The sequence below is a fragment of the Lytechinus pictus genome, chromosome 3 (assembly GCF_037042905.1).
Source record: "Lytechinus pictus isolate F3 Inbred chromosome 3, Lp3.0, whole genome shotgun sequence".
Lineage (NCBI taxonomy): Eukaryota > Metazoa > Echinodermata > Echinoidea > Temnopleuroida > Toxopneustidae > Lytechinus > Lytechinus pictus.
The window spans coordinates 32,141,341-32,198,024 of record NC_087247.1 but is presented as its reverse complement, the minus strand read 5'-3'; the positions used below and the strand labels follow the sequence as shown (position 1 = coordinate 32,198,024).

Below are 56,684 nucleotides of genomic sequence, written 5' to 3'. Positions count from 1 at the left end.
CAAATTTTGCAAATCGAAAGAAGAAATTAATGATATTGCTTTTTTTTTGGTCTCTTTTTCTTTTCTATATTTTGATGGTGAAATATGGGGAATCTTTCTAAAATATAATTTCCATAGGAGAATTTCCAATTTCCAAAGCAGTTTTTGTCTTTGCTTCAAAACACTTGCCCGACTCTAACTTTTACTTGCCCCGGGCAATCGGGCAAGCGCTTATGTCGCACCCTGTATTACCGAACGTGTTTTCTATGGGAAAAGTTGAGAAAACAACAAAATCACTGATGAGCTATTTTGACCATATTTGATTATTTTTAGAATATCAAGACTTTTAAAACGTGTTTTTGACCATTTTTCATCATCTTTCTATTCAAGTTCCCTTTGGAAGGATGTTGCAATGTTTTGAGTGTATGAAATTATTTTCTGACGCATACCTTGCGCACGTTCGGTAATACAAGGCTGGTCGGTAAACTGTTACAAGGTAAGCCCAATCACTCACAATACTAATTAACTTTCTAATTAATACTAATTTACATCCGATTTCGGTGAAATTTAAATTTTCAGCATTTTTTTGTTCTGTTGTTTGATTTTTCTCCTAACTCTTAAGTGATTTATTTAAATCAACATTTTCTGGGGTGGACTTACCTCAGGCGATATTCGTGCAGGCTCCACTCCACTTCACTACCGCTACACTACGCTCCACCTACCCGAACATCGGGACAGTGAACTAGATCGGATATTCTGAGTCAAAAAAGGTGGGATGGCAATCATGGTTATCGTAAAAATTAAAGAAAAAAAATATAACGAGGGATGAATGACTTAATATCTTACTCTACACCCGTGGTTCAGTCAAGTTGTCATTGTTGTCAAACCTATATTAATCAGCTGTAGAAATTGAAAGAGTAACAAGTGGAGCGCCTCTGGCAGTCTCACCTGCATCACTTGAAACTTGATTGAAAATAATTGTTATAATAACAATAATTATTTATAATCACGTATTAGATTTTATTTTTGTTAAATAATAATGCGACCAATCGCATGCGATGTTTTGAAATCGGCCGTGAATAATACGTGTGAGGAAAAAGATACTTGCCCAAAATCACCAATTTTGAGGATAACCGGAGGATGGACACGGAGTGAAATACGGGTGTAGAGTAAGATATTAAGTCATTCATATCCCTCGTTATATATTTTTTCTTTAATTCTTACGATAACCATGATTGCCATCCCAATTTATGACTCGGAATATTCGATCTAGTTCACTGTCCCGATGTTCGGGTAGGTAGAGCGTAGTGTAGCGGTACTAAGTCTAAGTACCGTATGGGCACTAGTATTCAACCCGGCATAATTCAAAGATTTTGACAAATTCCCCCAAATATTTAGAAATAGGGAATTTATCTTAATTTCATACCTTTGTTATTACAAGTGTAATCTTTTGTCGGTATTTTCTTTATCAATCTGTCGACTGTATGCGCGGAGGATCAAATTATGTGGCGATGACCTTTTGCACTGAAATGCACTAGTAATACTAGTGTAGAGTACTAGTAGTATTCAACCTAGTGATGATAGCTAATTTAAAAATGGTTTAGATTGCTAAATTAGATCTAGATTTATGTAAGTCTCTGGCTTTGATTAATTCCCTGTTTGGTCTCATCTCGATTGGTCTAGTCCATAGTCGGATGGGACAAGGGCAGATTGAAAGACAGGGCCATCTTTCATCGCTAGGTTGAAATAATACTAACTTTAGTGTCGACGGATTGAATACTACTTTACTAGTGCCAAAAACCATCGCCGTATAATTTGATCGCCTGCGCACACAGTCGACGGGTTGAAGAAAAAAATAACGGAAAAAGAATAACCAGCATTTGCTCTTGGAAATAAGACGGGTCTGAAATCAATTTCAGGTAAATTCTATATTTCTATAATATATATATTTGAGGAAACTCTCCAAACGGGTTGAATACTAGTGCCCTTACGGTATGGCAGTGAGTCCAAACTTCACGCGTGTCCATACTTCGTGGACGGTCATTATCTAAAAAACTAGCCAATATTCTTAAAATCTGACATCATCAACGTGAAAAGCGACCTAAAAATAAAATTACCCTTTGATGTAAGTTTCTTTAGGATGAGTTCAGTATTCATGAAAATATTGGCAAAAGATCGGCAAATTTGTCACTGTTAGCGCCCGTTTTGAAGAAATCAGATATTCTCAACAAGCATCACGATATCACCATTTTGCAAGCAGAAATCATCAAAAATGTGAGTTAGATGTGGTACTAACCGATTCTATAGCATTTTGCCATCAATCTGATATAAATATTTCATTTTTTGAGCTTGAGTTTTTGTTTAAATTTCCACAAAAACTTTGGTCCGCGAAGTTAGGTCACACTTTCTGAGCGGTTTTCCAGCACAGCGCGCATTCGCCGATTGGAATAGAATTTTGAGATCGCGATACCGGCGAATCCCCTTGACCTACTTTACATTTTCGTCCATGATTTTACAGTTTACGATCTTGCCGTCAATGTGGTAACTATTTCTTGAATTGGTTTTGTATAAATTATGAATATTTTGTGAACAAATTTAAGCCTGATGTCTGATGAATATTTTTGAAAAGTGCGCGAAGTTTGGACACCCCATAGGCATCATAGGATGGGGGGTCGGGAGTCCAGACAGTTTATCTTTTTGAAGCCTTCTTTTTTGTCTTTGGATTACACTATAAATATGAAATTCAATACTTGTAATCATCTTCTATTTTGTTCTTTATAATATTTCCTAACATTTTGTACTAAAAATTGATGAAACTTCGCTTGTAATTTTTTCCAAATGACTTTCTAAAAAATTGATCGTCCGGACACACAACCTGTCCGGACACACAACAACTGGGTATACTATTAGGGTGTCTGGAGAAAAAAATTATTTTTCTTATTTCAAGAAAATATCACATTTTCTTTGTGAATTTGAAGAGAAATGACCTTAAGACTGACAGAAGTGTAACATTTTTGAAAAAAATCCAATTATTGGCTGCAAAAAAGAAGAATGAAATTAGGTCAATTTTCAGCATTTCTCTGCCATAGACTGTGTAGTTAAGAAATGGACACACACAAATCCAAATTTTTAGCTTCCGAGAGCTGTTATGAATTTATTATTAATGCCAGAAACTATAGGATTTTTTATGCTCTATCAGTTGGTATGATTTTTATAAAGATTTGGAAACCAGATCACAATGAAAAATTGCGACAAAGTGAAAAAAATTGTGCAAAACAGAAATTTCATTTTCCCATAGAAAACGCATGGAGAAATGGCAATCTCAACACACACAAAAATAAGGGTTTGCAATTTATCTCTAAATCCTTATTAAACATGATCATATGGCAAGTTCCCCCAAGTCTGCGCAGTCCCCCTTGTCTGCGCACACGCGTATCTGCGCGATTCTAGTAAAAGAAGATACGCAACGAGCACGAACTCTACACATGCAATACATAGACAGTAGAGGTGCACGGCCAATATTGGAGACTGTCTCCAATGTGGGAGATTATCTCCAATATCAGAGACTTTTGTAAAGAATTTGGGTATCCAATTTCAGAGACAGTCTCCAGTTTTGGAGTCCAATTTCCTTTGTTTACATTTGCTGCAAAAGGATTAACTTGGCGGCAAATAAAAATGTGATAAGCAGATTCCTCATGAAAAATTACCCCTTTTCAACGTCTACTTTAAAAATTCACCGTCTACTTTTGTTTTGATAAGGATTTTTGTTGTCAATCACACACAAAACAAATGGGCTTCTGACCTCAGTGAGACAACATTTTGGGTGGAAAAAATCATGCTTTTGTTGGTGTTGTTTCTTTTGTCCTTTTGCAAAGCAAGTCTCCAATGTGGGAGATTGTCTCCCCTATTGGAGAGAGTCTCCCATATTGGCCGTGCGCCTCTACTGATAGACAGGTATTCATAAAAAAATCTGACTCAAAATGATGGAAAAATAATGAATTTAGGGTATTTTATGTGAAGGCCTCAAAATGCAGCCTTTCTCATCAAAATCCCAGAATCGTGTGCAAAGTGAATGAGTGCGCAGACATGGCCAGGGGAACCATTTTTTTTTTCAATCTGAAAATGACAGCCCGAGGTTTTTTTAATGAGAAATTTGGTACACTTACTAATAATAAGGAATATTATTAACCAAAAGATTTTGTGAAATAAGAAGAAATTCATGTTAAATCTTAACTCAAATTGTTAATGTTAGGTGCGCAGACTTGGGACCACCATCATATAAACTTGTCCTTACTGTCAAAAGAAGCCCCTGAATTTTCTCTTTCCATACATGCCAAACACAAGTTAATAATCAATTCAGATCACGTTTTTTTATTAGCCTGAATTTCCCCGAAAAAATGTGCCATATTTTCCCCTAAATCAGCCTGTTTTAATTATGCTGACACTTTTCAAATTTCAGTGTGGCTTCAGGAACCCTAAATTCCTAATTTAAATACCGGAAGGATTGGGGATCGGGTGTCCGGACACTTTATTATTTTATAATTATTTTTGAAGCCTTCTTTTTTGTCATTGGATTACACTACAAATAGTAAAATACGAAATCAATAGTTGTAATCATCTTCTATTTTGTTCTCTATAATATTTCCTGACATTTTGTACTAAAAATTGATAAAACTTTCCTTGTAAATTTTTCCAAATGACTTTCTAAAATTGATCGTCCGGACACACAGTGTCCGGACACACAACAACTGGGTACGGTATACTATGAATGATCAAGTGGAGTGGAGCCTGCACGAACATCGCCTGAGGTAGGGTGGACTTGACCTTTAAAAAAGGGAGCCCTGTTACAAAATCCACCATCGACACTTATAGAGAAGAAGAAGACACCCCCCCCCCCCCCCACCGTTCTCACCGTACCGCAGATCAAGCAAAGGCAAAGCAGAGTTTGGTTGACGTCGCGCCGGAGTTCTGGCTGGCACTGCTAACACTTTCTCGGTGCGTGATAGCTGACCCCGCGGTGTGCGAGAGAAGCTCTCTGGAAATTCCAAACACCGGCTAAGCAGACGTAGCATCAGAAATACAAGCCACTGTAGCAGAAAATCAAATGTGGAAGGCGCCAATAGACGCTATCATGAAAGAATGAAATATTTCATGTCACACGTCATTCGATAAATATTGTCAAGGTAAGGTTTTCAGGTATAAAATTAAATAAAAATTGAGACTGACCTGGAATAGGAGCTTGATCGCGATCGACGGTAGTCGCCGGCCGAACAAAGTACTTCCGGGTCAATGTCGTGTCGTGGATTTCGAGTTGTCTCGCGCGAAATCAAGAAAGATGGCGGGTAAGTTTTTCAGTAAACAATAAAAACCTGACAAATCATCCACTTTTTGATGTATTCAGACATGCCATAGACTAACGTATTTTCTCATGCAGACTATAAAATCTTGAAATGTTTAGTTTAAAGTCCAACGTTAAATAACATTTGTGATTTTTTGTTGTGTCAAGCTCAAGAGTCAAGACGACAAAAAAGTAAAACACTACCGAGTGCCGACTGCACAGGCACAGCTGCTCAGTGCACAGCATTGCATTGGCATTGCTACAGACTGGCACGTCCTGGCACTTGGGCTTGGGCTTGGCAGTGGCAGTGGCAGTGGCAGTGCAGTCATTATTCAGACAGTGAAAGTGACCTAAAAAAAAACTGCATGCATATATAAAACGTAACAGCTGTCATTTGCCAACGGCAAGTATATGTTTCTTGTCCTGCAGCTGCAGTTTAATTAATTAGGATATTGTCATTTATTGAGGATGAATGGGACTCTGAGGATTGCCACTCGACATGCTCAACTCAAAATTCATGCATGCCGCCGCGCATAGGAAAATCAAGCCATAGGCATAGAACTTTAACGTTGAGTTACGTTAGAAGTCATGTGCAGCACGCGCGAACCACTAGCCTAGGTCCTAGTTAGAAATCCACTTACAAACGTTCTTTTTGCGAGGTTAGCAGTATACTAATAAATAATATTAACCTCGCACTAGTGTGAGTGGAGGATGGGAGAGGGTGACAATGAAGTGAAGGCGTGATCGAGATGAATGAATGGGACGAGACCTCGTCTGATTCTTTATAGAGTGGAGGATGAATGGGAGGAGGAAGAAGTAAGTTAGGGAGAGGGTGAATAATGAGCTGGAAGGAGGCATAACTTAGGGAGAGGGTGACTTCTGAGATTGAAGGAGGAATAACTTAAGGAGAGGGTAAATGGGAGGAGGATCAAGTGGGGAGAGGATGAATGGGAGGTAGAAGGGAGACGAATGGGAGGAGGAAGAAGGGAGACAAGGAATGGGAGGAAGAAGAAGGGATAGGGTGAATGGGAGGCGAAAGGAGAGAATGAATGGGAGGAAGAGGATGAATGGGAGGAGGAAGAAGGGAGAGGATGAATGGGAGGAGGAAGAAGGGATAGGGTGAATGGGAGGCGAAGGAAGAGGATGAATGGGAGGAGGAAGAAGGGAGAAGATGAGTGGGAGGAGGAAGAAGAAGGGAGAGGATGAATTGGAGGAAGAAGGGGGGATAGAGTGAATGGGAGGCGGAACGAGTACGGAGAGGAAGGGAGAGGATGAATCGGAGGAGGAAGAAGGGAGAGGATAAATGGGAGAAGGAGGAAGAAGAAGCGAGATGAGGAAGGGGACAGAGAGTGAATGATAGAAGAAGAATGTTGACGTACAATCACCAGCATCTGGTTGTCGCGTACGTTTGGGTTTAGGGGTCAAGCGCTAAACACAGTTAATTTTGGTAGTGTGCTATTGAGACATGGGTGTTGATATCCAAACTAATCATCCTATGTCTTTGGAATGTCTGACATCCTCACCAAGAAGGTTCCATTCTGGGATGGTCTTGGGATATAGGGAGCGTTGGTTGCAGTCTTTATTTGATCTTATAACGTTGTATTTGAAAGTTCCCTTTTGTCTGGTTGGATATCTACAACTGGTTGGGTTTTGAGTTTGATGAGACATGATGAGTGGGATTGGAGCAACACTTCTTGTTTTCTCTTCTTCTTTCCCACCCTTTTAAAAATATCCAGTGAAAAGTAAATCTTACCCTTTTTTTAATGTGTTTATTTTTCACAATTCTATGGAGCGGAATTGTGTCAAGGCACTAAAGCCCCTTCCTATATCCATGTATCACAGGAATGAGCACCTGCATCCCTCCAAACATGGAGGGGGGGGGGGGTCAGTACTCTCTTAATCCCCTCCTGTTAAGCAAAAGGAGCAATATATTATCTTGTCTTCCCCTCTGACAGTAGTTTTTCATTTTGATTGCTTTTTAGTATCCATCTTCATTTTTTCTCTTCATACTTCTGCTTCATTCCCCCTCCTCCTTCTTTTATTATTTCAATTTTTCCAAAAACTCAAAAAATATTAAACTAAAATATGTTTTTAATGAAAATCTAAAGATGTCTGTCAAAATTGCCAATTTTTAACCCAATGGGACTTGATTTTGTAATCAGAACCTCAAATTTCATTTTTTCAACACTTAGGCAATACAAACAAAAGTTGGTTTAAAAAAAATGTAATTTGATGGTTCACAGGGGCCCCTATTTCTGACTAATGATGACGGCAGACTGATAGTGCTCTCTGCCCAGGAGCTCCTCTCAGGCAGAGATTTATCTGAGGCCTCCTGATTTAATTGTCCTGTAATGTATTCCATCCAAATATTAATTTAGTGGGGTTTTTTTTACTCATAGGTGCTGTAGCTAACAATATGGATAGCATGAGGAGTGCATTGGAGGAGTTTATTTGCAGAGCTAATGATGTCATAGAAATGAAATTAGGTAAGTTTAAGTACCTAAGTTATGCAATAAGGCTGCATGAAAACTGCATTTTTTTATATTCCCATACTGCCAGCTCTAATACCTTCCACCATAAATATTTGTGGAATGATATCGCCACTTTGTTTGCCTCTTTATCTTCTTCAGATAAGGCTAACGTAAAATAAAACAAGTGCAATTTATAAGAAAAAAAACATTGTAAAGGTAGGCAGTGATTTCAATCAAAGGGTAGATTTTAAAAGCAATAAATTTGATGTTGAAGTTTTTAATGCTGTTACATGAAACTCATTTCAAGTCTTTGAAGCCATACTTCAATATGTGTTTTCTACATCTATGTACAATCAAAAATACAGTTCATCATTAAGATGTTCTTTTTTAAACCCATTTAGTCCGCTCTAAGGAGGATATTGAAGATTCTTCAAGGTCATTTACTCCTACCTTCACCCATCAAATCTTTGGTGACAAGTAAGTTGTATTCATTTAGATTTTCATCAAGTATTCTGAAATCATGAGAAATGGTGATTTTTAACAAGTGTAAGGATCTGAGCTCTAGAGAAATCAATTTACATGAAGGCCCAGGTCTTTGAAAAATATGTATTATACTTAAATAAATATGTGTTCAGTGGTTAAAGACATTTATAAGTCCTTAAAGTCTTATGAAAAATGAAACTTATGTTTATTACATGTTTTAAGTGATAATCTTTTTTTTTTTGGGGGGGGGTAAATAGTCTTTATGAGTCAATGCAGTAATGCATTTTACCGTACTTATAATGTTAAGATGAATTCACAGTATTTTTTGTATCAGTAATTAATACATATCATATGAAAACTTATGATATTTGATGATGATAATGAATGTATGTTTTAAAAGTTGTATTTATTATTATTCAATATTATGATCATCATCATATTGTAAATATGATTATCAATATTTTTTCAGTGAAACAGTCTTTGGATACAAAGGATTAAAAGTACAGTTGTACCTGTCAGCAGCTAAGCTAACACATTATCTCACATACACATTTGAAGAGAAAGTCAATCCTAAGAAATTTGAAGGTGTGCAGGTGAGTGTAATCGGTTTATATTTCATTTGGTCGACAAAGAGTTGGTCTACTACTCAGAAAGTCTGATACCACAAGGGCTGATTCTATTTGGAGATGCATCAATTTGGTCTAGTTGCGATTCGGTCTACGGTACACCACACTACGACTAATTCTCATTTAGTCCAATGCCCAATTTGTTGATTAAAAAAGGCACATATGGAAGAAGAAAAATTGGGGAAAAGAAGAAGAAAACGGAAGAATGAAGAGTATTAAAAAGAAGTGGTTGGTTTTGTAACTACTTACAACTCCTATTCTCATTTTTCTTTGAGAGAGAAAAAAAAACAGTAGTCAACCTTGCCTACTCCCCTATCAAAATACCTCACTGTTTCCTCTGTATTCATGTCATTCATAAACTTGGTCATTAAGATATTTTATTGAAAAATAATCAATAAATTCTTGTATCGTATACTCGTGTATGCATGTCATTCAGAAACTTAGTCATGATTACTATTGAAATTTGATTGTTTCATCCTTGTATATCGCGCATATCACATACTATACGGAAACTTGGTCATTATTTATTAAAAGGTGATTGTTTCATTATTACGTCATGTTCACTCATCTATGTCCAAATCTATGAATCTATGTCATTCATAAACTTGGTCATTATGATTATTATGGAGAAATAATTGTTACTTTCTTCTTCTTTCTAACATATCCTACCAGGCGGACCCTATTCTCAAACCCATTGTGGAGAAGCTGGAGATAACACCCATGGATAACCTAGATCGGTTCCTGATGAGCCTGGAGGACGACGTCGGCTTCCAACCGATGGGTGACCTCCTCCACTCCTACTCCACAGACGAAGCTCAGGGGACCTCGAGGCATTTTGAGATCTACAAGAGCAACATCATGACGCCAGGGTTTAAGGAGTTTCACACGCACCTACAAACATTGCTATGGTGGTTTGTGGATGGATCCTCTTACATTGATGTGGATGACGAGAGGTGGATGTACTACACAATGTGAGTTCAAGCTATTAAGTCTTATTAAAATAAGGTTGTCACTTTATTCAGATCCAGATTCATTTATTTCACACCTCTTTAAAATACACAAAAATACACGAATACAAAGATACAAATAAATTTTTTATACAACAGAACAGATATTGACAAGTATAAAGTAAAAGTAGTCATAAACAGATAGTAAAACACAATAAAAAATACACAATGATTTCCGCTGTACGGCAGATGTGGGGGAAAGACAGAAAGCCATTGGCCTATCGAGGTCTATCCCCCTGATTACCGTACAACAGGGAAAAGACTTACACAGTTTACAAAAAAGGGGAACAGAGGAATTAAAATCTTAATTAGCGGGGGGGGGGGGGGTGGCAGGCAAAGGAGGGGACACACAAGTGTTAATTATTTAATACTGTAATGTAATAGGTCATTATGGCGTATATACACATAAATATACTGATAAAGATGTATAAATAGATATACCCAAGTAATAACATTTAGAATTTCACTTAATTATTTTATATTTTATGGTTAATATGACTTAAAAGAAGAGTAAGCTATAGGACAGTATGTAAGAGAGTATGTTTGTATTTTCTCTTGAATATGTTTAATAATTGACTCTCTTTATCATAGGAGATAACCCACCATCTTGCCGCAAATATTCAGGGGGGGGGGGGACAAAAAGTATACAGTTTTCAGGGTTTTAATGTGTGATTTCATATCATTTTCTTTGTCAGCGGGGACAGACCTTCACGTTTATAATTTCGTGGAGCTCAATAAATCGCTCTCCTTATTTTTTTGAGGAGCTCAATTGAGCTCCTCAGAATCGCTCTCCGTGAGGAGCTCAAATCAATTCATTACAATACATGTATGATAAATTGTAGATTTTTCCTAACATTGTATATATATATGCAATAGCTGTGTTAGCTATTAATTAATCTGTGGTGAAACTAGGCCTGGGTCACGCCAATACGTTTACAAGAGGTCGTATGCACTACTGCTAAAAAAAAAAAAAAAAAAAAAAAATTGAAAAAAAAAAATGCTAAAATTTTACATTTTACATCTTTAAATCCATGAAATGGTCTTCTTTTTTCCATAATACCTTGAAATTACTTTGATTTAGTTGAAAACTATCAGAAAAATGAAGAATATTCACCTCTTTCCCGACTCTGATTTGAACTTACCTCGGTAAATATTGTAGTCCCACATGTAGACTTCCATGGTGCTGCCATGAAAATCTACATATGGGACTACATGGGACTGCAAATATTTACCGAGTTTAAATTAAAATCAGAGTCGGGAAAGAGATGAATATTCTTCATTTTTCTGATAGTTTTCAACTAAATCAAAGTAATTTCAAGGAATCATGGAAAAAAGAAGACCATTTCAAGGATTTAAAGATGTGAAATGTGAAATTTTAACAATTTTTTTTTTTTTTTTTTTTTTTTTTTTTTTTTCTTTTTTTTTAGGAGCGCGATTTTTTGCTCTCCTTATTTTTTTTAAGGAGCGCGGTAGGAGCGCCGGCGCGATCGCGCTCCTCAAAAATGAAGGTCTGCGGGGAAATTTGTGATGGTCAGGCAGATGTGAGATTGCATTGAGTGCCAATTGGAAGTTTTGAATGGTAATAAGTTTCACCTGGTGGCGACCACTGACAACAAGGTCCATATGAAATATTCCTTTGAATTCATGTAGGGGTGGGGGAAAGACAATTTATGCCTCCGCCCAGTGGAGCCCACTGTTGCAAAATGCAACATATTTTCAGGTTGTCTGTTTTGGGGGTCTTTTTTCCCCTCACAATAACTAGGAGACTGTTTTCATTCTAAGTAAAAGTGCCACCTCTCCCAACACTAAAATATATCCTTATTCTTGCAGCTTTGAACGATATCCCTACGAAGGAACGAAGCGATACACGACAGCAGGCTACTCGACGGTGTACAGGTATTATGCCTATCCTGATAAGATCAGACCTAGGATTAGGTAAGTACAGCTTTGATCTGGTTAATCATTCTGGAAACTAAGTGTTTTTTTTTTCAAGTTGTTTGTAAGTTTTGCACAACGTGGCGTATGAATGGAGACCCTTTCATGGGTGCTGAATCAGAATAGACCCTACTGCATGTGATGTCATAATCTCATTGAACCGTCCCTCAGAGGCTGTAGGAATACGCATAAACGGGATTGTGAGAGATGCGCCAGCTGCAGATCACCAACGCTTGCAAGGCAATGGTACTGACCAATAAGATGGCAGCGCCATGGCGTCAATGCTTAAGGTCTATAGATTCTCAATAATTATGGCCCAAATATAATTTACAAGAGGTGGTTTTGAATAAGTGGTTTCAATTCACGGTTTATACTTTTTTTTCAGATTTTAATTCAGTGGGTATATTCAGAATAAGTGTGGTAATGAAGAACATATTATTATCAAAACAATAATTGACGCTTAGGTTACAGCATTCATGAGTCCGCTGTTTGTTTTGATTAATTTCCATTAACATTCGACTAATTAATGTAGTAAGTAAAAAGCATCCGTCATTATTGGATGCATTCTTGCTATCCGCACTGATTAAGACGTATGAAATCTGGATGAACAATAGTTTAAAATCTCAGATTCAAGACCACCTCTATGAGTTCAGGCCTATGATTCTCATCAGCTGAAGTTGAAGTTCAATCTCTGTAGATTAAAATGTCTAATTGTTAAGAAGTATCTGAATGAATAATTCAATGATTTCTCAAATTTGAAGTGGATTTGGGTTATTGGAAATTATCTCTCATGATGTAAAAACAGGGACATTTGGGATATCAAATTTTGATAGCTACAAGAAAGGGTCACTAAGATAATGACATTGTGTCTGTTCATATTTTATTTTAATTCATTTTATTTCACATTTGTATATAAAATTACAAAGATAAAATAGGCATAAAATGTGCTAGTTTACAAATGGCATCAAATATAGAGAATGCAAAGATTCAAGTAACAATTCACGATTTTATGTTTACGTTCAAAGGAGTTGAGTGAAGGATTTAAGATTTGGGTAAACTATTCCAGAAGGTTGGTCGAGCATATTCAATTCAATTCAATTGTATTTAAAAGTTTTGAATTGAATTGGTTTATTAAAAACAACATCAAACAGACTGAAATGCTCCATTTAAACACAAAAATAAAAAGAAATAGTATAATTTAACAAAGGTAAGACACAGATCATTAATTGACTTATTTAAAGAAAGAAAAAATAGAAATTAAAGTAATTAGACTGTGTGGTAATGTAATTATTTACTCTTTGTCTTGTTTCAGTCAAGCCCTGATCCTCCCTCCATTCCAAAGACAAGGCCATGGAGCTCGATTCTTAGAGACCATGTATGCAGATTTCAGGACATTCCCTGAAATTCTTGATATCACAGGTGAGGAAACTGTTGTCACTACGATGGTAATTGTCCTTGAGGTCAGCCTCGAAGACCGGGCTTGAGGATGACAACACTACACCATAAAAATATGTAGATCTATTGACTTATTTGTCATTACGTAATTTCTGAAGTATTACTTGGCCTCATCCAGCCTTGTCTTGGCTTTTCCAAGGATCCACTGCAAGGGCCCAAGGCCAAGATAGAGGCCACATAATTGTCCTTGAGTCAAGGCCAGCCTTGAGAGGCACAGCACTGCTCTCATTTGCCAAAGATGTCATTTTTTTTTTTTACTTTGAACATGATTGAGTATGTTTTTTAGCTTTCCTTTGTATTGGGGAAAAAAGAATGATAGTAGTCGCATTGATTTAATTTGTACAAGTTCTAAGCTTTGAACAGTCACCTTTCAGCGAGAAGTTTTCTGGAAATCAAAGAGATCATATTCAATTACACACAAACTAGTGGAAGCAATCCGTGTATATTTTGGGGAAATGATAAAAATCAATGCCTTCTCGGGCCCAAATGATAAAACATTGGTAGTGCTGTCTGCATATTTATGGTTATTTTTGGTTTTTCCGTTCATCCACCCCATATTCGTTTTAGCGACGTGACTAAAGAACCATATGATGGATCAACTTCAAACTTGGTCCAAGTATGCACATAGATCTGATTAGATATATCCAACAATATTGAAAAGGGAAATTGGTATTATTATTCCGGCTTAAATGTTCATGTTTCATTACTCCTCATTTTTACATTGATTTACAGTTGAAGAGCCATCTGAGGACTTTGTGCGACTAAGAGACTTTGTTGACTGCAGGGCCTGTGCTAAACTCCCTGCCTTTTCATCGGAGAATCTTGTCAAAGGACTCTGCAGTGCCATGGAGAAGGAAGCTCTTGATAAGCTCAAGCTAAATAAGGTGATTTTAACATGTTCTGGATTATGTAGGGTTCAGCTTATGTACAATCCTTGTCTCAATGGAGACTGTTGTGAGTATATATTCCTAGGAGATTCATTTTTATCATGCCTCCTCCACCTTTGGTGGTTGCCAGAAACATAATTTTGAGGGATTTTTGGTCTGTCCATCCTTCATCAAAATAATTATAAAGCCAAGCAGTACTCTTGGTGAGCAATATTCTTTTAAGGATAAAAGAAATTAAATCACATTGAATAATTTTTTTTGGGGGGGTTGCCAGAATCATATAGCAGATTCCAACAATTGCCACAAATATATATGTTATCTTCAGAAAAAATTGAGACATTCTCAGAGATTGCTTAAAACATTTCTCTGTATTACCTTTCAAACTTGTGTATGCTGCATGTAGATTGCATAACTGACATAAAACTATATATTATTATGAGTGTTTTGTTTTTCACTTGCAGAAACAAGTTAGGAGGGTTTACGAAATCCTACGGCTCAAAGCGACAGACTACAGTAACGCAACGCAAGCTAGGGACTACAGACTCGATGTCAAAAAGAGACTCAATATTCCCTTTCAAGTGAGTGTGTTTGCTATGAAGTAATGATACAGAGGTATATGGAGAAATAATCATTGAGAGGAGTACTGAGTAAGGTGTCAGGGGGAAGAAAGATAAGAAATGAAAGAAGAGAAATGCGCATGGAGTTTGGTGTAAGAATAAGATATAGTGCATTATAACTCTGGGCCCCGTTTTACAAAGTTACGATTGATTCGATCAACCTCAGCTATATGGAAATCCATCAATGTCATAATTTTTCTACAGGAAATTTACACAATGTCCTGTAAACAAAGAGGAGCATACTGAATTTTCAATAAAACAAAGAATGCATGAGTATACATCATATCTAGAAAACATTTTGAACAAACATGCATTTTAGATGTTGGCGTTGCTGGCTTTCCATAGTTGTGGTTGATTGGATCAGTCGCAAATCTTTGTAAGACGGGCCCTGGACTGAAAGGGTCAGCGAAACACAAAGGTTCCATGATGATAATGAATGGGGAACCACCTCATCACATGATTAGCTGTTGATTTATGATTTATAGATGGGACATTTTTATTTTATTATTTTCATTGGTCTGCAACAATGTTGATTGATCATTGCTGCAATTTTTTGTGACTGTAATTGTCTGATCAGAAACAAAAATGCTGATTTATGAATAGGCTAGCCTTATTCAAGATTATTTTCATTAGTCTGTTATGTAATTAGATCAGGGCCCCGTCTTACAAAGAGTTGCGATTGATTCGATCAGCCACAACTATGGACGACCAGCACATCAACATCTAAAATGCAAATTATTATGATGTATATTCACACATTCATCGTTCTCGTGAAGATTCAGTGTGATTCTCTTTGTTTACTAAGGAGATTGTGCGAATTTCCTGTAGAATACATTCTGGTATGGATGGATTTCCATGTAGTCTATAGATTGATTGGATCAATCGCAACTCTTTGTAAGATGGGCCACAGGTGGGTGTTTCATGAAGTTGTTCGTTAAGTTACGCATGACTGGAACATGTCCTTAGGTCTGAAATCAAATACATAGGGATACCACTTAGCACAAGAAAGGATCACCAGTCATTCGTAAAGTCATTCATAACTTATGAACAGCCTCATGAAACACCCACCTTCTGATTTGCTTTGTTGATTAATGCAATTTTGTGACTGTTCTGTTTGTCTTTACAGAAACAAAAGGCTGATTATGAGAAGCTCAAGAAGGTCCTGAAGCCAGAGGAATTGACGGCAGCAGAAGAGGGCACCAGCCTCGAGGAGAGACACCAGACCCTTGAGAAATGGTACCAGCATCTCCTTGAGGACTACCGAAAGGTCCTGGACCGTCTCTCAATGTGTGACTGATGTTCTTGATATTCTCAGTGGTATTGATTAGTGACTTTTCGATTTGCATGTTTACGAGTGAACTACAGGTGGCTCTGCTCAAGTCAAATCTCGTGGGACCATGGAAACGTGTTTGGCTTACTCAGGGCCCTATAGCACAAAGGTTAGCAAGTACTCACTTAATGAGACGGCCTATCAAGATCATCGTTGAATGCTCATTTAGACCGACAAGGAACCAATCAGATTGGTTAAATTAGTGATTAATCACTAACATTTGTGTTATTGGGGCCTTGGTCTGAAAGTGTTTTTAGACTTTGAGACTTATGCAGAGTCGACTGCACTATGTAAGTATGTTATGTAGTCTTCTTTGTGCTCATGGCATATTAAGTCGGTAGACAGAAGCAATGTGAGATGTGGAGCATGCCTGAAGTTTATCTAGGTTGCCTTATATCATCTGTTTGTGGCGATGATGTGAAGTACCCTGAAAGCTTTTGCCAGGATAGTGGTCAGGCGGTTCCATGACATTTGCTCTGGCAACAATCGCTCAGGCGACGATTGCTTCGATGGAAAACCTGCATGTTGAGCCAAACATAAATCCTAACCTCCAAACCTAAATAAATCATAATCCTTATCTTTACATTATTCTGAGCCCAAAACTCTATTACAATCCTAACTCTAATCTTATTCCCTCTGAGATATTAGGACTGGAGCAAATTTCGCAGGAGCATATGTCATGTCACCGGACAGGCAGTGTCCTGGAAAAGCTGCTTGAGCATATTCTGTGTATGGCAGTGCTTAGCTCTACCAACTTTGTTTGCTGTGGTCACAAAGCAGAGGCTTATGAGATGCTTATAGCAGTTCACTGGTGAATGCACAAATCGCAAGTCTACTGTAAAATTGTGAACTTGTAGTTCTTGACAAAGGACAAGTAACTTGAACAAGGCCAGTCAAAAGGAATATTTATTGCTATGGCTACTAGTACTTTATTTTGACGAATTTCGAGGAAAGGGCACTCACCTACGGATTGTAAGTTTTTGTTTAATTTTTCTAGGTTGCATTATTTTCTTCAAATATAAAGAGTATCGAAGTGTGGTATCGAACTTCTTTTTGTGCATTCCAGCATTGTCAATACCATATTTCAGTGGAGCATGTTCAAACCTGCAAGCACCAATGTTGACATGAATTGGTTCATGGTGGCCTAAAGTATAAAGGAACACCTATTACACCCTGTTTACATCAATGTATTAATGGCCTTGTTTATTACTGTGTAGAACCAGGCAAAGTTACACTTAGTTTAATGGGACTAATTATGCATTTATGTTGCCAAATATTGGGCAGCTTTGGACTGATTCTGTCCAAATGTGTCTCTCCAAATGTGGGTTGTGGATGTTTTTCGTCATGCTCTGCTGAAAATGGTATCAAAAGCTATGAAATGCAATTTTTTTTTTAATTGTGACATCATCAACGCTTCCATACTCTTGAGTCAGTTCAAAGGAATATACTAAGCATAATTATAAGTGTGAACCTACCCTGTGCTTGTAGAAGTTGATTGTCAGGTGGACAGACTTCAGTTTTGCACAGATTCCCATTCACACACCTTTATAAAACTGCATTTAACAATGAAATTGTTGATATGACATTTTGTAAAAATGTGAATATGTGTATGTAAATGCCATTCAATGGCCCTTTGCTTTTTAGTTGCCATATATATACTTTTAGAGATACTGTCAAGCCTGTCTTAGGGAGGGCCCCTTCCCCCTTCTGTAGTGGCTACCAAAATTGTCTCCCATTTGATAGGAATGTGTTATATAACCTGTCTGTAGTATAGAGCCCACCTCTCTACAGTGGTTACTTTTACTGTTTCCCTTGGTTAGCCATGATAGACAGGTTTGACTGTTAAAGCCCCCATCACACTTATTCGGAATCAGCAGGAATCAAGCAGAAGGTGGAAAGAAAAAAATATTCAAAAAATCTAGAAATTTTTTGGAGGAACTTATTATTAATTCACCAAACTGGAGTTGAAATTCAGTAAATTGACCAGGTGAATCATCCTACACTAGCAAAAATGAACCGCAATGGAGTCGAATTGAAAATTCATGCTACATTCTTGGACATTCTAGGTGCATTCTAAATATTCTGACTGCAATCTGAGTGCATTCTAAATATTTTTGTCATTTCTTTTGGCTGTCTCGAAGGTTTTGGTCATGTTCAAAACATTCGAGGGGTATTTTCGAACGGTGTTTGAATGACCAACCGGTGGTCAAACAATAGTCCTTTCATTCCGGCCAATTCTGCTTGATTCGGAATAAGTGTGATGGGGGCTTTACATTGACTTGAAATTAGGAAAGTCATGATGTACGTTGCTGTATTTATAACAAGTTTATCTTTATGTAAATTTGCTGATCAATTTGCCATTTTGTAAGATTATGTGGATGTTTCCACCAAATCAATAAACTTGCAATTAGTGATATAGAAGTCTCATTGTATGTTCAGTTTCATTAATTCAAATACCTTACGAACAATCAAACAAGCCTAAAGAGATCTCGTGACTGAAAAAATGAAATTATATACACATCCCAATTTATAAATTCCACAGACTACTGGGAAGTTCCATTAAGTACACAAGTTTGACCCCCTGAGAGGATAGTATGTTTACTAGTTCTTATTTGTAATGCTTTCTAATGATTGTCATGGAAACCTCATTAAGTGAAGAATGGACAGAAAAAAAGGGGAGGGGTCAGATGTCCAAAAAGATTGTTTTACGGAATTGCCCCAAGTCATAAGATTGCTGCACTGTATTCAAAATCCTTGTCATTTTGAGCAAACTGTCTGCAGTGCAAGTGTATTCTGCATTTTGGTTGTAACTTACAGTGTATGAACTGGAAAATTTGATAAAATTTGCATGGGTTACGACTGAGAAATAAGGATTTAAATGAACTGTTGGAACATTGTAAAGAGGCATCACTGAATTGAGAAAATGCAACTGAATGGGAGTTATTTTAATTGCAGAATCACTCAGGAAATTTCAGTCCTCGGAATTTAGGTAATGCTCTTTATTTGACCAAATGTGTGGTACTTCAGTATTTTGTTAAATTTCATTATTTATTATTTTCATTTACCTCGAAATTTATTCTCCATTGTAAACACTATCACTCACACCTGCATATCATTTATACTATTTTATATGACACTTAGATAGATCCTTGTCATTTGATTGGTTGTTTGATATCGATCATTCAGCCCATTTTACAATGACGTCATCAACCGTGCAATTTTGGATCCATTCATCGTGCAATTTCGGATCCATACGATTTTGTCCATTGCACGCGCGCACCGAGACTGCAGGCCTTTACATGGGCCTTTGCTGCAGGCACTCAGGAAAAACCACTCGTGTTTGCAGGGCGCATGGTGTATGTACGCGACAATCAAGACCAAGCTCGTGTGAGCATATTTTGCATCGAAATTCATAAAATTCATATGAAATAGAATCTTTTTTAGGTGTCATATAAACCAAATAATGAATGTTATTTCTATTCGTGCAATGGACAGAATACTTAATTCGGTGAAAGATAAAGTGAATGATCCATTCAACTCGGCTACGCCTCGTTGAATGGATTTTTTCATCTTTCACCTCATGAAGTATTCAGTCCATTCATTCCACTCATAAACATTCATTATTTGTATAACATTTTTCTCTAAGGCCCTGTCCCAATGGCCGATGGACACAAACGTATGCATAAAGGACACACGGACGAGCAAAATTTCGAAGGTGACTCCATCCGCTTACATCTGCTCCGTAAAATTTGTGAAAACATAACAGAAAAGAACAAGTTTGTCACGGGTACACAACGGATGCATGCATAGTATGTTCCAACGGATGGCAATTTTTTTTTTACATTTTGCATTCGTAAGTGCACTGGGACCGGGCCTTTTTGCTTCCAATGTAATTGTGTGTTAATTCGAAAACCTTGACTGAGAATGAGGTATTCAAGGTTGGCTCTAACATTTTTTATCATTGAGACTCTTGTTAAGCAATCGCCGAGGTTGAAATGAATTAAGGCCAGCTGAAGGGAGTGATCTCTCTCGCTCGCCTTTAAACCGAGTCTCTGCAGTAGTATTCTGATGGGTTGTATTCTTGTAGTTAAACCCAGGTTCAAGACGCTAGATAAAAATTTTAGTTGACGCTTCTCTGAAATGATAGATTTCTTTGTATTCTTCAATATTCATGACAAGATAATGTGCTAAATTCAGTGTACATTCATATTGTCCCTTTCTTCTCATTTCATAATTAATTGCAAACTTTTCACCATAGGATTAAATTAATTTGTACTTGTTGATTGAGAAGGCGACTGGCACTTTACAACAGTGGTCTGCCTAGTGGTTAACCTCGGATTAACTAGACTTTTCAATACCAATATCACCAGCTATTTTCAGTATTAATTATTCAATAAGTTTTTTTTTACTGTCACAAGGTTAAAGGGTAATCCAACCTTGGTCATAAAATGTGTTAAAAGGAGAAAAATGAGTCAAACAGAATGGTGACATTTTGAAAGAAATCGGACAAGCAATAAGAAAGTTTTAAAATTGAGATCCCTAAGATAATATTAGGGATTTGTGGTTTCCTTCCAAGGCAATCAAAATATAAGCCAGGTAGCCTATTGTTTTATGTCCTTGTGAAAGAAAAATATAATTTGAAGTAAAATTATTGAAAAAAATTATGTTTTAGCCATGATTTGTATTGGAGTACCCAGAAGAGTAGTCCTTGCCTTACATCACTATGACATCACAAATGCGGCCAATTTGAAGTCTCCATTGGTATAGTGATTACCAATTTTTTACAACTTTTAAAAATTTCCTAATTTTCTTATTGTATGTTCGATATTGTTCAAAATTTAACCTATCAACTTGTCTGATTTTTCTTTTTCTACTAAAAAAAAAACTTGGGATGGATTCCTCTTTACACAGAAAACCATGTGCTTAGAAACGACTGTATCAATTACATTGTTTTATATTATTCTGAATATTACTATTAAATGTCAACTTGGTTGTTACCAAGGAGCTTTTTGTTGAATATAATGAAGTCATTAATGTCACTATTTTGTTGGGGCAAAAGTATTAGATATTCCCACTGGATTTATACAATCAATGTTTTGTAATTGTTTTCATTGAAGAACCACCACCTCATGGCTGTGTGCAGATTACTCTGTAGTTCCACCAAAATCATATATCAATTCTGGTAAAATCTAGTATGAAATGTGATCGACCTTGCTACAATTTTTAATAAATGTTGCACATTATCATGTATTTTTCTATACCTGTATTAATTTGTGCATTTTCAATGCTTGTGACAGAGAGAGAGAAATGATTCAATACTCTGATTCTTAATTTTAGTTCGAAAGGAATGTTTCATAGAGCTGAAGTTATGTGAAACTTAATCACGAGTCAAATATGAAAAGCTGAATACAACTATACGCAAAATGTTTAGTGGAAGGGTTTTCTTATTGAATATTTACGGAACACAGCAGTATTTCTAATAATCTCCTTGAAATTGTTAAATGATGTGAATACAAGCAGACCATTATGTTTTTTACATAGCAGTGTACATTGTGTGTTGATATCAGTATAAATGTGAAGTGTGGCTACATGTATTGTGAAATGTGTAAAGTTGTGCTTAACTTTATGAACAGATTTATCAAATGGCTTCCAGTCATAATGAACAAATCTATTATTATGCAATAAAGTTATTCAAAACATGAAATGAAATAGAATACCCGTTATAATTCAACTTATGCCCCCCCCCCTCCGGAATATTCAAGGATGACAATTATGATTGAAAATTTTGTACTTGTTTCGAGTGTTTAATGGAAAATAAAAGAAATAAATGAAAAAAACATTCGGGTGACTCTGCCAAAGTCGAATCTCTTGAAACCACAGAAATCCGTTTAATGTGTTATGAAGACATGTTTTTGCATTTGGTGGTCTGACATAATGCTTCAGGTTTGCCGATTATTTGACTTTGGGCCCCATTGCATAAAAGTTACGATTATATAGTAACTTTGCCATTCAATGGTGACTGCCTGGGTAACAGTGCTAAGCAGCCAATCAGAATCAAGGATTTCAGGGAAGTTACTATGGGATGGCAAAGTTACTATCATAGTAACCTTCATGCAACAGGGCCCTGGTTGACTTCTCCAGGGTGTTCTGTATAAATTCCTTTCCTCAATCTCATCAGTATAAGCATTGTCAATCAGGGGCATGGTTCACAAAGGCTAATACAACTAGTATCATAACTAACATTATTGTAACTATCATGGACTGTTGATTGTAATTGGCTGCCGAGACCTGTTACCTGATAGTTGCAATCAGGGGCAGTGCCGCGGATCCAGGATTTTCCAAAAGGGGGACACATTTTCCCCGAGGAAAAATTTGACAAGCAAAAAAAAAAAAGTTTTTAAACCAAAAATTGAGGACATTTCGCCCACAAAAAAGTTTGACAAGCAAAAAAAAAAGGTCTTCACTTTCAGAAGGGGAGGGGCACACTTGTGTTTTAACGGCATTTTTACATTACAAATTTCAATTGTGCCTCTCAAAAGGGGAACATGGGCCGGCTTTACCCCCCCCCCCCCCCACTGGATCCGCCAGTGGTTGCAATTTAGTAGAAAAGTTACCAGAGTTGTAACTAATTATGAAACAGAAAAGTATAATAATCTACCATTCAAACAAAAACAATGACAAAATATTCATAATTGTTGAGTTTAGAAACTTTATTGCGGCAAGAACTTGGAACCTTACCATTTTACACGTGCACTTACATTCTCTCTTCTCTAACAATCGAAAGTTTGTATTCTGAATAAAGGGTACTTTACAATACTTATACCAGGAAATTTAGTTGACAAGGAATATTACTACATTGCAACTTAGAGTTTAGCTGTTCACATGCATGTTAATTTACTTCTCATTGCCAGGGATTTAAAAGCCAGATACTCATTTACAGACTGCAATATTTTACACACAAAATCTTCACCAATTTTAATATATGATCTTTGCTTTGCAGTCAGAGTGTATTAACACCTCATTGCTGGAATATTCCCCAGTGAGTGGAGAATGTGCTGTATGCCAGCAAGCCACAATCCAATGACCTGGGAAATAATATATCTGTAAAGCACTTATAGATATTGTTTCAGTGTGATAGGCAAAATATAAAAGGGGAATATTATCATTATTATAATGATAAACAGCATATGTATTGTGCTATTTATCTGTAGGAAGCCGAAGAAGTGCTGGCTCCATCAATATGTCGCACATTATTCAAACAGTTATTAGAACAGAGAGGTCTATGTTGCAGGTTTCAAAGTTGTTACAACTACAAATTAAGTTGGTTTGGAAGAGGATTCCAAAGATGTGGAGCATCTGAAGCGAGATCTGGGTACCTTCTATATGATTTTCAGTCCAACTGCTCTTCTCCAAAGTTGAATAAGCCCTTTCCTCCAGATCTCTTGGAATGGATCACTTGAACCAGTAATAGTGTAACCTTTTGACAGGAAGTACAGAAATAATAAAAGTCATGTTAGTGATCAAATACAACAAGTTACAGTATTTAGTTACTTAATCATTGCACAACTTGTACAATTACACAAGTGTCTATAAATGGGGCACTGCAAGAAAAGTGTCTATAAATTGCAAGTCAATTTGGTTCCAAAATCAATCATGTCTTGCAATTAATTAAACAATAAGTACCAATTAATTTACTCAAGTTAAAATTGATCCATCAATTGTAACCTTCCAACAGAAATTTGCAATAGATTGCAAATATTTTCCTGAAACATCCCATAAGACCAAGCCAACAGTCTACATGTAGTCTAAGTCCTTTGTTTCAAGATTTTATTGCATTTTACTTCCAATTGTTCATCGTTCTTCTACCTACATGTATTAGTTAAAGATTTAATGTGGACTCTTTTGAAACAAACAGGCGCACAATCGCACGAAATGATTGAAAAAATTCAACATAATATCGAGTCATATCTCTACAATAACGACAGTGCTGTACATCGTATCCATTTCTGACATTTTTGAAAACTGGGATGTATTTCATATAAAATATCTAATTTTGCTCTCAGCCAATCAGATGCCATGATTTACAGTAGCTTATAACACATGCCAGTGGAAATCTTCAACAGACCTTTGCTTAAAAAAAAATCCCATTTCTGCCCTCAGACATTGAATTTCATCAAACTGTTCCACAATGCAAACAATCCAGAGAGAATAACAGAAAGGTCAAAGAATATAGTTTGAAGTGAGAAAAGGGAAAGAGAAGAAGTATTAGAATGCAAGGAGGAAGGTGACAGCTGGACTGTTTACACACACAGTTTCAGAATAAGGCATCTTTTGTCATCACAGGGCAATCTAAAATCTACATGAATTTTTACAATATAAACACACAACTGATAGATAGTCTACACTTTTAAAAATTTAGTACATGTAGATGTGATTTCAGTATTCTTGATATGGCCAATGGCTGAAACCTGCTGCTTATTATCTTGTTGAACATTTTAAGAATGCTAAAAAATATCAAATAGCATGAAATTGAAAGTATTCATAGCAAAGAAATGTAAATCAACATTTGCTCCTGTGACAATTATCATTCTGTTTATTTATCTGAAGATAAAGGTATAGGGTTAGGGTTGTGCTAGGATGTTTTTTTTTTCAGAATGATGTTAGGATAAGGACTAAAGTTAGGGTTATATTTCATTTACAGTTTACGTTTGGCCACTTTTCTTTGACTTTTCAGTAAGAGCAACTGTTGCTGGAGCAAATGTCAAGGAGCAGAATAAATATCCTTGATGATACATACAATGCAATCAAGCACCTACATGCAAGAGTCACATGACATACACAATGACTGTTTCATAATTACCTTGATACATCTGGATTTGGTCTGGATTTTCCAGAATCTACAGGGAGAAAAATATAAGGGTGAAAATAGAACAAATTAAATAAAGGTATGTTTTATTATGGGATGTCAGACACCTAGGTACAATTTAATAACGCTATTCGTTACGTAAATCAAATAGTACATTGAAACAGAAGAAATCTGCATTTTCGCAAGATCATCCATGACCTTTACTGTACACATGACTGGCAGCACTATTTTTCACGAAATTTGAAAATCAAGGGCCCCGTCTTACAAAGAGTTATGCTTGATCCATCAATCGTATCTCTATGGAAATCCATCAGTGTCATAATATTTTCTACAGTAAATTTGCAAAATGTCTTTTAAACAAAGGAGAACACACCAAATTGTCAAGAAGTCAATGAATTATGAATACACGTATCATATCTAGAATTTTTTTTAAACAAACATGCATTATATACGTTGACTTAGCTGGCTTTCCATAGTTGTTGCTGATCGGATCAATCGCAACTCTTTGTAAAGACGGGGCCCAGGTCTCTTTTTGCCCCAGTAACAACAACCCGAGTTTGCTGGAGCCAATGGAAGGCATGTTAAAGCAAAGTTATTCAGTCTCCAACAGGTTAAAGCATACAATTTGGTTTTAAGAATAATGCCTACTAGTAAATTTCAACGCCCTCAGCTCTCATAATCTGAAGATCATCGGCTGCTCAAAAGTGATTCTTTCAGCAAAGACGAGAAAATGAAGGTGAAGGAGAGGCAAGAAAGTGGAAGAAGGAAGGATTAAAGATGGAGGACAGAAAGGGACTTTCCCGTTTGAATCACCGGCTAGCCTCAAGAAAGTGTTTCACATCATTGGGCAAAAAATCAGTTAAATAAATTAGGTTTACAAGCAGGTGGTCTACTTCCCAGAAAGCCAACATACATGTAGGTAATTCACTTGGTCTACATGTACATGTACAAGTAATTGGTCTTTTCAGATAGTCTAATACCAGACCTGCCAACCTCTGGGAATGAAAAATAGTATTCTGTGATAAAAAAGGATTTTTCCCCAAAAAAGTGTATTTCATAATAAAATGCGTGGCGCACTCGCTCATCGCGGTGCCCAAGCTGCATGCAAGCTAAAATGCGCACTGCTCTTGCAGATGAAAAAAAAAAAATTTAAACATGTGTATATCTCACCCTGGTTTTAACAAAATGATTGAAAAAAAAAAAAAGTTACCTGAAACTACATTGATTTAATAACCATATTTGTGTCAGTTTTATGGAATAGAGATGATTTTTCTCAATAAATTACGATTTTCTTTTTAAAAAATTTCAAAAACGTACTGCCGTATTTTTGTTGCAAAAACATACTAAATACGCCAAAAACGTACTGGTTGGCAGGTCTGTACATGAACAAATAATTGGTCTTTTCAGATAGTCTAATACCATATGGGCAAAAAGTGTATATTAACTGGTCTACAAGCAGTTTGACTGCTTCTCCGATAATCAATTCAATTTCAGTTTATTAAAAAAATAAATACAATAATGTAGTCTAGAGACTAAACGTGCAATGTCTAACACCACATCCATGGGGAAAACCAATCTGGTTTAATTGTTGTTTGGTCTACAATAAACTTGGTCTAAGTCCCACTTGGTCTAATTATCATTTCTTCTGAAGCCCACTTGGTCTAATTTCTACTTTGTCTTTGGTGTTCCCATTTTTTTAAAACAAACTTCAGTAAAAAGGCAACAGGAATGGAAATGAAGTACAGACATTTCATTCTAGTTCTGGAAAACCTGTATTTTTGGAACAAGAGAATATATGGAAACATATAATAAAATCACGTCATACCTCTTACTATGGAATGTAATCCTCATTTCACTGCGACTAAATGCACATGTATACAGCCATTGACATTAAGTACGATCTTCTGTTACATCCTCATGCATGAATGGTCCTCTCCAAGTCAGAAAATTATCTTCAATAAAAAGAATAAAAGAAAGAGAGTTAGTAAATAAAGTAACTTGAAGCAATGGCAATACAATTTATTAATTCATTACCATACTTATTAACCAAGGTTCAATTACATCATGCACATTGTCATACTTATTTACATATATCACAATTTTGTTTAACTTCCCTCCTACATGTACTTGCATGAATCAAAATTGCTCATTTCATCTTTCACTAGTAGATGTTTTTATTCATCAATTTAGACAACATAGTATTAAAAACTAAAGTCATTCTGCCTAGAGGCCCAAATTCTGAACTCTGGTTGAATTTAAACTTTTGATCTAAAGTTGTGGTTTAACTTTGGATGGCCATTTGTGGCACAAATCGCTAACAGCACAGGTCAATTTAACACCCGCTAGTCTCACTCAAAAAATTCAAAATTGTCTGACAATGATAACTTACATACATGTAATGTCATTCACCATTAAAGCATGTAGATATATGTAGATATAAGAAACATAGGATGTCCAATAACATTTTTCACTTTCTTCAATTTTAGCACAGAGTAAGAGTTAGACCATGGCCTCGGTTGAACTGGGTTTGTACATTAACTGATACCCTCAGCTCTCATAATCTGAAAATCATCAGCTGCTTTTTGGCAATCCTTCCAACAAAGACCGAGAATAGACAGGGTAAACAGAGAGGAATTCAGAATAGAATATATAGGAATAATATAGCGGAGTTCAAAGAGTCAAAGAGGAAAATAAAAGAAAGAGGCTTTGTCGTTAGAACCACCCGCTAGCCTCAAGATTGTGGTTCACATCATTGGGCACAGCATTTTCAGATCTATAATTGACCTGAGCATTTTATTGCACACAGGGTGACAAGAATATTCTTCTTTACTGGTAGTGCACCATTGAGTTGGCAAATAGATAATCAATGCCTCACCTACAAGCATAAAATCCATGTTAGACCTCTGGCTCTGCAAGAGGGCCTACATTCACATCTGACTCGCATTTGTATGATGCAGTATCTTACATGTATCTCATATCCTCATCTTTGAATGTTAATCTCTACATTCCACTTCATGGCATGAAGACCACTATCACCTGAATAAGACAAGAAGAGAAAAAGAGTGGGTTTTAATTTGGCAAAGTACTGTAATATGTAGGGACACACTTCATCATTCAAGTTCAAGTTTCAGCTCTTTACTGTTTATTTCAAGTTTACTTCATGTTTAAAACATTGCTGTTTTCATTTCTGAATACAACTGCTTGAAATAAAGCATATTCAATAATTGATTGTTGCTTGCTTTTGATTATTTTTAATCTATTCAGACAATTACAATGAGTGTCTAAAATAACAAGAGAGAACAAACTTGTAGTTATTTGGCTTTAGTGAATGATCATTTGAAGCCTAAATCTATGTACAGTACATTATATGATGCCCTCAGCTCTCATAATCTGAAAATCATCAGCTGCTTTTTGGCAATTCTTCCAACAAAGACCAAAAATAGACAGGGTAAACAGAGAGGAATTCAGAATAGAATATAGAGGAATAATATAGCCGAGTTCAAAGAGGATAATAAAAGAAAGGGGCTTTGTCGTTAGAACCACCCGCTAGCCTCAAGATTGCGGTTTACATCATTGGGCACATCATTTTTATATCTATTGACCTGAGCATTTTCTTCCAGACAGGATGACAAGCATATTTTTCTATACTGGTAGTGTGCCATTGAATTGGCAAATAAGATAATAAATGCCTCACCTAGAGGCATAAAATCCATGTTAAACCTCTGGTTCTGCAAGTAGGCCTACATGTACATTCTCATCATATGGTGACTCAAATTCGTTTCATGCAGTATCTTACATGTATCTCATATCCTCATCTTTGAATGTTAATCTCTAGGTTCCACTCCATGGTATGAAGACAATGATCACCTGAATAAGACAAGAAGAAAAACAAATGTGGGTTTTAATGAGGCAAAGTACCGTAATATGTAGGAACATACATGTACACTTCATCATTCAAGTTCAAGATACAGCTCTTTACTGTTTATTTCAAGTTTACTTCATGTTAACCGGGAGGTCGGGGGTTCAAACCCCGGCCGCTTCAGACCAAAAGACGTAAAAAAAGATGGGAGTTGCTGCTACCCTGTTTAGCGTTCAACGATTAATGGGATAGAGCCTCGTCGATCTGGCGCTGCACAGCGGCTGCCGGGCCCACGATCAATTGGGCAAACCAAATTTTTTGAGTATTTCATTTCATGTCTATTTCGAACAATAAAATATGGATTTTTTTTTATTGCTGTTCCTCATTTCTGAATAAAACTGCTTGAAATACTGTGTATTAATTAATTGTTGCTTACTTTTCATTATTTTTATTGATTCACTATTCAGACAATTACAATGAGTGTCTAAAATGTAAACGAAAACAAACTTGTAGTTAATTGGCTTAAGTGAATGCTCATTTGAAGCCTAACTCTATGTACAGTACATTAATTGATGCCCTCAGCTCTCATAATCTGAAAATCATCAGCTGCTTTTTGGCGATCCTTCCCACAAAGACAAAGGGGAGAAAAGAAAAATAGGTAGGCAAATCAGAAAATAGAGGAATTATATAGCTGAGTTTGGAGAGGATAAAAGAAAAGGGGCTGTGTTGTCAGAATCACCGGCTAGCCTCACCATTGTGGTTCACATCATTGGGCAAAGAAATACACTATATACAACATTTAACATAATGGTAACACAATCATATGTCATTACCATGGCAACAGAGTTTCTGACACACTCAAATATTGTGCCCTGTACAAGCATTTGGCAAAAACTGAGGAAGCATTATTGTACACAATATTTTTCTGATTTATTGATATAATACGCTGTAATTAATCATTGAAACTCGGTATAAGATACTGAGAGAGTAGTTGATTATTGAGGCGCGATAGTTCAGTCGGTAGAGCCGGGGTTTCATATTCCTGTGACCAGGTTCGATCTCACTTTGAGCGCTGGTGCCCTTTGGTAAGGCATTAATCCTCATTACCAGGTCTATGCTTTCTTAGAAATCAGGTAAAAAAAGTTTTCACCACCATTTCACCATTTGGGTCGAAATATCAATTCTGCAAGATTTACAAAGGAATGACCGAACAAAGGCTCAATCAACTACTAGCACATGTACCACGCACCACCCTACTTCACTCAGATTCATAAAACATGCTCCACTTTAAACTTTGTTGGCCAGAATTATACGGAGATAGAGTTGCCTCCTTTTATTTCATAATAGCTATTCATTTAAACAAAAATCTATCATTTAATTGTCCACTGCAATAAGAGTGTCCATGTACAAAAATCACTCTTCATTCTCAAAAAGATGCAATGAAAGAGTAAACAGGGAATAAGTTTGCTTACCAAATCTAATGAGCATTTTTGGTCATAAGAAAAACGTTTTCTCTTAAACTCTGTAATATAAATATATATCAGTTTGCCCTGTTATTTAAGAAATGTGCACTATGGCAAAGAGACATTTACAATCCTTAAAGTATTAGTAAGCAATTCATACAGTATACCTGAAAAGAAGCTCATTACTCCATCACTTTGTCTAGTCAAACTTCAAGAGCTTCAACTAGGAACTGCCAATAGAAATTCTGTTGCCCCTTATCACATGTCCTGCATTCAAGATAAAAACAAAATAACACTGTTATATTTTTTTCAAAGAGCAAAAATAAAAAAGACATGTTAATGTGTATGACAGTAAAAGAAAAAATGTTAGAAAAAATGTTTTAAAAAAGCAAATCTGTACAGACTACATGTAAATTCCTTTGTTTTGCAATGGATTAATATTCTGAAACAATTCTCAAGGTTAGTAGACCTCAATCTCATAACAAAGATTTATCTTACATGTACATGTATAAATAACTTGTATTTCATTTTAAAACAGATGTACAATGGCATAATTAGAGACAAATGAAAATAAAAAATAACAAATCTGTAAAAAACAACCCAACATAAAAAGACATTATAGGCTAGGTGTATTACAATTCTCCATTCACGGGTCTGCAGATTAGACTATTCTAAACACAGATGCTGACATGTTTGGAATGCATGAGCATGGATGTAGGAATGTAATGGATACAGCATGTATGCACCTGCTTGCTAGGGGCTGTGTGAGTTTCAACATATTTGGGTAATGGACATGAGCTTAACTGACCAGTCAAATCTATACAAGATGTTGAAGCACTATTCCATCAATTCTAAAGTCAAGAGTAAAAATGCTGGTCAGTCTGATAGGAAATCAGATTCCCTCTTCAAACATTTTCAAACCCTTGTTTCCCCATTCAATATGCATGGTGTTGAAATATTATCCTCTAAATTCTAAGTTACAAGTAAAAATCCCTTCCCTCAATCTAAAAAAAAAGTTACTCACTCGATTCCCTACAGAAACATTTTAAAGCATTTTTTTCCAAATTAATCAGAATACAAAAATTAATCTAGACAAGATGTGGAATCATTATCATTTCAATCTGATGATGCTTTTAATGTGGTCCCTTCTTTAATTTTCTTTTTCTTCAGATTATAAGAATGCAAGGAAACACAAATTCATGCGCATCTTTTCAAAAAAAAAAAAATGAATATCAAACAATGATCTATAAATACATGTATCATGACCGATACAGCACTGATGTTAAATTTTTTATTTTTACCCTATCCAAAATGAAATATGACAGGAAAATTTGGATGCCAGACAGAGCTTTCAACATGCATCAATATTTGTTTAGTAAAGCCGCGCAAGCCTCTCCTATTTGTCATCACTGCTTTTCTATTGATGTAGGAGTAAATTAATGTCACACACTGCACTCCGCAAGGCTAGGCTCCTAAATTGATTCAGCAATGAAGATGGATACCTTGGCTTCATGCTGTCATGTACTACATGAATTCCTCTATTAATCCGCAGAGCAAAATGGATTTTGAGATAGCTCAGCCCCCTACCTAATGAAAGAGTACTTAAATTCATTTAAGGCATATGCAGCAATTTTTCTTGGGCAGAGGTGGGGCTGGGTTGTGGTGTTTCCAGAAGTCATCTTTCCATAAGTTTTTAATACTTGCCAAGTAAATTGATTTATTTGGATCAGATTATGTAAAATTAAGGCTTCATTTATGTCTAATTGTTCAAACAGATTTCTGCAGTCCTCAAGATGCATGTTAATCTAAGTGTTCTCACTAGAATACACACAACAACTGCAATAAACTGGAAATCAATTACCTTTGAATAGTGAATGGACACATATTTTAAGAAGAAACATTTTTTTGTAATACTGAAAATAGTCAATAGATAAATGGTAATGCCAAGATTTATTTTAGAAAATATCTTTTGAAATTTTAAAGACCTTAATATCGGAAGCAAAATGTTCAGTTGACAAGTTATACAGCTCTGTAAGTTTCACAAATTTTCACAGCTTACAATAATACCATACCTATGGAAACCAACAGTTCTAGACTAATAGACCTATCATTTAAGATTTCATAACTTCACTCTCATTTGGCGATGGCTGTATTACTCCTATTAAAAATTGTATTTATATTTCAAAATCGAGTTTCATCTATTGACGAAATAATGAGAAGTGAGTAGTGTAAAGCTAACATCGAGGGCTTTTAAGAGTTATATTGTTTTTACAACCCAAAATAATACATACCGGTACATGAATTTCTCAACCCTCCCCACCCCAAAAAAAAAAACCACCCTATAACAAATATATGTACACATCCATGAATTTTATGATTCTCAATATCTCTGAAGGTATTAAATTTAAACATATTATTACACCCTAATGATTTTTTACTTTTTACTATAATCACACAGAAAGCAGTCACCCCAAACAAACTTAGAAATAAAGTGAGACTGCAGCCCCTCAGCATCTCCTAGTTCCTTCTCCAATCAATAACACTTGGTACACACCTTATATTTTGTCAACACCAACATCATGTACCGGTACACAGATAACACTTTGGAAGAATATAAGGGGAGAGTCTCCATCAGCCTGTATGTGCATCAGGGTAGGAAATCATTTTAATTTTTAGGGGTTATGTTTTTTTTTCCACACTGGGGCAATTGCAGAATTTTGGGGGCTATTTCTTTCATTTTAAAGGAGAATGAAACCCTTGAAACCAGCTGAATCCATATCAAAGAGAAAAATCAAAGAAACATATTGTTGAAAGTTTGAGGAAGATTGAATGAATAATAAGAAAGTTATGAGCATTTGAATGTCGAGATCACTAATGCTATGGAGATCCTCCCATTGGCAATGCGACCAAGATCTATGATGTCACAGATGAACAACTCTCCCCTTTTGGACACTGAAAATATACCCCAAAACATCTCTTTATGCTCATTCTAATCATGTGACAAACGATTCATCAATGATATAATGTTGTGAAACCTCTGCACTTGTCCTCTCATAAAGAGAACACCTCACCTTGTGATAGACTCTATAAAAGTGAGAATATAAGTGAAATAAGTACTAAAGTAATGAGGGAGTTGTACGTGTGTGACATCACAGATCTTGGTCGCATTGACAATGGGAGGATCTACATGGCATTAGTGATCTCGACATTCAAATGCTCATAACTTTCTTATTATTCATTCAATCTTCCTCAAACTTTCAGCAATATGTTTCTTTGATTTTTCTCTTTGATATGGATTCAGCTGGTTTCAAGGGTTTCATTCTCCTTTAAGGGCTACTTTTTAGGGGTAACAAGCAATTATAGTAGAATATTGATTTTCTTAGATCTTGGATTTGTTTTTGACAGATATTCGGGCGACTCTAGAAAGAATGGTTGCCCCAAAGCATGCTTTTTTTTCTAGAATATAAATTAGGGCTATTTGGGCTGTTATGAGGGTGAAATCGCCATCGCCCTCATGTAATTCCTGGCGTGCGTTCATACTCCTTATTTAGGGGTCATAGTTGATTTACATGTAATTGAAAACAAAGATGCATTTTTTCGCATTTTCATTTCAATACTGATTGTAGACAATGATCGTAAACACTGATCATAAACGCAGATTGTAACCTCACAAGAATGGTGAGTTTAGGATCTGCATTTTTCCAAATAGACAGTTTCCAAAAAACATAATGTAAACTGTCCAATGAAGAATCAGGGGCCCGTTACCAGCACAAAGTACCAATAACAGCTAAAAGCTACCAAAATCCTTCAATCTGATTGGCTGATAGTAAACTTGTTATAGAAACTGTGCATTTGTTATTATGACAAGTCTTATGCGACCCAGGATTGTAATATTGACGATGAATCCAAGGAAATAGCCCACTAATTGCATCTCCATTTAATAGATTGATCACAAATTTTTTCAAACTGGGGCAACTTGATAGATATTTGCAAGCTTAGTTATTTGACAACTAGGGCTGATGGAGATGGCAGCTAGGCAGCTCTCTCTCAGAGACAACCCAGCTGAACCTAAAATTAATCACCACCTAAATCCATGCTCGAATATAAGTACTTTCCCATTCATAACAAGATAGTGTCTGCCCCTCCCCCAACTACACAGTAGCTCGCTGTCATTCCCATCATCAGAGAGGCTCTTCTCATATTGTTTATACAGTAATGATATCATATCTGACCATTAGGACAGAGACGTCCACAGCAGGGGACACTGTTAAGGGAGACTGCTTTTTTCTGGAAAACATATCGAGTGGTACAAGGACTCAAGGAGTTAGTTCAGTTGTACAATTCAATTTAGATGCAGAATTTCATCATTAGATAAATGATCTACATGTATCTGCAATCATTTTTCTGATGTTGAATTCTGAGATCTTGCGGAGGACAAATGGTATGTTTCGGATTTAATAAGTTGGATTAACGATCACATATTTGCAAGCAAAGAAAATGACATCGCTCAATTGTTTCAGAGGGGTAAGTTCTAGAATTTTGTTGATACCAGTTCTGGATGATGATGTATGTACTTGACACAGTAACTGAAAAATGACATAAGTGGTTGCAGGAACTTGCAGAAATGTATTGTTAATATTCCATGCATTTTAAGCTGTAAAAACTTTTCATCACAAAACCAGGTTTTTTGTAGTAAAATATTACTAAATTAAAAGTAACTAAACTATGCTGATGATAATATGAAACAAACTTCTATATTTTACTAAGAACTACCGGGATACAAAATATATTTTCTGTTTTTAAACTGACAAAGTTGTATTAAAACATATTCTAATTTCTGTATGTTTGGGGGGGGGTTTGGAGGGGGGAGTTCCTAAATATTTGACAATAAAGAAACTTGGTCTCCTTCCTGAGGATAAATTATTGTTTCTTTGTGAACTACACCTGACTTTTTAAGATTTTACAGAGGGGAAAAAGGTACTGTTTATTTACAGGAAAATATGGTTTCTCTCCAGTTGACTAAAAATAACCCTAAGAAAGAAAGAAATGTATACATGTATGTACAGCACAGTCGATTCGTTTCTGGCCTTTTCCACTTGACATAACATGAAAAACAATCAAACTTGAAATTTTCCTTGATTATAGGGACAGTTTTTTTCACTTCCCCCTGTGGGACATCGACGGCAAAATTGAGTACTAAAATTGATTCAGTGACCTCAATTTCCCTAGTTCACAATCTATAGGTGGTTTCAGACCGCCTCGAAGTTCGTCAGTTCCAGGTATTCTCTGATCGGGAAATTTACCCCAATCAGAAAATACCAGGTATTTTGGTAATGTGAAAGCAAACTACGCGTAATTTCCCCGAAAGAAAATACCCGCTAAATAGTAGGTACTTGGCGAAATTACGAGAACTTTCGCGGGGATTTTTCCAAGGTCGCAGGTATTTTGGCGATGTGAAAGCAAATTACGGGAACTTTTAGCCTAGCGTGTCGCTGGGTGCGGCGCGGTGGGTGGCTGCTGGGCTAGTGATTTTGAATCTCGCGCCTTGCTTGCTTATCAGACCATACTGCGCATGCTCGTAACTTCAGGAACTAGTTCAGGAACTTATCCAGAAGGGTATGTTTCAGGGCGGTGTGAATGCATGAATAATTAATGGGTATTTTTCAGCCTAAAAAAGTTCTCGTAATTTAACGGGGATTCTTGTGATCGAGGCGGTTTGAAACCACCTTATGTTATAACTTGATGTCTTCCAATAATCTTGTTATGAAACCCGATATAATTACATTGACTAGCACACTCGATTGGCGTTGGCACTTAAAGGGATGGTCCAGGCTGGATATATTTATACCTCAATAAATAGAGTAAAATTCACAAAGCAAAGTGCTGACAATTTGATCAAAATCGGATAACAACAAAGAATTTTAAAGATTGGCATTATTCCGGTAAAACAGTAAAAATAGGCATACTGTCTTTATGAATATTCATTAGGTGGGCTGATGATGTCATATCCCCATTTGTTCTTTTGTATTTTATTATATGAAATTAGGTTTCTTCAAAATTGTTCTACCAAGAACTAAAACAATTGAACTGACAACTGATTGAATGCATTAGTTATTTATTGCCGCAACTTATTTCATCAAAATGGAGACACATCATTTATACATACAAAATGAAACATTTATGATTTCATGTAATAACATGAGAAAAAGGAAAGTGGGGATGTACATGTAACATCATCAGCCCACCTAATGAATATTCATGACGATGTCATCATGTGCATAAAACTGTTTTCACAAAATATTGATAAACTTCAAAATTCAATTACTTCGTTATTTGTTATCCGATTTTGATGAAATTTTCAGCATTTTGCTCTGTAAATTTTACTCTATTTAGATAGAAATATTTTCAGCCCGGAGCATCCCTTTAAACAGGTGAATGAACTTTCCTAGATTACTTGTGCGGAGAAATACATGGATAACTGAGACACATTAAACTGAGACAATCCTCATTTTGTGACCAGCAAGTCTACTGATAATTAACCAATGAATATGCAGAGCTGCCAACCGTAATTGTGAAAATATCATACTCTTTACATCTTTTTATCCTATTTTCAACTTCAAGTCTAAAATCCTATTTTTGTTTAAAATGTTGAAAAACATACAAAAAACATCATTCTTTAACATTTTAAAAATCACATTTTTCTAGGGGAACAATCCTATTCAGGGTCACATTCCAATTAAAGTAAAAAAATTCCCTGAAACTAGTATAGTGATGAACTTGTCTGGACTGTGAAGAAAGGTACAATACTGTACTATGTACATGCATGTATTTCAGTAAAGTTTTAAATAAAAGGAATTATAGGAGCATATTTTGTTAATTATTGTAAATTTCATTTTAAAAAGTACATCTTACAGTACGTACATGTAGGGAACATTAGGCCCCTAGTCTGCAAGCACAGACTCATATTTGACACTTTAACCAATTACATGTATGTCTAGAGTGAAGATGCCAAACCCTCTGTTATTAGAAGTGGCAGCCACAGTACATGCATAGTGAATCTAGTCTCACTATTTCAGACTCTGCACTATGCAAAAACTTTGCAAAAACCAAAGGTCTGTAGACTAGTAGTGCCCAATACATTGTATATGTCTGCTCCATACCTGCCAACCTTTGAATATAAAAAATCAGTATCAAAGCTACGACGGCACCGAGCGGGTGTCCGGCCCGCTCCAACGGTAAGGACTCTTTGCATTTACACCATGTAAAAGTAGCATTTCCCTTCACCTTTTAAAGCAAATTTACCCTCATTACCACACCAGAGGATGACCTACATGTAGTCGACCTTAATTTATCAATTAAAAATTTAGAAAAGGTATTTAAAATATCACTTTTGTGACAAAAACCCACCTAATTTCATTCAGGTGTGATTTGTTTTCATCTAAATCTGTAAGGAATAATTTTTCTTGTTCACCAGATCTCTCAAAAACTTTAATTTTAAGCATATTTTTGTGAGGCCCTCTATTGGTGGAAAGAGATTGATGCAGATTCTCTTTTCAATTAGAAAAGAAATTATTTCAAGAATTCAATTGAATTTTGGGCCAAGGCATATTTTTTATGATAAATTTAGATTTAAGTTAGCCCTACTTTATTAAAAATTGATGTGCCAAAAAATCAAACATCTATTTATCCAACCTACATCATCAATGCAATCATGCATCAAGTCAAGAGGAAATAAGCCAAACATTGACAATCTTATTTCACCACACAGGGGTTACTGACCGAGGACAAGGTTCTATCATAAACTACAATGGATAAGTGTTTGTTGGTATAAGAAAGCAGATTTTCAACCATGATAAAAACGGAGCTGAAACTAACGGCTGCATTCGCCCGACCCGCACCCACCACAGCACTTGCGGTGCGCCGGCGAGACGGGAAGGCTGAGGCGCAGCAACTCGGCGGGCACCGGGAGTTTAGGCAAGCGAAGCAAGTAGATTTGGTGTTTGACTTCGAAGGCTAAATTGAGATCAAAAGTTGAAAATCTCCTTTCTTCCTCGAAAATTTGACAATTATTTGAGAAAATAAAGTACAGATCAATGTTAAAATTGCGTTGGGATAGATCTAAAAGTTAGAGTAACTGCGTCGGTGTGCGGCCATTACTTCAGCGCAGCCCAGCAGACAAGCAATATACCACTGAAATCACCAACACACTCTAGATATGTACACTACACATTCTCTAACTCACTCCCACACTACAAAATCATCTGGCGACATGGGCAATACTTCAAATAAAGTGATTTCTTCTTACCTAAATCACCATATTTCGCATAAAAAATATCACCATCGGTGATTCTTAACATCGTAGTTAGGAAACAAGGGGTCTAAAAAAGTGAAATTTTCACGGTTTTTCCGATGTTCGTGAATTGTGAAATCATGTCCTCACTAAAAACTGGCACTTTCGCGAGCCGATATCAGCCGCCATTTTTTTCCGGAAGTCAACGATAACATCGAAGAATAGCGTGTACGCTCGTTATTTTCACATGCATTTGCAATGGAACTGCGCACTTAGCAGTGTTTGTGCGCCGTTTACTGTGTATTTGCGTAGCCGTGCGCTCCAGTCGTTTATGCGTTAGTCGCATCTTACAGCCGTGCATGCGTTAGTCGCATCATACAGCCGTTTCAATAATTTCAACACTAAATTGATTACCGGGTTACCCAAAAATCGGAATTTTGGTTTTAAAATTCGGAATTCGGAATGGAGGTCCAAAAATCGGTATAATTCCGCCAAAATCGGAATGGTTGGCAGGTATGCTGCTCATGAATGTAATTACAAGCAAATAAGAAATTCCCAAAACAATAAAATACATGAGAATTTTTTTTGATCACATTTTTGTGAATTTGTTCAGAACATTGAAAATAATTAATATCAAGACAAAAACCAGCACAATCTGGCCTTCATAAAAGAACAATGAAAATAAACTATTTAACTGATCATCTTCCATGATTCACTTTGTATGTTCCACATACTGTATGTATTAAAGGCAAAATAATATGCATGCACTGAATTACCTGTAGTTATAAAATTGAAGACTAATTATAATTAAACTTCAACATCTAGTTTTATTTTTCATAAGTCAAAGCAAATAAATTAGAACTTCTAAATTGATACATAATAAAAACAACATCAAACGTACTCAAATCCTTAAAAATGGGACACGGGGTTAAAGGAGGTCGCATAACTTAGGCCTACATAATGAATGACCTGTCCTTGGAGGGTCCATGTCCATAAGGAACTAAAATAAAAAATAAATGGAACGGATGTTGTGTTAAATTATGCAAATATACATGTAGGGCACCCATTTACCCATAAATTTGCATAATTTACATATTGCTTTTCTGGAAATAATTTCTTTAACTCTTTGAATACAATATCATAGCAATTGATCTATTCTCTAAAAACATTAATTACACTCGAGGTGAATTTTTTTATATCTTACTCAGACTGAGGAGCCCGAAGGGGGGTGTGAGCGGAGTCAGGGGACATCTTTTCTATTCTATAATAACATAATAGTTAATTGTTATCTCTCTCTAAATAATTTTGAGCCACATGCGTGTCTTTACCATCCAGTCACACGCGTGTGGTTATATCCAAAACACCCATCAGTGGATACAGCCACACGCCGCAAATAAGAGCAGTACATGTTGTTATACCGAGGTTTTTTACCTGACTGCTAAGAAAGCACGAATGCATGTGAGCAAGCAACCAGGGGACCGACGGCTTAAGGTCCTGTATGTATGTAGGTCTTTTTTTTCCCTTTCTCTCCTGTATTTTTTTTCACACATTCATTCATCTTCCCTTCCTTTCTTTTTCTTCCTTTCTTTATTCATTTCAAAGAATAACAGAAACCTTTTTTCTTTCTTTCATCTGATCTTTTATTCTAACTTTTTCTTTTAATTTAATTTTCCTTCATTTTCTTTACTTCATTTCCCCCTTCATTGAGCTTTCCTCTCCATTCATGTCTTTTCTTTTCCCTTTTCTTTCGCTCCTTCATACTTCACCCTCCCTTTCCTTTTCTTTTCTAACATTGTGTACAGACAGTGTAGCCCTCTATGTTAATTTTTTTTATTATTAAAGTGGCTCGGTCGATCCGGCTTGTTCGATCAACTCATGCATCATGCTTTGTCCCGTATTTCATTTTGTGATATCTGGTCACCCTGATCTAGATCTATGCTATATTTTGTTGTGAAGGGTCATCTTTCTAACCATGTTAAACAGCAAATTTTCACACTTTTCTACTTGTGAATTGTGTCCATTCTGAACTTGAAACTATTTAAAGGAATCAAAGGGGTTAGAATGTAAGAATTAAATGAAGAAATTAGATTATTTTTATCGTGTTTTGGATATATTCTAGATTCTAAATTCAATTAGCATGATTGATTTAACGTTAGGCCTGTTAGAGACAGGATAACCAGACGTCCCGTATTTCCTAGCCTATAATCTAGGTGGGGGCTGCAGTTATTGTCTTTGCTGTTAAGCTGAACACAAGCGATACGTTTGATCTAGCAAAGACTACACATTGTGGATGCGAATTATGGATATAGGCTATGTATTTCCCGAGATCGTCCTGTATCTTGCTCCTATGTCCCAGCATCCCAACAAACCCTTCCCAAGACGCCTATATAGTTAATACATTTAAAAGTGAAGAATTTTCATCAAATAACCAACAGATGACGAAACAGAGAAAACAATAAAATCAATAACTAAGCTTTTGCAAGTTCTGCAGTGATTTTCTTGCTAACCGCCTAACCCAATACATTGCAAACAAACTGGCCTCCTGCCTGTGGCAGGCTACAAGCTCGGCATATGTAGGATTGGAGCAGATTCTCAATGGTGCAAACAATCTCACATGATGTACAGTTTTTTGACCAAAAAAATCAGATTACTGATTTGGTGATGTAATCGGAGGAACAAGTTATTGAGTTTTCACAACTAGAATACTAGATCTACGTCTACATGTAGTTTTGAATCATCTTGTGATCAATGCGAACTTGTAATGGGATAGGAGATGCCTGTGTGTGATGCTGCAACATTGTTTAATTTTGAAGTTTGACAATGTTTCACTTTGAAGTTTATTCATTTCTAAAACATTTTAGTATTTTAAAATTAAAAAAAACATACATGTATTTAAAAAATACCAAATATAATTAAGATATTTGTTAAATGATTGGATTTTTGTTTGCTTGAAGTTGAACTTTTTCCTTTCTTTCTTTCCTATCCTCCTTTCTTCATCCTTCTATCCTTCCTGCTTAATTGCCTTTTTTGTTCATCTATCTTTATTTCCTCTTTCTTTCCTGATCCTTTCTCTCTCTCTGTTCATTTTTCTTTCTTTCCTTCTCTTACTTTCTTTTTTTTTATTTCCTTTTACCATTTCCTTCATTCTTTCTTTTCAGTTTTCTTAAACTTTTCTTTGCTTCCTTCTCCCTTCCTCTTTTTTCTTTCGTTCTTTCTCTCCTTCCATTTTTTCCTTTTTTTTTCATTCTCCCCTCCCTTCAATATTTCCTCCCTCTCATTCATCCTTTCTTTCAATCATTCTTTATTTAATTTTTTCCTTCTAATTATTTTGGCTTATTCTTTCTTTCCCTCCCTTCCTTCCTGTTTACCATGTTTACTTCTTTCTCTGTTTCTTTGTCGTTACCTGGAGTGAAGGAAACCTTTTTCTTTCCTGGGAATCCTGACTTCATTCTTTCTTTCTTCCTCCTTTTTTCTGACTTTCTTTTTTCTTTTCCACACCGACACACACAAGAAGAGAGGTTACTTATTTCAAGATAAAACCATGATCATGATGAATTCAATAGAAAAGATTTGAAAATTTCCAAAATACCAACCAGTATTTACCTGGATCTGGTCCTCAAAACTATGAATGAAAATGCATGTGACGAGTGTGTGGACTAAACCACGCCGCGCCACGTGCACGTGTAGCCAGGTTTCACCACAACGCACTAGCGAGGCACAGCCAGAGAGCGATGTCGACAATGCCGGAGCTCAGGCTGAGCTCCGCAACCAGCGCCCGTATGTTGCACTTGCAGGTGTGGGCATGATGGGCCACATTGCATCTCATCGTGCAAGAATGGGAGAAGTCTGAGCCGGCTTCCATGGCTTTTGAGAATCCAAACTGTAAATATTTCATCTTCTGCAGATTTCTACGTCCATCCGGGGCCAAGGCATTTCTGGCTCTGGCCTGGTATCTGGCCTCTGCTTTATTTGCTACAATAATAGTCTAAGCATATAGATATTAGAGGCGGGGGGGCCGGGGGGTAGAGATTAAAGATTACTTCCGGTTCCGGTTCGCGGTCGCCGTGGGCGGGCGGATGCGCGTTTCCGTTTTACACCCTGGCGAAGGCATTTTCCGGAAAAATAGCCACAAAGCGACTAGTGAAAAGTCTACGTCTACGTTTGTTTACATAATCAGCTGGGCGCGCGATCCAAAAGTCCGCACCGAAGATATCCGCAGAACATACGTGCAAATGCAGCTGAGCTTATAGACCAAAATCTTCAGTCTCTGTATTTTGGTTGTTCCGCTGAACTATATACGTTGGCTTCATGATTTATTTTTTTTACTTTATCGCACATGATCGTTTATATGAATGGAAACGAATAATAGCTAAAATATTGAAAAATAAAACACATAATTACTTTTTTTCATATCATATCTATCCTTATATTTATCATATCTGTCTATCCACTATCTATGTTATAAATCAATCTATGGAACTACATGATCTATCTATCTGTTAATTTGTCTATCTACTCTGTCTCTCTCATTCTCTATCTACCTATATATCTGTATATCTATCTATCCATCTAACATCTATCTCTCAAATTCTCTATCTATCCATCTGTCTCTCTTTATTTCTCTCTATCCATCTATTAATCTACTCGTGCAATATCAACACTGCTTCGACTTCCTTCGGGAGTCTATTTCCTCAGCTCTACTTTTCCCTTTTTGTGCTCGATTCGATTCAATTACTACTTTATTTACTTGTTACCATTGTTAAATGTCTTGTATTGCATAATGATTTTTTTTTCTGAAGGTTGCCTCCTATTCTCTTTCAAATTCCACCTCTTGCTTTCCCTTCTCTTTGTCTTATCCCAATTTCTTTCCCTTCTCTCACCTCTTTCCTCTTCTCTCTCCTCTTTCTTCTTAATCTTTCATTCCGCTTTTTTCTTCTTTGGTGACACTTTGTAGTAATTTTGGCCTTTTGTATTTATTTATGATACATTTCTTTTTCATCTGTATGAATTTGTATTGTATTTGATATTTATTTATAATGTTTACTTTATATTTTGTTATGATTCTATTTGTATGTAAACATTCACTTATTTCAGTCTTTGACTGCTTGTGATTGTATTTTGATAGTTTTTATTGCAATAAAATCCAATATATATATACATATGAATGAAATATATTGATTTTCTAAAAACATTTAGTGACAATTATAAATCTGAAAATAACGGCTATCAACGTAAAAATAACTTGTCTACAAAAGAATCTGATGCCCTCCAAAAATTGGTAGAAGATGATGATATCATCATCAAACAAGCAGATAAGGGAGGCGCTTTTGTCTTGATGAAAAGGGATTTTTATATTTCGAAAATGAATGACCATTTGGATAAAAAAGAAACATACCAGAAACTATCCCAAAATGAGGATACTGGAACCATGAAAAAAATACAAGACTTGGTTAAAAAACATGAAAATATTTTCACAAAAAAAGAAAAGGCGTACATCATAAACTTTGAGTACAAAACAAGTTATTTTTATGGTTTACCAAAAATACACCAAAGTAAACGTATTAAAGAAAATATTTTGGAGCAGAAAAGCTCTTACGTTCAATGTGGTACTGATGTAGACTTAAAAATGAGACCAATAGTTGCTGGACCAGTATGTCCAACTCATCGTCTTAGTAATTTGATCGATGTTGTGCTAAAACCTTACTTGAAACATGTAAAAAGTTATATTAGAGATAGTGTTGATTTTTTTAATCATCTACCAGAAAATATTGATGATGATAGTTTCTTGGTTACTTTTGATGTCAACAGCCTTTATACCAATATTGATCATCAAGTTGGATTAGATGCTATTCCATATTGATTGGAAACATATCCTGAAGATCTAAATCCCAGGATAACTAAAGAATTTATTTTAGATGCCATTGACTTAATTTTGAAAAACAACATACTCGAATTCAATGGTAACTTTTATAAACAAATCAAAGGAACAGCAATGGGCACAAAAATGGCCCCTACATACGCAAATCTTTTTCTCGGATATCTGGAAAAGCAACTATATAAGAAAGTAGAGGAAATCATTTCGCACAACGCCAGATTATATGTGGAAGAAAATTGGTTTAGGTATTTGGATGACTGTTTTATTATATGGAAAAAAGAGTTTGGTGATGTTCAAACTTTCTATAATATACTTCAAAATATTCATGAAGATATCAAGTTCAAAATAGATATTTCAGGAGAAACCATTTCTTTCTTGGATATAAATGTTAAAAAGAAAAGTGGTAAATTGGAAACAGATATATATTATAAGATTACAGACACGCATCAATATTTGCACTTCAACTCTTGTCATCCACGACACACAAAAAGAAATGTTCCATATAATCTGACAAGAAGAAGTTGTACTATTGTGTCTAATGAAGAAATTAGAGAAAAAAGATTAAAAGAATTAGAATCAATGCTTATCCTTCGGAAATATCTTAAGGAACTTATCGAAGTTGGCATACAGAAAGCACGTTCTATAGAACAAAAAATTCTAAGACAAACAAAGAAGAAGATTGATCAATTATATTGTTTTCGTTTCTACATATAATCCGAATAATGGAGACTTTTCAAATTCTATAAAACGTTCAGTGTCCCTTTTGAATAATGATGCTAACCTTAAAAGGGTATTTGATAAAACTAATTATGTTGCAAGCAAAAGACAAGCTCCCAATTTGAAGAAAATTTTGACAAAAGCATCGTTAGACAAATCACAAGGAGGGACGAAAAAATGTGATAATAAACGATGTAAGACGTGCCCATATATGCCTACTACGGATAAGTTAGAATTTAAAAACAATGATAATAAAAAAACATTCAAATTGAAAGATTCATTTTCATGCACATCTCGGAATTTGATTTATTGCATGACCTGTAACGGATGTGGAAAAAAATATATTGGAGAAACAGGAGGTATTTTGAGGAATAGAATGACCCTCCACCGTCAACACATAATAGAGAAAAAGTATCAAATTCTTAATGTAAGTAAAGACATATCAATATGTGCAAAAGGAATAACTCCAGAATTTCATGTTACACCTTTTTTACAAATTAAAAACAGACAATGAAAACGAACGTAAAATAAAAGAGAAACATTTCATTGACATATTTCAGCCTGAGTTGAATAGGCCTTAACATTATATTATTCATAAAGAATAAAAATGGAAATGGACTAACCATTGATTCTTTTAATGGGTGTAAATAATAATGAAATATCTTTTAATCATAGCGCTTCAGATTATGACGTAAATTACGTAATGATGATAACATAATGATTCCATTGCTACGCAACGCATTTTATTAGTGTATACATGCTTAGTATATGGCGTTAGAGCGCAATTTTTGTATGAATTTGTTGTGAATCAATATTTCACTTTCTGAAGAATTAAAGACGAAACTAGTTAAAGTGGAATATTTGAGCATTCTTTGACTATTCTTCATTTAGTTTGATTATTATTTTCTTTCCGTGATGGGGGACATACTTCGTTATTTCATCGTGTTTATATATATATATCTCTCTCTCTCAAATTCTTTCTATCTATCCATCTGTCTGTCTTTTTCTCTCTCTGTTTCTATCTATCTCTCGAATTCTCTTTATCCATCTGTCTGTCTGTCTCTCAAATTCTCTCTCTCTCTATCTATCTATCCATCTGTCTGTCTTTTTCTCTCTATCCGTCTATATATCTATCTTTCAAATTATATTTATATCTATCTATCTATCTATCTATCTATCTATCTATCTATCTATCCATCTCTCTGTCTTACTCTCTCTCTCTCTCTCTACTTCTATCTATCTATCTATCTATCTATCTATCTATCTATCTATCTATCTATCTATCTATCTATCTATCTATCTGTCTGTCTGTCTGTCTGTCTATCTATCTATATATCTATCTATCTATGTCTCTATCTATTTATCAGTCTTCTATATCTATCTTTCGGCATCTAAGTGTATCAATCCATCAAACTTCAATTTTCTTTCTATTATATGCATCTGTTTATTTTTATTTTGTCTGTCATTCTATTCATTTAGTTAATTATTTATATTTAGAAAAAAAAACTTTTTCATAACTTTTCATTTAAAAAAAGTAACTGCAAAAGCATGTTCGGATTTCACTCATATGACTGCTCTCTGCACATGAAGTGCCGAGGAACTCTATGCTCTGATCAGTAACTGTGCAGATTGCATGCGGTGGTGTGGGACTCGCCTGTGTCGCACGCTGCAACCAGCGACGTGTGTAGACTCTTCACTAGTCGCTTTGTGGCTATTTTTGCGGAAAATGCCTTCGCCAGGGTGTAAAACGGAAACGCGCGGGCGGGCGGCGGGGGGGGGGGGGGGCACTGAACTAGAGATACGTGGAATACGTGTCCCTATTCCCAACGTACACAAAGCCGTGCGGCAACGAAGAGCATCGGGCTTCACGCTCGACTGAGCGCGCCGCCATTTTGCTAGGTCAATACTGGCTGGTCGACAAATGCTGCGTGTAGGCAGATGGGAGAAAGGAACGCATAGAAAGTGTTCCTTGTGCTGTTTAAAGTTTTAGTTTGCTTTGTTACATCATGAACTATATGTTATTGAATACTTTCATAACTGAAAATGTTGATTTAGTCAGATTTTCGTATTAAAGGGGAGTAAACATAGCCTATATACAGACATGAAATCATAAAAAAATCGACCTTTTTCACGCGCACACTGTGACAAAGAAAGGCCCCACAACAAATTTGCTTTCTGAGTAGGCCTACAGTTTGTCTGAACAATAAAGGCATTCTAGCTGGTTGCATTAAAAAAAAAAATCTTTTAACGATTAAAAATCATGTCCCTTTTCTCTAGCTTTTTTTACACCTCCCTTCTCATTCAACTATTCATCTCATCTCATTTATTTCTAGTTCAGTGGGGGGGGGGGGGGGGGGGGACGGGAGGCGAAATTATTTTTCCCACCGAGTTCTGGACCAACATATGAATATTCATGACTTGCGTCTTCAGATTGAGAGTACGCATGCGCAGTGGACTTGGCCTCGACCATACCAGTGCCGATCGTAAGCATTCACGTTGCTCAGAATGAATTTTCCTTGTATTATTTTCTTTGGCCAACAAGAATGTTTTAAGTCTTAATGATATTCTGAAAAGATTTGGTAAACTTGAACACAGTCTCCAATTTTGTCATATCCAAATGGGTTATGTCAATGGCATAATGAGCCAGAAACTTTGAGGGGCCAAGCATGGCATATATAGAGCAATATTTCTGTCAAAAAAAAAGAAGAAAGCGATTGAAGCGAGCGAGTGAACAAAATTTGTCTCCCTCTTTCTATAAGAAAAGCTAATTTTGCAATAGATTGTTAAAAAAATAATATCACATTTACTCCATCTTTTCGTTTCCCTTCCCCCCCCCCCCCCCCGTGTCTAAGTTTATTCTTGGTGGTGGGACTTCTTCTTCTCTCTATCTCTCTTCTAAATTTTATATTTGTTTTGGGTCAGATTGACAAAACAAAGGGGAAAAAAATTACTTCTTTTTAATCATATATCGTTCAACATTGAATCTCATTTCTCTACAGTTTCAAGGAAATAAACAACGTATTTGTTTTTGTGTCAATATGGTTTCAAGAAATAATAATTAACAAAAAATAATTTAAAAATTAATAATTATTAATATTATCAATAAGTATTAATAATTAATGATTAATCATCTGTTTAATAAAAGTGGTTGTAAGCAGAAAAAAAAAATGAAAACTGACAAGAGTCCTAAAAATTACTCATTTTCAGTTTAAGCATTTGAAAATTTTAGCTTGCGCTTTGTGCTCTCTTGCCCCCCCCCCCAAAAAAAAAATATGCCCTTTTTAAAAAAGAAATACCTTTTTTAATAATAAAACATAATACATTTTAGGTTCGAAAATCACAGATTTTGAATCGTGCTTGCATCAATTATTGTTTAGTACAGTACTGCTAATGGTTACAAAAATGTATAGAATGTTGCTTTATGGTTGAAATATCACAAATATTTGGCTTGCTTCCTGCACTCGCATCAATTATTGTACTCGTTCTCTTCCCGTTCACAAAAAAATGCTTAGAATGTCCAGTTTTCAGGTTGGAATATCACAAATTTTTGAGCTCGCGCTTTGCGCTCGCATTATTTTTTATTGGTGAGTTATGTATCTTATTTAAAATGCAGTAATTAACTGCTTCCTTTACTGGTCAGTATATAAAAAGAATTAGCGAGCGCAAAGTTATTTTTTAGTTAGATACACATCTTTTTCATGATTACAAAACCAGCTCAGAATAAAATAATGTCCATGTCTTATTATTTATTTATTCATTTATTATTTATTTATTCATTTATTTCCGTTCAAACAAAAGATATAATCAAAGTAAAGTGTAAATACATGTTCAAAATAGTACATACAGTTCTATAACATTTCATAACAAATATTGAAGATAAAATTATCTGAACGGAGGGACTTGCCAAGAAAAGCAGAGCTTGTAAATAAGGCAAGTCCCTAAACATAGTTCTAATACTAATTAACATAACCTATATACAAGAGACGGGTGGAAAACAAAAATAAAATACATAATCTACAAAATACCAAAATAGAGCGTATAAGCGACAACAAAAAGTGGAAAGTAATTTGAATAATTGGAGTGATAACGATAATGATGATAAAATTTTTAATAGAAATTATAAGAGTGGAAAAGGGAGGCAAAGGAAAGAGAGGGGAGAAAAGGGTGGTGCAAATAAAACTGAAAATAAAAAGAGGAACATGACAGGTGCACAGGTCATAGGACACTGTAGTGACATTATTTAGAATATATATTAGACAAATTTGTTGATAATTAAATGATAGTTGTAAATACGTTTAGTTACAGTTATATATTAGCTTGACTTGTTGGTGTGGAGTATTGACAAATTAGCATCTTTTTAAGTTTGCGCTTGAAAATGTTAATGCTTGGTGATTCTTTAAAATCATTGGGCAGTGAATTCCAATACACTGGTCCAAAAAAGACGAAAGAGTTTTTTGCTAAAAGAGTACGGGTTGGGGGTAGATGATAACAATTACGTTGTCTCGTTGGGTAATCATGTATGGAGGAGTTTTTACAAAACATATTTGAAAAAAATGTGGGGAGATCATTTTTATTTAGTTTATACATAAATTGGGCGAGTTGGAAAAGATATAAATCATTCACTTTAAGAATATTATTTTGGAAAAAAAGGACATATGTGTGTGATCTGAAATGAGTTTGAAAAACATTTTGAAAAAGTCTGCCCCCCCCCCCTTTGGTACACTAGTAGTGGTTCCATGCTGATAGCGCGTAGATCAGAGTCTAGATCTAGAGACTAGACTAGAACTAAGATATTTATTTTAGATCTAGGACTGGTTCTGTATACGGACTAGACATATTAAACCATGGTAAATAAGCTAATATTAGTCCAAACCCAATCAAACGTAAAGTTCGGAATTAAGTTCGAAGTTAACCATGGCATTAGTCGGCTATTCCTATTAGTATTAGGCATTAGACAGGTCCAGATTTGAGGTAAAGTTAATGCGCTAGCCTAAGCTAGCCCTACCCTAGCACATGTCCCCGGGGGGGGGGGCACTCGACCAAAAAAGTGGTGGGGGTGTGCCGCGGGCGAGACAAAAAACGGGGGCCTTGGAGCGGGCTTATTGTAAAAAGGAGGGTCCTCGGAACGGGCTTCGGAACTACAAATGTTTGTGAAAACGGGGGTCCTTGGAACGGGTCGCCTGCGTGCGAGTGCGTATGTATCCCTATGGAACGTGCATGCAGCTGGGCTGCGGCACGACTGCCGGGCGCGCTAGCGCAGAGGCGATGGTCAGACGGCGAGCTGCGGCCGCTTTTCACCAAAATTGCGACCGGAACGGCGTAACGGAAAATATGCGAAGCCCTATATAGCTGGAGCGGATTTTTTTCTTCTTTTTTTCTCGAGAAGAAGAAAATGCTATGCTTTGGAGCGGCTTTCTTTGTTCTTTTTATAAATAAGACAAAAATGCTATGCCTCGGAACGGAAATTTGAGTGTAAAAGTGGGGGTCCCCCCGGGGGTCCCCTCCGCGGCACATACCCACTATGCATTATATACTGAGTGCCCCCCCCCCGGGCACATGTCTTGCCATTAATGGCAGCTAGTTTAATAAGTGTTTAAGAATTGGATGTATATATAGATCTAAGCCTATAAGGCCTATGTAACTATGTAAGGGTACCGGTAATTTGACGATGCTAATTCATTCTGAGCAACGTGAATGCTTACGATCGGCACTGGTCGAGGCCAAGTCCACGCGCATGCGTACTCTCAATCCGAAGACGCAAGTCATGAATATTCATATGTCGGTCCAGAACTCGGTGGGAAAAATAATTTCGCGGACGGGAGGGGGGTATCACTATGCCCTACATGTATTTCTACTAACTGCAACTAATCCCGGGGGATGAGGGGGATACACCCCCCCCCCACACACACACTTTTCGGAGAGGGGGAGGATGGCAATTAATCATCCCCCCCCTGCACGTACACTTTTCAAGGCAGAAACAATCATCAAATGATTAAAAATTAAGATATAAGATAAGATTTTATTAAACTATCGACCCCCGATCGGGATCAGTATGAAATTCTCGACAAAAACATATAAATAATGAATTTGCGTACACATTGAACATGCGTATAAAAATGAACATAAAATTATATATTTTACAATATGTCACAGGGGCCGCGGAACCGGGGGGCTGGGGGGGCTTCAGCCCCCCCCCCCCCCCACACTTTTTTTTCCAAAACCGTGTACAAAAACGTAAAAATGACCATATGATTGTGATTTTTAGCATGGTCAGCCCCCCACTTTTGGCTCAGCTCCCCCCCCCCACTTTGAAAACCGTTCCGTGGCCCCTGTACAGTCATAGGCCCTAAAAATGAACATATTTACAATGATGAATACAAATGTTTGCATAAATTAAGTACCGCATGATGTTGCATGCAATAGCTAGGCTATACACCCGGGGCTATATACAACAACAAACAACAAAACCCACTATAAACTATTATTGTCGTGTTTAGCACAACATTGTAAAACGCACTGGCCCATATTCTGAAGTCGGGTTTAACTTAAACTCGGGTTTATAGTTGTGGTTTTAAGTATGGATATAGCCAAGTGTTACATTCATACCGAGGTTTTTTTTACCTGACTGCTAAGAAAGCACGAATGCCTGTGTGCAAGCTAGCAACCAGGGGACCAACGACTTAAGGTCCTCTCCGAGGGACCTGGTAATGAGGATAAATGCCTTACCAAAGGGCACTATAGCGCACCACTTGGGAATCAGTCGAACCGCTCTACCGACTGAGCTATCGCGCCTCATAAATCACTAACAGTATAGAGATATCAAATTTAAGCTCACTTGGCTTTCAAATCATTCATAATTGTCTAGGAAGTATAAATAGCTTGTCTTCACCATCGATGAATCAGGAAAGAGCACAGTAAACATAAGAAACATACAACTTAATAAAAAAAAATGACACTTTTGGCTTCCCATAACTTTAGCACAGATCGAGTTAGACCATGGCAGTGGCGGATCCATCAGGGGGGCACAGGGGGCGCACGCCCCCCTAATATTTGAGCGGCGCCGAAGTCGCCGCTTAAAAAAATTATACACTGATATAATATTAGCAACAGTAAAGGAAAGACTATCCCCCAGCAAAGACTTAACCCCTTTTTCAACATTATGGCGCCGGTGAAGTGCAAATGAAATATGTGCGCCGCTCGGCAGTACGCCCCCCCCCCCTTTCGCCAAAAGCTGGATCCGCCTATGCATGGTCTAAGTTAAACCTGACTTCAGAATACGGGCCACTGTGTTTAACCATCCTACATGCACTGCTAATAGTTACATTCACTCTGGTAACTGTATAATAGCCTTTATCAATTACTATATTGTAATGAATTTTACAAGTTTTTTTTTTAATATGGCACCTTTTACAATCTACCCATTTGGCAATATTTGGTAAGCACACATCAGGGTCCTATAGAATATTCTTTGGTTATGTATACATGTACATCTATCTTTCTTTACTAAAGAAAGAACACACAAAATGGAACGCATCTCCAACTTCCTTCAGAGAGCATATAATCATTCACTGATTCTAGAATCGGTTATTGATGGGTACACCTTTTAGACCTGCATCTGAATGACACAATGTGGTTGCATCAGTGTCACTTAAAATTAGGAAATATTACTCAAAACCCCATTTTCCCCCGTCATCTTTTGAACAACTTAAATATACGATTTGACCATCAGTTGGTACATGTTAATAGAGGCCCATGCACCCTGACGTGTTAAAATTACACCCTAGAGATTGAACATAACACCAAAGAGTGTAAATGTAACCAGCAAAGGTGTATTAATAACACCTATAGACACTGTAGACACTGTCAATTTAACACTGGTTTAAAAATTATTGTGGTCCTCTATATGTACACCGGTTAAAACCAGTTTTTGCTGTGGACATAATTTTTTTAACGCAACTTCGAGAGTTTTAGGAACCAATCAGTCCCAATTCTCTTCCCGGATCACTTGTGATAAAAATATTAACCAGAATTACACCTGCTTTCTGAAGTATTCAGTGCAACTCATCCATTTTTACGTGAACTGCATATTATAGTTGTTAATGTGTGGATTCATTTATAAAAGCGGTATAATCCCCATGCATGATTAGCTAAATTGCAAGTGTTGTTAGCTAAATTGAAAGTCCCCTCCTACGGTCCTGCATCATGAGAGTATATCAAGAAAGTTACTTTCAGGGGCGACGATCCTGGGGGCGGCCCCCAAACTTTTTGAAGCACTGAAAATGTGCCCTTTTCACGCAAGAAAAATACCCCCTCACGATCGTGTACTGTGCCCTTTTTATCGGAAGAGGACCCGTTTGGGTGTTACCAAGTGCCATTTCGTATAAGTGCCATTTTCCCCAAAAAAATGCCCCCTCACAAACTTGTTCTGTGCCACCTTCATCTGAGAAGGACCTGTTTTATGTTTGAGCAAATTCTCCCTTCTTGTAAGTGCCCTTATCGTATCAGTGCCCCTTTTTACCCAAGACTAAAATTGCGCCCCTCGGGAACATGTCCTGTGCCCCTTTAACCTGAGGAGGACCCGTTTTATGCCGTTAGCAAGTGCCGGCCCCTTTTCCTTCTTATTATATAGGTGCCCTTTCTCATATCAGTGCCCCTTTTTACCTAAGAAAAGTGCCCCCACGAACATGTTCTGTGCCCCTTTCACATGAGAAGGACCTTTTATATGTGTTAACGAGTGCCCCTTTGCCTTCTCATAGGTGTCTGTTCTTCACTCAGATATAGATAATTTCCGTGCCCGATGAGCGCCCGTTTTCTTATGGTGCCGTTCTGCTTCCTTCTGCAAGTGCATAATGAATGAAAAAACTTGTAGAATTAATCCTACGTGCCTTAAAGGGATGCTCCGGGATGAAGATGTTTATAGAGTAAAATTCTTAAAGCAAAGTGCTGAAAATTTGATCCATAACAAATAATTTGCATTATTCCGGTGAAACAGTTTTAAGCATGTCTTCATGAATATTCATTAGGTGGGCTGATGATGTCACATCCCCACTTGTTCTTTTGTATTTTATCATATGAAATTAGGTTAATTCAAAATTTCTCTACCAAGAACTAAAACAATTATTGGATTGACATCTGATTAAGTGCATTAGTTACCCGGGGAAGGGGGGGGGGGGGCAGTCAAATGTATTGCTGTATACACACGCATGGCCAAATTATTTCCAAACACACCCTAAACGAGTTTTTCTCTGTGTGCAAAATAATCCCCTAAAAAAGTTTTTCGTTTCACGCGTGCATGTCATGTGTACAGCAATATATTTCATTGCCCCCCCCCCCGGATTAGTTATTTCTTGCTGCACCTTTTTCGTGTTATTTCGTAATAATGGAGGCACGTCATTTACACATGTTATGAAAAATTAAACAATTATGATTTCATGTAATACCATAAGAAAAAAGAAAGTGGGGATGTGACATCATCAGCCCATCTAATGAATATTCATGAAGACATGCCTAGAACTGTTTCATATCGGAATAATGCAAATATTTAAAATTCATTGATTTTTTGCTATTGATTTTTTCCACTGAAAGTTTATGCTTGCTGCCCTTCCCCCCCAGCGAAAAATTTCTGCATACGGCCATGTTAAAGATAGTACCCTTTTCGAAAGAAAAGGTGCCCTTTTCCCCTGTGCCCCCCCCCCCCCGCTTTCAACTTCACTCCGCTGCCCCTGGTTAGTTTAATGACTCGCAAAAAGGTCAGAATTATTTACAGAATGATAAATTGTGTACCTCAATTTATGCTAATAATGTTTTATAATGATTTTCTCCAGATTTTGAGCTAAAATAATATGGACCTCATGGAAGAACAGTATTTGTCATAATTATGTTGACAAAACTGAATATGGGCTAGGCCTATCCATCGATCCGTTTGTAAACGGAAAATAAATACTCTACCTCATACCGGCTATAGATTATTTGTCATTCTCAGAAGATTTTTATTAGGGCAATCAACTTGAGCAAATTCGATCAGAACAACTTCCAATCCTGTTCATTTTATCTTATAAACCTCAACAGTCCTTAAAATATCACATTTTCAGTTCAGTGGGCTCTTACACTTTTGTATACGTTACTTCATATACGAGCAGCTGTTATATATGTCGTGTAATATAAAATGAATAATTTCTTTTTTAAAATGTTTGATGATGACTATATTTTTTTTTCTTTAAGGAGCGAATAAATAATTTGTCCATCTGTTGATATACTGAAGGTACAATAAAATCATTTCAATTTGTTTGTTTTTTCTTATGGGGAAGCTGCTCGCGCATCACAATTCAAAAAATTAAATTCTAATAACTTTTTAAATATTTGATGGATTTTCCTCAAACCTTCACCAATTAATATCTTTTTATTATTTTTCTGCTATTTTTACATAAACCTTTTGCCAGGCTATATTCGGTGGTTGGGGCACTGAAAGTTATAAGCCTATATACGACCAAGAAAAAATAAGAAAAATAAGAAACAGAAAGAAAATGAAATAAAAAATTGAAATGATTATGATACCATTTCAGGATCTATGAAAAAAAATGCAAAGACATCACGCACTCATTATATCCCGGTTTATTTATCTATTCAATTATTTAATTTACACAGCCGGGTAGTCTCTTCAGTATATTTATATTCAAAATCAGCTTTGACTTAACATTTTAAGCTCTTCAATTCAAGGAGCTTGTCGATTGGGAAATAAAATGGATGTACAGTACACCACCACGATTCCCGCCCCACCCCCACCCCCATATGCTGAACTTAACCCCGCCCCAATTCCCTACACTGCAAGAATTCACTTCCGGTTTGACAGCTACACCCTTCTACTCACACCAGACTTGAGCCAAATATTACTCTTTTTATAATTATCACTGGAAATTAATCCTCGAAAATGTCTAAATCTGTCAAAAAACAGGTTGATGATGCAAGAGAAAACAGGCACCAGGATCTCGATTTGTCGGATAAGAGCATTTCAAAACTGCAGGACATTCCAGGACTGTGTAAGTATTTTTCTCCGGTCCCATTCATTAATATTGGTGTAGGCCTAGGCATAACACGGTCTTACATGATGTAATTTGGAAATGCTTCTGATGAGTGAAAACAAATAATACAAATCAATTTTTAAACTGTGATGAAATGGCATTTTGTGGGATTTATATCATAATAACATGGTAGATCTGCTCGCATATCTGTAACATAAAAAAATAAACTAGAATTAAAAAACTTCACTTCTTTTGACAGTTTCTTTTAAGTTTGGCTTTGGCTTTGCTGAGTCATGAGATGAGTGATACATATGTATGTTCTGCTTGTATTTTGCTGCTGCGAATACAATTTTAACATGATGTGAGTGTACAGTAATAATGCCCTCTGCATCTAGCCTAGCTCCAGATGAAGTCAAACCAAAATGTACAAATTTATTTACATTTGTCTAAGTCCTAAAACTTTCATGT

General features: G+C 36.3%; 2 protein-coding genes and 1 long non-coding RNA gene across 5 annotated transcripts in view; 2 read left to right on the top strand and 1 right to left on the bottom strand.

Annotated features, from left to right (window-relative positions):
* Nucleotides 1–4,976: 4,976 nt before the first annotated feature.
* LOC129257434 (histone acetyltransferase type B catalytic subunit-like) lies at nucleotides 4,977–21,378 on the top strand. 2 transcript variants are annotated; one of them, XM_064096831.1, is made up of 10 exons: nucleotides 4,977–5,162; nucleotides 7,717–7,803; nucleotides 8,190–8,265; nucleotides 8,741–8,864; nucleotides 9,570–9,868; nucleotides 11,735–11,839; nucleotides 13,152–13,258; nucleotides 14,027–14,178; nucleotides 14,643–14,759; nucleotides 15,925–21,378. In XM_064096831.1, exons 2-10 carry the CDS (start codon nucleotides 7,734–7,736, stop codon nucleotides 16,093–16,095), a joined length of 1,221 nt encoding a protein of 406 aa, XP_063952901.1. In that variant the 5' UTR covers nucleotides 4,977–5,162; nucleotides 7,717–7,733; the 3' UTR covers nucleotides 16,096–21,378. The 2 variants fall into 2 exon arrangements, with proteins under 2 accessions (XP_063952901.1, XP_054751731.2); XM_054895756.2 differs by lacking the exon at nucleotides 4,977–5,162 and adding an exon at nucleotides 5,212–5,321.
* A 1,439-nt stretch (nucleotides 21,379–22,817) lies between these two features.
* On the bottom strand, nucleotides 22,818–30,586 carry LOC129257435 (uncharacterized). Of its 2 annotated transcripts, none has more exons than XR_010293039.1 (6): nucleotides 30,484–30,586; nucleotides 28,689–28,861; nucleotides 27,870–28,030; nucleotides 26,820–26,946; nucleotides 24,989–25,025; nucleotides 22,818–23,605 (listed from the first exon to the last, which is right to left on the bottom strand). It is a non-coding gene; the product is annotated as an uncharacterized LOC129257435 (long non-coding RNA). The 2 variants fall into 2 exon arrangements; XR_010293040.1 differs by having other exon boundaries at nucleotides 28,791–28,861.
* A 25,428-nt stretch (nucleotides 30,587–56,014) lies between these two features.
* Nucleotides 56,015–56,684, top strand: part of LOC129256367 (ras suppressor protein 1-like) — a 15,802-nt gene continuing 15,132 nt past the window's right edge. The window contains exon 1 of the mRNA XM_054894598.2: nucleotides 56,015–56,234. Coding sequence (XP_054750573.1) covers nucleotides 56,126–56,234 — 109 coding nt within the window. The 5' untranslated portion in view covers nucleotides 56,015–56,125. The remainder of the gene's footprint in view (nucleotides 56,235–56,684) is intronic.

What these genes read in the sequence shown, in the direction of transcription:
- LOC129257434 (XM_054895756.2), top strand. An exon ending in TGTCATAGAAATGAAATTAG is followed by an intron (nt 7,804 to 8,189) that starts GTAAGTTTAAGT and finishes AAACCCATTTAG; the next exon opens with TCCGCTCTAAGGAGGATATT. An exon ending in ATAAGCTCAAGCTAAATAAG is followed by an intron (nt 14,179 to 14,642) that starts GTGATTTTAACA and finishes TTTCACTTGCAG; the next exon opens with AAACAAGTTAGGAGGGTTTA.